This window comes from Pogonomyrmex barbatus, unplaced genomic scaffold (assembly GCF_055798465.1).
Source record: "Pogonomyrmex barbatus isolate J1 unplaced genomic scaffold, ASM5579846v1 scaffold1, whole genome shotgun sequence".
In the NCBI taxonomy this organism is placed as follows: domain Eukaryota; kingdom Metazoa; phylum Arthropoda; class Insecta; order Hymenoptera; family Formicidae; genus Pogonomyrmex; species Pogonomyrmex barbatus.
The window spans coordinates 9,400,795-9,461,583 of record NW_028297098.1 but is presented as its reverse complement, the minus strand read 5'-3'; the positions used below and the strand labels follow the sequence as shown (position 1 = coordinate 9,461,583).

The 60,789-nt window shown below is 34.0% G+C and overlaps 2 protein-coding genes and 3 pseudogenes across 4 annotated transcripts; 2 read left to right on the top strand and 3 right to left on the bottom strand.

The window, feature by feature from the left end:
* The first annotated feature begins 9,282 nt into the window (after positions 1–9,282).
* On the top strand, positions 9,283–44,289 carry LOC148938052 (uncharacterized; annotated as a pseudogene).
* Positions 10,369–11,411, bottom strand: LOC148938055 (uncharacterized; annotated as a pseudogene).
* Positions 12,588–13,157, bottom strand: LOC148938054 (uncharacterized; annotated as a pseudogene).
* On the bottom strand, positions 27,949–31,488 carry LOC148938053 (uncharacterized). The gene is made up of 3 exons (XM_089080573.1): positions 31,118–31,488; positions 30,781–31,011; positions 27,949–28,138 (listed from the first exon to the last, which is right to left on the bottom strand). The coding sequence occupies exons 1-3, from the start codon at positions 31,486–31,488 to the stop codon at positions 27,949–27,951; spliced, it is 792 nt and encodes a 263-aa protein (XP_088936699.1).
* Positions 44,290–44,849: 560 nt separating the features above from the next.
* Positions 44,850–58,376, top strand: LOC105422662 (nose resistant to fluoxetine protein 6-like). 3 transcript variants are annotated; one of them, XM_089073493.1, is made up of 15 exons: positions 44,850–44,924; positions 45,798–45,960; positions 46,278–46,544; positions 50,190–50,443; positions 51,537–51,730; positions 51,883–51,995; positions 52,258–52,521; positions 52,594–52,807; positions 53,133–53,298; positions 53,379–53,458; positions 53,537–53,632; positions 53,713–53,842; positions 55,309–55,489; positions 55,746–55,888; positions 57,931–58,376. In XM_089073493.1, the coding sequence occupies exons 3-15, from the start codon at positions 46,322–46,324 to the stop codon at positions 58,078–58,080; spliced, it is 2,208 nt and encodes a 735-aa protein (XP_088929619.1). In that variant the 5' UTR covers positions 44,850–44,924; positions 45,798–45,960; positions 46,278–46,321; the 3' UTR covers positions 58,081–58,376. The 3 variants fall into 3 exon arrangements, with proteins under 3 accessions (XP_088929619.1, XP_088929628.1, XP_088929622.1); XM_089073496.1 differs by having other exon boundaries at positions 44,863–44,924; positions 45,745–45,960; XM_089073502.1 differs by lacking the exon at positions 45,798–45,960 and having other exon boundaries at positions 44,860–44,924.
* The last annotated feature ends 2,413 nt before the right edge of the window (positions 58,377–60,789 follow it).

Genomic DNA, 60,789 nt, shown 5'->3' with positions numbered 1-60,789 from the left:
CGACGAATTTGATTTTGAAGAATAAATAAAGATTTTTCACTCTATAACAAAAATCTCGTTTATATTTGATCACAGTAGTGCATATATATATATACACACACACTATTGTGATCAAATATAAACGAGATTTTTGTTATAGAGTGAAAAATCTTTATTTATTCTTCAAAATCAAATTCATCGCTTTCAAAATAATCCCCTCCCGATGCAATACACTTATGCCAATGCTTTTTTCAATCCTCGAAACACTCTGAAAACTCTTATATACATATTTTATATATATATATATATATATATATATATATATATATATATATATCAAGAGACACGGTAGTGTCTCCGATATACTAATAGTTGACCTGAAAAAAAAATATATATATAAATTAAACTTTTCTCTGAGTACTTAGAATACTAATTCTACAACTATATCCTTTTCGGCTCGATTACAAAGGCGACGCCTATTGAACTCTTACTACCAAGCCGAATCGTCAATCGTTCTCAGGAGCGTTTCATAAAAAAAAAATGTATCTGAATTATATCTTCCGCTAAATTATCATTAAAGCAGTTTTTTTATTACATAATTTTTATTTCCACAAAACATAAAATTTTCTTTTCAATGTATTATATATGTTATATATAAAATAATATTTATAATAATAGTTTTAACAATAGAGAATTCTAACATAATAATAAGTACTACTATTAATTCATAAAACATAACACATATATTAAAAAGAAAATTTAATGTGTAAAAATAAAAATTATTTAATATATAAAAACTGCTTTAAAATAATTTGACAAAAGATATGATTTGACAAAAAATATGAAGCGCATATCTTATACAAGACGCTCTTGATGCAAAGCAATCGGCGGTTCGGCCATCTCCAGCCGTAGTAGTGGAATAGTAAACGTTACCTTTGTAACGGTAGGGCCATTACGTGTATAAAATATATACATATAGACACACACACACACACACACACACACACACACACACACACACACACACACACACACACACGTGTGTGTGTGTGTGTGTGTGTGTGTGTGTGTGTGTGTGTGTCTATATGTATATATTTTATACACGTAATGGCCCTGCCGTTAGGGTAACGTTTACTATTCCACTACTATATATATATATATATATAGTATATATATAGTATATATATAGTATATATATATATAGTATATATATATATAGTATATATATATATAGTATATATATATAGTATATATATATAGTATATATATATATAGTATATATATATAGTATATATATATATATATATATATATATATATAGACGCTTATTATCCTGCACTATCTATCCCGCTTGCACGTACACCGCTCGCGCTATCGCACTCGCTGGCCTGTAGGTCGCACGCGCCGTCTCGCTCACGCTATCTCTCACGATGCTCCACGCGATACCGACTCCCCACCGGACCGACGGCGCGCAATGGGGAACGCAGGTATATAAGCCCGGCCGGCCGAGACATCGGGACCAGATCCCATCCTGCGATCCGATTCCTGACACCGACCTGATCAGTACCTACTACCTCTCGAGGCCAAGGTTTCGCTTGGCTCTGCCGGGTTTCACCGACTTTCTCTATCTTCGGGCTGAGGTTTCACTCGGCTCTGTCGGGTTTCGCCGACTCCTGTCACTGCTCCACGGGCTGAGGTTTCACTCAGCTCTGTCAGGTTTCGCCGACTCCTGTCACCACTCCTCGGGCTGAGGTTTTGCTCAGCTCCACCGGGTTTCGCCGGTTTCCGTTGCGAAGACAGGACTCGATGGCACTCAGCCCTGCCTGCAATATCTAATCGTCCCGCCTGACATTAGCTCGTAAGTGCATGCGATAGAGATTAAGGCCGCTAGTTATAAGTCGGTAACTCTAAGATCCTTAGTTGTAACCGCGCCGTAGTGATTAAGCCGTCATCGATCGCACGCCGCACCTGTCTAGCGCTTTGCGTCAACCGCTTTGCGTCAACCGCTTTGCGTCTCCGCTTTGCATCTTACCTCCTGCTGCTGCCAACTACATTGCGACATCTCCTGGCCCTGCACGCTGTATCTATCTTTCGCTAAATAAACTATCTTTTTCACGTCAATCTGTGTTCTCGTAAGCTTGAGTCTCCCCTCCTCTCGAACTCGGACACCGACGAGCCGATCCGAGCGTCGAGCGAGGTGACCGCGTCACACCTTCAAAATCAGGCCGAAAAGTGCAACTGCTTTTTCTTAATAATTGGTGTATAAACATATAAAGATATTTAATATTTGTTTTCTATATTTTAATATTACTGTATATCAACATTATATATTGACATCTAAAACATGTTGTAATATTTCGTTATAGAATTGATATTGATATTTTATGATGTTTCTATATTAATTATGCGTATGTAATGTACAAATGTATAAATATTCCTTATAGAAGCAGAAATAATTTTTCAATAAAACTATAATTGCATATCATATCAATATTTTTACGTGTTAACAATTCTCGTTGTTAAAACAACCCTTATGACACCTTTACTACTTGTTATATCATCATGTCTGAATGCGCGAAATGTCAGCTCTCTGATTATCAGTTTTAATCGCTAATAATTTAAAGCTGTTATAGCTTCGACATTTTCGTATTAAAATTTTCGTTTCATTTTTACGAATAAGTCATAAATATTTCAGTCGATAATTATGGACACCGTGTATACTGAGCCTTATTTGCAAATAAAATAAATAATACAAATATATGTTTATATGTCCATATACTATTCGTTAAGCAATATAATTCGTATTACAAACTAAATCATACTCTCTTCCTTTCTTCCTCTCTCTCTCTCTCTCTCTCTCTCTCTCTCTCTTTCTCTCTCTCTGTGAAAATAAAAATTTCTTCATATAAGAATATATATATATATATATATATATACATATATATAAGAACATATAAGAACATATATACATATATAAGAACATATATAAGAACATACGTTCCAGACCTAACGCACCACTTGTTAATGGCAAATTCCTGAAATCATTTACATACAAAAATTTTAATTTACATACGAAAATTCTAATAATATTAAAATGTTGAGCCTACAATAGTTTTCAAATAGGAAACGTTTAAAAATGTTCAATCAGGTTGTCCATTATTCGCGCGTTCAGATCCGTTGCATTATTGTAGGCTCAACATTTTAGTATTAGAATTTTCATCTCTAAATAATTTTAAGAATCTATTGTAATTTTTCCTCTTGCAGGTTTAAATAATAATTATATAAAAATTATCAATGTTGAAAAGAAACACAAATGATACTCTAAAAGAACCTATAATATGTCTGTTAATGTAAATGAAACTCTGAATTAATGATGAAATTAAAATATCAATTTAACTTCAGATTCTTCGTAACTGTCTTCGTAGTTGTTCAACTAATTAAGTAATTTTTTTATTTTATGATTTTTATGATATGTAAACAGATAAGAATCTGAGAATATCTTTTTATTATTTCAGGCTTATGTTATCTACAGTCATATTTATGTACATATTAATAAAACAAAATTAATTGAATGGCAAAGAATAAAATTAAGAAGAATAAGAAATCAAGTTGAAATGTTAATTAACATTATTATTAATATTAACATTATTATATGAAAAAAAAGATATTTATTTATTTCAATGTTTCTTCCTCTTGCAGGTTCAAATATAGAAGTTATCAAAAGAGACATAAATAGACTTAATATGTGTGTATAAATGTAACTCCAAATTAACTATGAGATTAATAAAATTTTGGCTTTAGATGAGTATAAAAATATTCAGGAAAATGTTATCATTTTATTATATGAACATTTCAATTTGATTATAGATTTTTCATAACTATCTTTGTAGTTGTCCAATTTTTTTATTTTATATTTTTTATGAAAAATATGTAAATTTTATTACTTCAGGCTTATGTTATTTAGATTCATACTCATATACATATTCGCAAAATATAAAATGACCAACTTTATCTAAGTGTTGTGGAAAAAATGCTAATTAATTAATTGAATGGCAAAGAATAAAGTTAAGAAGAATAAGAAGCCAAGTTGAAATGTTAATATGTTTATATTTGAATATTGGAATAATGTTAATATTAACATATTATCAAATTTTACATAAACCTTTCAACTAGGCTTCTGATTTTTTGTAACTGTCTTTGTAGTCATTCAATTACATGAGAAACAATCCGAACAAAGTTCATCAAACATGAAATTGTTTTTCTTTTTTCTAATTGGTTAAATTCTAATCTAATCTCAAGATCAATCTTTAATCTGATACTGGCTTAAAAGGACCTAATATGTGCGAATTAATGAAATTTACGAAGTTGAAATGTTTATGCAAAATAATAATGTTAATATTAAAATTTTAACTTCCTATTCTTCTGAATATTGTCATTCAATTAATAAATAATTAATTTTAGGATTTTTTCCAAACCACAATTAGATAAAGCTAATTATTTTATATATAGATATGTATATGAATACGAATCTAGATAACATCAAATCAAAATGTTCATATAATAAAATAGTAACATTTATATTTTTATACTCATCTAAAGCCATATTTTAATGTCGCCCTTAATTTAAAAGATTTCATTCACCCAAACATATTAGGTCTTTTTAGAGTATCGTTTATGTCTCTTTTAAACATTGTTTTCTTGTATACACATATGAGATCTTTTTAGAGCAGCGCTCGGAATTAGTTGAGCCTTTCGGTTCGATTTCGAAGACAACGCCTGCAGTTTCCCCACCATCGCTCGAGTCTCAGCGGTCGAGCCGCCGAACAGCTGTGCCTCAGGAGCGTCGCCCTGTGAGAAACATGCTCGTACGCCTTTCACTTCAAACTGTCACTTAGATATCTTCTTTGCTAAATTATTTTTATTTTTATAAATAAACAAAACGTTGAATTTTTTATTAATATATTATATTGTGCTTTATTTATGAGTGTTCTTTTTTCAAATGTAATATGTCAAATATTTCAAAAAATATAAAAGATATGGAAAAATATTTCAGATAAAAGTTTTATAACTTTGAGGAGGAAAGATGATAACATTATCAATTTCATTGTAAATAGCGCCACTTTCGAGATTGTAAACTTTACACCAATTGATTTATCTCATTATTCTGTGCAGAAAAATATTAAGATACGTTTACCAAAAAATGATTAATTTATTTTATGTTTTATGACAAAATACGATGAAAAAGTAAGTAAAAAAGCAAAATATCTTGTAAATTAGTAACTTTTTAATTTGTGCCCTAATATTATATATATAATATTTTTATATCCAGAATACTTAGAGAAATCTTGCATAATAAAAAGTATATGATTCCATTTAAAAGAATAGCAATCATAAAAAATCTCGAAAGTGGCCCTATTTACAATGAAATTGATAATATTATCATCTTTCCTTCTCGAAGTTATAAAACTTTTATCTGAAATGTTTTTCTATATCTTTTATATTTTTTGAGATATTTGACATATTACGTTTGAAAAAAGAACATAAATAAAGGACAATATAATATATTAATAATAGAAAATTCAACGTTTGTTTATTTATAAAAATAAAAATAATTTAGCAAAGAAGATATCTAAGTGACAGTTTGAGGCGAAAGGCGTACGAGCATGTTTTTCACAGAATGACGCTTCTGAGGCACAGCCGTTCGGCAGCTCGGCCGCTGAGACTCGAGCGATGGTGGGGGAACTGTAGGCGTCGTCTTCGAAATCAGACCGAAATGTTAAACTAATTCCGAACATTTAGAAGATTTAGAAGATTTCATTCACCCATACATATCAGGTCTTTTTAGAATATTATTTATTAAACATTAATAAACACATTAATAATAATACATTAATAATAATGTAACTTTTATATATTTTAATCTGCAAGAAGAAGAAACATTGAAATAAATAAATATCTTTTTTTCATAAAAAGAAATAAAAGAATTATAAAATTTTTTTAACTTGGATTCCTATTCTTCTAAACATTAATCTTTGCCATTCAATTAATGTTTATAAATTTTTATAAAAATTATCGTGATTAGTTAAAAAAGAATCTGAAATTGAATTAAAATGTTCATATAAAAATAAAATAATAAAATGAAAAATAGAATTTACCTGCAAAATATAGTAGACACAAACATGAGTTACACTCCGAAACAAATTATCACAAACTGCCAAACTCGCCGCGAATGTCAACATCAATGGCCACCACTCGGATGTGCAGAAAAAGAGTAAGCATACTATGCAATAGTAGTAAGCAATTCATTAATACTGCTAATGTTTCTTTTTCAATGCACGCGTATTTATTACACACGCGTATTTATTATTATATTGATACTCGAGAGGTCTAAAACCAAAAACAACATGTTTATATCAATAAATCAGATCGAGAAGTCAGGGTCATTGCAGGATCCAGCGAACATTGATTCGCTAGATCCTACAGTAATCCTGACTTATCAGTCTGATAATCTGCTGGGTTGATAAGATTAATAATGACATCTCGTAACATTGCAGTCGTACAAAGGCGACAATAATAATGACGTTTCTTAAAGTAAAAATTTCCAAATCGGACTTTGCGTAGCAATATTTCTGTTTGTAGGGCACGTAGCAGAAAAATAAAAATACTTTTATTATGCCAGTTGGATTTAAGCTATCGATCAAGCCTACTTAGAATTTGATCAGTTTAGCCGTTATTGAGATTCGATAATTTCGGATGCTCGCATCTCGCCGACTCGCGTAAAGTCACACAATAATCCTCGGTTGATTTGACACCCGAGACACTATCGTGTCTCCTGATATGCCTCAAATATTTCAAGACTCTTTTCATCTGCTTCTGTCCGGAAAGAGACGGTAGTTGATTTCGGAACACTATAACAGGGAATAGATGTAAAAGGTGGAATATATCGTATTACTCGACGATCGCGTATCCTTAGGGTGAGCCTATGGACCGGCGGCAGGAGAAAGAGAGAGAAGATGCACCGACTTTCTTGACGATCGCGTATCCTTAGGGCGAAGCTATGGACCGGCGGCAGGAGAGAAAGGGAAAAAATTTATTAAATTTCGAGAGATGATCAAAAGTAGAGAGGAAACAAAAAGCAAAGTTTCGCGTAGAGAGGATCACGTAGAGAGGAGGTGGGTTACCGAAGCGCGTTACAATCGAATGATAAATAAAAGAAGAAAAATTTGACTTATTAGTGACACTGAGGACTTGTTGATGCTGATGACACGTGGACTGAGAAGGTTTCCGTGGTGATCGGCGAGATCTCGAGCTCGTAACTTCACTCGTAAGTCTTAGTCGCATACTGACTCTAACTTTTTATGTTTCGACGAGGGGCCCAAGGCGACGAGATCTTCGAAAAATTAAGAGAGCGATATCCTCGGAATCGTGATTCATGTAGGACTTTCATGTAGGAAAAGTTCCGTTGAGTCTCGCGCTTTATTTTTTGAAGATAGGTCTTTGAGGGAATCGCAATCCGGTCTTTATCGGTAATTTAATAATAAAGAAGAAACTCTTGTAAATCGTTCGAGGATCGCATTATTGTTTACCGATGAGCAGCTGTTAGTTTGCCGCGAAAGAGAAGAATCATGGAGTCCGTCGAACAAAAGAACAGTTCATTAAATGTATGCTTAATGTCAATTCTTGTATTGATCATTTAAAATAAACTTCAACTATTCCCGATAGAATCCACCATAGAAGAAGATCCGAATCCGAGTTAAAAGGATTAATATGCATGTACGATAAGGCTCCCAATATAAAAATAGACAAAAGGGGTGTAATAGGGTGTAATGGGTCTTATTGCCATTACACGCTTTTTGTCTATTTTTATATTGGGAGCCTTATCGTGCATATTTGTTTTACACAGGCTGAGAAAATGCGTTTTCATTTTTCCTTTTTCCAGTACATTAATTTCTTTTTTGGACATAATACTGTCATATTATTCAAATCATGGATTAAGCTCAATAAAATCATCATTAAGGGTAGACTGAAAACCGAATTTTTACGCAAATACATTAAATTTAATATTATACCTCCGCATGTATCCAATGTTCGGTTTAACACCAACCTTTTTAGTCATAAGTCAGTTGAGGAATTTAAACATTTGAGAGGTCAATTCTGTAAGAAATTACTACAGGTAGAACTCTCCGACACGTACTCATACATCAAAGCTACACACAATCGGGTCTATAAATTGTCTCGACGGTTATATCATAACATTCCATTATCTATTTGCAACTTTTTTTCACTAGACAACAAAGATCGCTACATTCCTTTTTTACCAATTTACGTGACAAACTTAACACGAAATTTGACAAATTATTGACGAAACATAGAGCTAAAATCATTGACATTAGACCGATACATTATTTCTACAGGCCCCCCACTCATTCCTACTCCTCAGTCAGTCAACAGTGTTTTTATTTTAAAGCAACCAATTCAAAGAACGCATGAAATCGCGAAATTGAGATCGTGATTGACCCACACACGTTTATGGATAAAGGTATAGACTCGTCGACTTCTTTGCACGTCAACGATAAATGGTTTTGTGAATTTGTCCTCCACACCTGTTCCGATAGATGTACAGAGCCTTTTACAACTGGGTGATAACTTCAGTCTTCCTATTAATAACAATGAAAAACTAACTACTGAATTCATTAAAAACTTCGAGAGTAATCTTATGAAATTCCCTACAACAACACAAATGTCTATCAGTCTATCAGAAATCGCGCTGTAAACATTATTAATAGTCTAATCTCCCTAACTATTTGACTCCAAAAAATTATGAATTTAACATACGCCTAATGAATTAGTGTCCACTATCAGTAAGTTTTTACAACACAATGACAATCTCATGGTCACTCGCGCGGACAAGGGGAACATCACTGTAGCTCTGGATGTATATTTCAAGAAGATGAAAGAGCTATTAAATGATAATACCACTTATTCCATTGTCAAAAAAGACCCAACAAAGAAGCTCACCTCATGTTTACGAGAGTTACTTAAGAGATAGAAAGATGCTGCGTTCATATCGGCCTCTACCTATAGACATCTTCTTTACGATGATGGGATTTTGCCGAGAGCGTATGGATTTCCAAAAATTTACAAACCTGATTGTCCCTTCCGAATCATTATCTCTTCTCTCAATAGCCCCCTGTATAACTTAGCCTTGTATAACACTTAACACGTTATCGCATAATCAAAAGTGTTCCTGTTGCACATATAGCCACATCAACAATAGTTTCGAATTGGTAAAAAGATTCTCTAATGTGCACATCGACAGAGATTTCTCGTTGATTTCCTTGGATGTCGTGTCGCTGTTTACCAATGTGCCCATTGAAATGGCCATTGACAGCGTCTCTGCCAGATGGGATTACATCTCATAAGTGTTCAATTTCAAAATTTGAGTTTATCACCGCGGTCAGATTCATATTAAATATTTATTTCACCTTTAATGGAACGTTTTACCAACAGATTTTTGGCATACCTATGGTTCACCTCTCTCACTCATCATAGCAGACATAGTATTACAAGATTTAGAAACTAGAGCTCTCAATTCCTTGTCTTTTAACCTATCATTTTTTGTTAGATACGTTGACGACATTGCTTTGGCTGCTCCCTCCGACTTACTCAACTACACTCTGAACATCTTTAATACTTTACACCCACGTTTGCAATTTATAATGGAGATCGGCGCGGGACACAAGCTCAACTTCTTGGATGTTACTATAATTTTGGCGGACAATCAGTTGATATTTGATTGGTATCACAAACCGACGTTCTCAGGGAGATACTTACATTTCCTCTCGAATCACCCGGTATGCCAAAAAAGAGGTACCGCCATGGGACTATATTCTGTAATCATCTGATTACAGAATAATCATTTGCATTTCGTCTGCAATGTATGTATGGTATAATGTATAGTAAAAGCGCGCGCGCGCTTAAAATTTAATAAATATATACTGACTAATAAATAAATAAATATATATATATATATATATGTATATTTATTTATTAGTCAGTAAGTAGTGATACTAGGGCGGTTCTAACCCAAGAGCTCCGAGCGGGGTGCGGGTGTGCGGGGTAACTCGGGGACGCGGGGGTAAAGGAGAGGGGGTAACTGGTAGGCACGGGGGAATGCTTTGTCGATGATCCTTTGGAATGTACTTTTGAGGGGGAAGAGGGGAGGGGGTCTTTTTTTGTCTAAGAAGAGCTGCTAAAAAAGATATTTTTGTAGAAATTGACGTAGGAAAAAAAAGGAAAAGAAAGCGCCGGCTGCAATAAATGTACGTGTCGCAACATGTTTATTTCGAACAATCTCGAAAAATCCGTTATTCAATGAAAATAATGTTAGTCGGTAAATGGACACTTTTCCTTAATTTTTTTCTTGTTTTTTAGTAATAAATACTGAATGTGCTCATTTCTATTTGATCAAGTTCTCACGTAGGAAACAATAAATTTTGATGGCGATGGAAAATGAGAAACTACAAAAAAAAGTGAACTATAGAAAAATGAAATGAATTCAATAAGAAAAAAAGATATTATCCTTTTTTCATTGATGTTTTTTATTGATTATACCAATAAATAATATCTTATTATAACTGAAATATTATTTTATTTTAAGATGGGAAATAGGGAAATTTGTTTTGATTGAAATCATATTTTTAAATGTGAAAACGTTTTTATTCACATTTTTGTTACATCGTCTTTTTTTCATACATACTAAAAACTAAAGCTAACAATTCGCAATCGACGAGTTGATGTCTATCGAAGATATCGCTATCGCGTATCATGTATGGTACCTCCTCGGGATTTGTTATAATATATGCAATGTTGGAGAATCACGTATACTTTTCATCGATCGTTTCAACGAGTTTGTCTAGTTGATTGAACGTTATATCAATACATTCGGCGAGATTAAACATACGGCGTAGCATCGATTCGACCATAATGCGTACGTTTGAAGATTCAAGACGTACGAGTGTAACGTTGTTCATCATACAAACTCGGACTGTTAACGGTCCGACGCTTATAAAATTGTCTTTGTAATTGTTTCGTAGCAATTTGTAGATATTCCATTGCTGCTCATGGAGTCCTTTCCATGTTTCGAGAGACAGTATCAGCTCTTGTCCTCGATGATCTCCTAGGGCGATCTCTACGTAGCTCGGTGGACCAACATTGATTCCAATTTCCAGAAACTTGAAGCCCGTCAGGTTGTAACGTCTGCTCATCAAGCGCACCGTGCGAGGCTCCATCGAAATGCTGTATAACAGAAATTAAGGACGTAATATTGCATAATGTTGCAAAAAGAAAGAAAGAAAATGTCGAACTTACGCGTTACGTTCCTTCTTCGTTTCATCATCGTACAGTGCACTGCTTCCTTTGGCGGAGTACATTGCGTGTGGATCGTTCGTACAAACGAATGATGGAGAAGCGGAGTACGTTGCGTATGGTTCGTTTGTACAAACGAATGATGGAGGACTGATCGCACCCGCGTAAATTTTGACACGGCAGAGCGTTAATCCCTCCTTCCTCTCATTTGAAAGATGGAGTGAACAAAAAATCCAATGACCTCGCTGAACGACAATACTCTATTATGATAGTATTTCGTGAATAGGCATGTTATAGTGGCCAAGAAAAAGACAAAGAATCGTACAATTGCAGATAGCACATCGAATTTACTGTTATAGTGATTATAAACTGAAAGAAAAAAAGATTGCGTCATTATCAATTAATTATAAAATTTTTATTTCAAGAAAAAAACCTAATCAGCTAAAAAATATATAAAAAGAAAAAAAAGAAAATATAAATGTAAATGTAAATGTAAAAAGTTTCACGCTTCAATCATAACGCAATTTCTTTGTCATCGATGAGTCGATCGAACGTTACATTGAAAAAATGTATAGGATCGTTGGAATATTAAGTAATCATCAATGTAATAGCGGGGAAAAGGAATAAAAGAAAATATATTATATGTTATATATATTTATTTAAGATTATCTGCCCATCAATTAAATAATTTAAATACATTTTATAACGCGCAATTGGTATAATGATATCCACATCGTATAGAATTATCAGCATCTAGATTATTTAAAGAATCTGTGTCTTCGTAATCCGCATCCAGGGTCTCGATGTACACGCGCTCTTGCTCATCGTCCAGAAGCAAATTCCGCAACCATTTTCGTTTTTCGTCCCTTGACATATATGACAGCATCATCATCGTCGTTATCTTCTTTCGTACTATGCACAGCTTTCGTAATCAAACTTTTAGCTTCGCTGTACGGAATCGTTCCGTCGTTCCATCGCAATCTATGATGATGACGTATCACCCAGCGTGCGCGAGATTTGTCGGCATTTGCCAGGAAATGCCACGGTATAGGGCTTGCGAAAATGTAATGAGAGAGAACGGTCCGTTCTTTGAGAGCAGCAAACTCTTTTACGACAAACTGTCCTTCAACGAGGAAACCTTGCAGGTCTACGAACGTTGGCACAGACATGACTGTCGAGAAGAAGATTGCGATCGATTTCGATGTATAGATTTTATTGTCTCTCATATACCAGCGATGCTCTTAGGTGATCTTGCGTACAACATTGGTCAACGGGTTGTACTAAACCACGCGATCGTGTATAATGAGACAGTACGCGGTGGTATTCATCGGTACGTTCTCCTTAGTCTCAAATTCCAATCTCACATCCACGGTTGCGCTCTTGACTGATCCATTTTGTCGAGAACAATCGATGATTACGAATGTACCGTAACGTAGAAAAGACGTGAGGGTAAGACTTGGCTCGAGATACTCGTATCCGTAGTAGTTTTTGCAGAAACGCGCGTACATTTCGTACACAGACCATCTGTTTTTTTCGAAATCCAGATTCATAATGTCGTACGGATAACATTCTGAGTTCAGATAGAATTTTACGTTGGTCAAGTTGCAGTCGTCGAATCGGCTCGTGTCCTCGGCCATGATGTTCTTTCGGCCTGTTTGCAAAGCGAAGATGACATATCGCAGCTTCTCCAACTGAGTAGCGGTCTTGATGGCCCACGAATGCTTGGTTGTACGCTGTAACAGCGAAAACTCGTACAGATCCCACGAGCGAAAAGCCATGCTCAAGTATCCGCTCTTCAAAGTACGCAGCATCGATAGTTTTGTTATCTCGTTCAATAACACGGCATTCCATTGTATCTTGAATAAGTCGATCACGGGATCCAATGCCGAATTTCCCATCAGGCAATTGTTGTCGTTGCGCGATTGTATTAAGATCAACTCGTGACGAGCGTTGATTACCACGCGTCTGTAATCCTCGCAGAATTCCAACAGTACGTAGAGAGGTACGCAAAAGTTAAAATATCTATCCGCGTTTGGTACGCTCATGCCAGCCAGCATTTCTCAGAATCACGCTTCTCTCGGATGACGTCATTACGTAGTATTTGAGCGCGCTAGTTATGCCCACGTTTCTGTTACGATCAATCTCCACGCTATCGAGCTCGTATCGAATCTCAATCTCGAACATGAACGCCACAAAATTATTTCCCAACATCACATCAGATCCGTCGACAACATTTTTCTTCGTTAATTTTCCCTCGATATATAAAAAGCTTTCGTACGGCAATGTACAGATCCTGTTGCTGTATGGGTATTCTTATCTCATCACTGTACCAAAACGTTGTATTGGCGAACGGGTTATACGTATGAGTTTCATTCTTGACGATGCGATCGTCGAAGATTGGCTCGTCTTCGATGTTTAGGATGTCAGTCATCTCACAAGTTGCGTACCGCGAATCCTAAAACTTGTAAAAATTTAACGTTCGATGCGTTGAGTTTCTTTCTCTTTTTGATGCAACCGGATGAGCGAGTATTGTCGATTGGTGTTTTCTTTATAAAAGATGCGTTATCTCTCTGCGCGTGCTTCGCTTCGTTCAACACGACCAAATGTCGCGCTCGCGTTATCGCTGTCGCCGTCGTACGTGCAATCTGATCTCTTCTCCTCTGAAATCGAGCAATCGTCCGTTCTGATTAACAATGCATATCGTTAGCTCCGTAATGCTCCGTACGATGACTGGCAAGTAAATGATTTGCATCGGCCTTTCCGATATCTTATATCCTGGTGGCACGCTCGGCGAAAATTCATGTATCGTGTGCACACTTTTGTCGTTGCTATACACGCCCGCGATCACGTTGCACTCTACACGGATAATGTTTATATTCATTATGTTGATTGACATGTCCGATTTATACCACTTTCGCGGTTGCAATATACGCCCAAATAAGAAGGGAGGGTGTGCGTCACGACCACGAACCAGTCGTAAAAACTCGTAATTATTCTGCGAAAAAATACCACCTCAGCCAGGAATCGAACCTGGATCTCCTGCTTACCGGGCAGGCATCTTATCCTTTCGACTACCGAGGCATATGATGATATTTATCGCAAATAATGTGTTTAGAATAACACGTCAACAATACAATGATACATGTACGCTTTGACGAGAAATCAAGCAGCGATCCAATGTTATTGGGCTTGTTAAAATTTATTCTGTAATCACATTTAATCTCACACCTCATCGTATTGTAATTTGCACGGAGCACTATCGGGTATTCACCAATGTCATCATCGCCGCGCGCGGTGTTACCGGCGTTACCATCGGATGTGTCGCGTCGCGGATGTTTTCGTAAAATCTCACGTTTCAAAAATTCATTTATGGCTTTCAGTTCGTACGACCCCTCGGGAATCGTAATTTTTGCGTCGTCTTTGTCAAAATAAAATTTATTGTTCGAAACGTTTACATTCGGTATCGTGATAAGTCTCTAAAATTGTTAGACCAAGCTCGTAGTCATCGTCGTTCAAATCTCTGGCTGGAAAGTAGTTTGTCGCGAGACGCTTTCCCGCTAACGTAAGCGTCAGCGACATGATGGAAAAGCGTTCAACGAATACTGAAACGTTGCAGCATTTTGTCAGACTTAATAATAATTCATGCGCATCGACCGTTTGGAGAAACCACAAACACAGCTGTCCGTAGACACTCTGATCGGACGTTCGTCTGATAGGACGTTCGATTGTACTCTATCATAACATTGTCTTCGAAATATCGTACCAGTTCCTTCGGCGGTCGAAGATTACCGAAACTGTCGAAATATATAACACGATCGTTTCTCTTTGCGTACGCTACCCAATGAATGCCGGGACCCATCGTGTCATCCAGATTTACGATACCGCTCTCTTTTCGACGCGCGCCGCTAATCGGTAATGCGTCACGCATGAAAACGTCTCTGAAGTACGCCCATACGCTTCGCCAATTGATCCAATTGTACGTTGGTAGTTACACCCGTAGGTATTTTTATTGTCTCTTTGACGTTTTTTTTTCTTTTTTTCTTTTTTCGCTGTTACACCTCGTCCGCCTTTGTACGGAGCGAAATATAGTCCCCGTCCGTATTTGTACGGAGCGAGATACAATTCCTGTCCGCGCTGTTTCGACGTTGCGCGATTGTGACGTTGTAGTTCCTCGAGCTGACGTTGTATGGCTTTCTTGTCGTTTACCGCCTTCGCCACGTTGGCCGCTCCGCCAATCACCATGGAACCGAGCGCCCAACATTGGCAGAATCGGTAATATGCCGCCTCGTTTCGCCGTTGGAAGTATTCGCTTTTTCCTTGTTTTCGCTTTCATACCCATGCCGATCTTGATCTTGGCTTTCATCGCTGCTCAAACAGCTGTAGCGGCAGCTTTTTCGCCCAAATTCGAATCTCTCGCAATGACGCGTCCTAGGGCTTTATCGGCGAGTATCTTATCCGCCGCGTGTCTGTCGGTGAGATCGTTGCTATGAGAATACGCAATGTCGTGTTCACGGCACGCCGCGTCTAGTGGATTTATGCCCGTTTCACCTCTCGCTTTTTCAACCGAGTACTCGGACCGCAAAACTGATAGCCGGAAATATGTAACTCGAAAGGAAGCGCACTTATCACTCGATTGAGCAGTCCTCCAACGCAGCCTTTGTTCGTTGCTGCTGACATATGTTACAATCCTTTATCTTCGGTGCGGGGCCGTCTATATGTGTGCGTTGCCACGATTGATTATAATGCTCGACGCAGCGACGATAGATTTGAACCTCCAAATCCGCCTTTATATGCTCCGGAAGTTTGTCCCACACGTGGTCGATATAATCGCCACATATGCGTAACAATATGATCTTCGATATATATTGCAACTGTTCAGCGCGCAAATCCCAAATATCAAATAGATGCGATAGCGCGAGATACATTTTTGCTACTGAGCGAATCGCGGTTTCGCGCGCCTATAAATATAGGCGTTTAATCAAAGCCTAGATAACGCAGTGTGAACATGAAATTCGTGCGGCATCCGCAGACGATACACGTCGTGAACTATGACGAGAAAGCGCAAATGATGGGAGACATCGCGACGAAGCGCTAACATGGTGAAATATTACCGAGTACTATACGCGCGATTATTTGCGATCCATCGAATTGCGGTAAAACCAACGTTCTCATAAGTTTGCTCGAGAGTCCGCACGGTGTATGTTTCGAGAACGTGTACGTGTATTCGAAGTCATTGCAACAACCAAAATATCGATATCTCGAAACTTTGTTGGCATCGATCGACGAAATCTATTTTACGTTTTCCAACAACAGTGACGTCATTCACCGAGCGAGGCGTCTCAATTCGATCTTCGTCTTCGACGACATTGCATGTGATAAGCAAGATGTGATGAGAGAATATTTCTCGATAGGTCGCCACTCGAATGTCGACTGCTTCTATCTCTGTCAGACGTATGCGAAGATACCTAAACATCTGATACGCGACAATGCGAACTTGCTGATCTTATTTAAACTGGATGGTACCAACTTGAAACATGTTTACAATGATCATGTGAATACTGACATGTCGTATGATGAATTCTGTGCGTTATGCCGCGATTGTTGGCGGCGCGAGTATGGATTCATAGTGATAGACAAAGATAGTCCGTTTGTCAACAGGCAGAAAAGAATTTAACACGTTCGCGGTACCATAATGTGGTTAGTCGATGTTGATATGTCAATTAGGCAACATGAATAACATCAAAGATCGCGAGAAAATAGCAAAACAGATTGCGAAAACGAGCGATTCGATTCGCAAAAAATATCGCGCTTTGAAAACTGGTAAAATAGATGAAGATGTAGCGTTGGAGAGACGCTTCAAATCCATCGTCGAACCTCTAAAACAGATTGTCGAGGAAACACATCCAATTAAAAAAGTAGCTAATGTTGCAAAGGATATCAGTATTAAGAAAAAAAAGAACGTGAAGACAGCGATGACGATGACGATACTACTACTACTACTACTACTACTACTACTACTACTACTACTACTACTATTACTAACAGGGATTCATATTGGACGGATGTTGGATGGTTGAAATTATCGCCGCAATCTAAAAAGCGTACAAAACAATTGAATACCGTGTCAGATTCATTCACGTTCGATTCTACATCGATAGAACCATTAAAAGAACTACCGAAAATATTGCTATTTGTGCGAAATGAAAATATTTTTGAAACGTCACTTGAAACAACTATCAAACAGAATTTGCAAACGCATGGAAGTCGTGAGACGCTTCATGGTCAGCTAGGACGAAAGTATGTGGGCCTTTTTCTCGGTGACGATATAGATAAAGCGATCGATAATGTGTACGGTACCTATTTCGACAAAAGTGGTACAATGCTCGGTGACAAAAAGTTTGACGTTGACAAAAATGACTCCATAATCATAAACAATGTGAGATACAATGATACACCAGGATTATACGAATTGATCTTCAAGAGACTTCCCGATGAAGCTATATTTACCGAAGATGACAAACAAACGTATAAAAGTATACTATTAACAACGAATGCTCATAGACGTGGTCACAGCGCCCATAATCCCATCATGGGCAACAAGGGATACAAGTACATTAATATCATCGCTCCGCTCGTATCTACATATAAAAGAAGCAGTAAAAAGGGTGCAGGCATGAATAATATATCATCCACCATGAAGTTAAATGATAACAAGATCGATTACGTGTATTGGGACGATCCCAACGAATTGGTGGATCGACTTCGATTACTCGACGCTTCGCACCGAGCTAGTCACAACGCTCACGACAACGAGATGCTGTCGATCATCGAGGAACTTCGCGAAGCCGGCATTATTATACATTAAATCGCGTGTCAACGAAACGAGCCAGTCGATTGAGGAAGAAAACTTTAATTGTAATATATCTTATTTACACGCATTAATATCAAACATCGTCGAAACATGAGATCGTCAAAATCCGATGAACGTGAAAAAAATATTAACTCCATAAGGCGACGACTCGTCGAGGAATTGCACGCTCCAGTCAGAAGAAATTTTCCACGAAGACGTGTCATAATTCGAGGATACGACGATCTGTGGCAAGCTGATATCAAGATGCGCCCATATTCGAATTTCAACAGAGATCATCATTACATACTCACCGTTATCGATGCGTTGAGCAAATATGCCTGGGTCGTACCACTCAAGAGCAAGGTCGGAAGCGAGACGAGTAATGCTATCACCGAGATAATTCGAGAGAGCGGAAGATGCCCGAGAAATTTGCAAACGGATATGGGGAAGGAGTTTTACAACGCCGATGTGCAGAACTCTTGAAAAAACATAGCGTTAATCATTATTCCACGTATTTGATATTGAAGGCATCGATCGTCGAACGGTTTAATCGCACACTTAAAAACGACATGTGGAAGATGTTTACACTTAATGGTACTTACAAATGGGTCGACGCGCTGTCGCGTCTCGTGTTAGATTACAACGCGCACAAACATCGTACTATTGGCATGCGACCCATTGACGTAACTCCCGCACTAAAAAACTCTTGGATACGGTGTACAGCGCGATAAAGATCGCAGATCCAGCAAAATTCAAAGTAGGCGAATCGGTACGCGTGAGCAAGTACAAGACAGTTTTCGAAAAAGGTTTTTTTACACGCCAAATTGGACCACCGAGGTGTTTAAGATCGTTAAAGTGCAGCGTACTAATCCCGTAACCTATCTACTCGAAGACTATCGCGGAGAATTCGTTGCTGGAGCGTTCTACGAGCACGAGTTGCATCGCGTGACTCATCCGGACGTGTATCTCGTGGAGAAAGTACTGCGTAGGAAAGGAGATAAGGTTTACGTCAAGTGGCTAGGATTCAATGGGTCACATAATTCTTGGATACACAAAAATAATGTGATTTAATTCATTTATTGTAAACAAATATAAAAATATTTATATAAAAAATTTTTAATTCATTCATTTTATTGTAAAAACAAATAAAAAAATATTTATATAAAAATATATACAATAAGTCTTATTTTTTCTTCCATTACATTTTCGTAAAGAAACTATACAGAGGGACTAACTACGATGAACTTAAGATAATATATAAAATGTATAAAATTACGGAAAATACGTACATATGTACATATAAACTACAAATACATATAAACTATAAGAAATACATACATATGTATATGCATACGTACATATGTGCATAAACTACAAGTATGTATATACATACGTACATACGTACATATGTATATGCATACATACATATATACGTACGTACATTACATACTGTACATATGTACATACGTACATATGTACATACGTATATATAAACTATAAGAAATACGTGCATATGTACATATATATGTATAAAACTATATAAAAACTATAAAAAAAAAAATACATGTATATTACAAAGATATTCGCCAATGTCCCCATGGTAACATTTCCGTCGAATCCGGTATGATGTATTGTTTGTCATCGTATGAACTCAGAGCAATTTTTGACTCGGATACCGTATACTTGGTGTAACTTGGATCTTATACATGACTGGCGACGAGTCATTTCGATCTTTTCATTCAAACACCTGTTGTGCGGGTCGTTTCGAAGGATCGGTCCAGGAGTCGGCGGGGAGGAAGCACTTCACCACTTCTTGTTTATATCAATAAATTTTATTAAAACTCAATACAGGTTGTCTTTTCTAATTCGAACCGCGACAGACGTGACGGCACGCGGATCTCGACGAGTCCTCTCCTCATATCGGTCTCCCGTTTTTATCCTGTTCCGGGCGGCCGGTCCTTGCCGTATCATCAACATGCTCGTCAGCGTTCGCGGTATATTTCTGGGTCGCGCGGCGGTTTTCCGCGTAAGGGCCGCGCAACCCGGTTAACAATTGCTTCATGTCGAACGATTACACCATATTTGCGCGATTAGCACAATTCGCTGTCGCTTGGTAAAATAATAATTCATCGGATAAAATATCGCTTGCCGCAATCCGCTTTGTCAGCGATGGGCGCGATTGCATTCTCGGCGCTCGCGACATCCCTCCCCCTGTGATGGAAGGGAACCATGGGGTTCGGCTTTCATGTATCCCTTACTTGGCGCTCGCGGCATCCCTCCCCCCCTTCGATGGAAGGTGATCTTACTTGTTAGTTTACATATGTTGTCGCGTGACTGTAATATAATCGTATGCTTATGACTAATATAACATAGCATCGTCGCGGCGCCTCTGTGCGGTCTCGCTTTTCTTCTGCTTTTTATTTTTGTTTTTGTTTATGCGCCATGTTATTAATCCTATTATAGTTATTATTACTACGCAGGTGCCTGTTCCCATAGAGTATACAGTGTATTTATTTTTGAGTAAATTATAATCGCTATCTTCTAGAGTTTCTCTTATTTCTTCTAGACTTATGCTTAACTTGGTTAAATCTACGGGGTTCTTAATTATTTGTCGTAACGTGTCGGTTTTCGCTAGCTTGTTCTTATCGGTGTCCTTATTTTTTATTTCTAATGTTATATTGTATTCGGGGAGGTAGTTTTGAATATATTTTATTCCCTCAATTTTTCGTGTTTTTAATATTACATTTGGTGTGATTAGCTTGCAATTATCTTTTAGCTTTATTTTTCCGGTTTCTTCTAATATAATTTTCTCTTCTATTTGCTTTTCGCACTTAATGCTAATTTCTTGCTTGTGTGCCGTGGAATAGAGCCACGCTTGCTCTTCCGTCAATGCTATCCACAACGGTGTGTTAGATATCATATGATTCTTTTCGCAGTAATTGAGCTGTCCCGGTGTATGTGTATATATTTGCACCTCGCATGGTGCTGTTGTTTCCGCATAATATGTCGCGAAGTTCTGTTCGCATGTGTATGTGTTTGTTTCTCGTATGCAGCGTTCTAACTCTACTTCCTCTAGTAATTTGTAGTGGTGATTCTCTTTATCTATAGCTAGCAAAGGATGGTTTATTTTTATGTAGGCGAATACATTCGCATGATCGTGTACTGGTAGCGGTATTGCTTTAACTAATTTAAATGTAGGGTATGCTACTACCGGAAATCGCAAGATTGTGTATATGTATGGACTATCTGAATATGCGCTAAAAGTGATGTATGTGTGTATGGTCTGCCAGTGCTCAATCTGGATTTTAAAAGGAAAGTGTAATCCCATTTGTAATTGTGTAGCCGCTTCTTTGAGGGCTGTTATTATATGTTTGATGGGTAGTAATCGTGTCGGTATCATTCCGTTTTTCCCGTATGTCAGGTAGTCTATTACATTTTCCGTGTCCTTCGTTAAATCGTTCATTATCGTTGTCAGGATTACTAAGTGTTCGTCTACGTCTGCCTGTAGTGTTGACTCGGTCAATCGTTGTTCTAGTCGTTTTGTCGCACTCATTATCAGATTTTCATTATAATTTAGAGTATTTTCTAATTCATCCAAGTGCGCTATTGTGGCGTTGATTACTTTTATTTGGTTTGCTACTGCGTGCTGCAGTACCTTGCCGTTTGTTCGTAACGTTTGCAGTTGTTCGTCTATTAGTTTCTGATCGTCGGCGTCCATCGTTCCGAATAATATTTTGCTGACCGACCCGATCGCATCTAGCAGTCCTCGTGGTTTGTCAGTCGTTTTGTATAGCGTTTCTACTTGTGTCAACAGCGTGATCAGTTTGGTATTTTTTCTTTCTATTATCCTCATAATATTTCGGCAACCTAACTGTGCGTTGCCTATTACTTTTCGGCACTGTATTTCGGTTTCCTCCATATAGTCTTGCAATTGCTGATGTCTGATCTCTAATTCTTTTGCGCTCAATTTTATCACTAATTTCCATGCCGATTCAGCCTGTCTCAGCTGACCGATTTCCTCGTAGTAGATTCCTGGCTGGTGTGAGAACAATTCCCAGTCAAGATTATGCTGAGAGTCAGGTGTCGCTTGTCCTGCTTTTCTCCACATAAGGAGCATCCTGCAAATTTAGGTTCAGGTTACTTTTCCGTGAATCCTCGTCGTGCATTTTCTTATGCGCTACGTTTAATATTATAAATTGTTCAGTCTGCCTTCGACCGTGGTCTATCGCACGTCGTGGGGTGGTTTTTTTGTTTATCAAGTGTTTTTCATCGTATTTTCCGTCATGCAGTGCACTAGGTGCGGGCGGGAACATGTTCCGATAATGTGTAGTGAGTGTGTGCGGCGGTCCTACCGCCTGGCGGCCCTACGGGTTGCCGTAAGAATGTCGTCCAGATGGCCGACTACGGTCGTCTGGACGGGGGAGCGTCGTCCCTGTCCTCAAACGTGCGTGGAGAGGTCTCCTGTGCCCCCTCAACCCGCCTGCGAGGAGCTCTACCCCCGCGGCCCGTTGCGGGTGCGGGTTTGTGTTGCCACCGGGCAACGGTTCGTCGCTGTCCTTCATGACTGGTGAGTCCTGTATATATATATTTTTTTTTTTTTTTTTTTTCTAATCTATGCTATCTTTGTGATTATTATCTTTATTTTACTGCTTTTGCTTTTTGCTTGTTGCGGGTAATTATTCGTATGCGTTGTTTGCTAATTTTCGATGAATAATTTGAGTCGGTTCGCGTGCACCGTCGTAATTTTTCGTTTCTGTTTAATCCTGTAATTGACATCAGAGGTTTTCTCGATTATCTGATATGGACCTATCCATGGTGCTTCCAATTTCTTCGAACGTCCTCTGCGCACTGCTTCGTCATGCAGGAAGATCTTATCTCCTACTTTGAAAATTTTAGTATTCGTATTTTTATCTGTATAGTTTTTTGCCTTTTGTTTTGCTTCGCGAATATGTTCTTTTGCTACTTTCTGTGTGGCTCTGAGTCGTTCTCTTAATTCTTGCGCGTAGTTATCGTATGTGTAATATGGTTTCGGCGGCGCTGCCAGGGCTGTAGGTAATGTTGCTTGGTGCCCGTACATCAACTCGAAAGGTGTATAGCCCGTTGCTGTATGCGGTGTTGTGTTGTACGTGAACATCGCGTATGGGATCCATTCATCCCAGTTGGTTTGATCCTCATTTATATAATGCCTTAAGTATTCAATCAGAGTCCTGTGCGATCTCTCCAGGGCTCCGTTGCTTTCAGGATGGTACGCGGTTGTTTGAATTTTCGTTATTTTTAAGAGGGTGCATACATCCTTGAACATTTCACTGACGAAATTCGTTCCTTGATCTGTCAGTACTGTCTCCGGTATTCCGAATTCGCATATTATTTTTGTGGTGAACTCTTTGGCAATCGTGTTTGCTTCCTGATCTGATATCGGTATTGCCTTACTAAATTTTGTTAAGTCGTCTTGAAATGTTAGTAGGTATTTATTTCCTTTCCTGGTGACCGTGAGTGGTCCTACGATGTCCAGGGCGCATTTTTGAAACGGTCTTTCTGCCGTGTCGGTCAGTACTAGAGGCATTTTGGTTTTCTTGCTTAGTTTGTTTTTCTGGCAGTATTCACATTTGGCGATGTATTCTTCCACATCTCGTATTAGTCCGTGCCAATTGTGCATTAGTCGTATTCGATTTACGGTACGTGTTACGCCTTGATGTCCGCCGAGGGGGGCATTATGATATTCGTACATTATTTGCTCCTTGTCTTCTTTGTTATATTCGCGTTCTTCCTTGTCGCGCTCGATGCTGTTTATCTGTGTGTCAGGCGCGATCGGGTTTCTGCTGAGCGCGTCAGCATTTGTATTGCCTTTACCTGCCTTGTGTATCACCTCATAGTCGTACTCTTCTAATTTGAGCCTCCATCTGATTAATCGTGAACCAGGATCTGTTATACTAAATAGCCAGATCAATGGCTTGTGATCTGTAATTATTTGAAATTTTGTTCCATAGAGGTATGGTCGAAAATGTTTGACGGCCCATACTATGGCTAGCAATTCTTTCTCCGTTGTATTGTAGTTTTGTTCCGCTTTATTTAGAATTCTGCTTGCGTATGCAATTGGTCGATCTTGGCCTACTGGCCCTTGCGACAATACTGCTCCGATGGCATATCCGGATGCGTCTGTCGTTACTATAAATTGTTTAGTGAAGTCCGGATAAGCTAGAACTGGTGTGGTCGTTAATTTTTCTTTTAATGTTTCGAATGCGTTCTGTTGTTCCGCTGTCCAAACGAACTTCTCATTCTTTTTTGTTAGTTTTGTCAGGGGTTTTGCTATCTTCGAAAAATTCTCAATGAATCTTCTATAATATCCGGCTAATCCTATGAAGGATTGCACATCTTTTACCCGTTTTGGTATTGGAAAGTTTGCTACGGCCGTTATTTTCGCAGGATCTGGTATTATACCGTTTTCGGAGATAATGTGTCCTAAGTATGTCACTTCCTTTCTTAAGAATTCACATTTATTCGGTTGTAGTTTCAGATTGTAGTTTCTCAGTTTTTTGAACACTTCAATTAGTCTTTTGTTATGCTCTTTCAAATTTGGTCCATATATTACGATATCATCTAGATAGACTAGGCATTTGAGGCCTTGTAATCCGGTTAATACGGAATTCATAAGTCTCTGGAATGTTGCAGGCGCATTTTTTAGTCCAAAAGGCATTCTATTAAATTCGTAGTGCCCGTAAGGTGTGGAGAATGCTGTTTTTTGTTTGTGTTCCTCATGCATGGGGATTTGATGGTATCCCGATGCTAAATCCAACGTTGTAAAATATTTCGCGTTTCCTAGTTGATCTAGTATGTCAGTGATATTCGGGAGCGGGAAAGAATCGCCGATTGTTAAATCATTTAATTTCCGAAAGTCCACAACTATTCGTAATTTTCGCTCTCCAGATGCGTCTATTTTCTTTGGTACTACTAGTAAGGGTGCGTTCCACTGACTCGTGCTGGGACGGATTATCTCGTCGTCCAGCATTTTCGCTATCTGTTTATTTACTTCTGCCTTGTGCTTCTCTGGTAATCTGTATGGTCGGACATTCACCGGCGCGCTATCTGCTCGCGTATTTATTTCATGTGCTACTGCATTAGTGTACGATAGGCGATCGTTTTCTAGGTGGAAGATATCACAGAAATCTTCGCAAATCTGGTGCAAGGTTTTCTTTTCCTCATTATTTAAATGCTCGGTTCGCATTTGTCTGTGCAATTTTTCTTTACGATCTTGAATGGGCTCGTCGCTTGTTTCGTTACTTGACACCTCCATGGTATACATGTGTGCGGCGTCTTTTGTCCTTATCTCGTCCACCGTGACTAGCGGCGTTGTTATCTCCACTGATTCTCCTGTGGTGTTCACACTTATTGGACATACGTTTTCTTCCGGTATGACCAAACAATTTCCTATGAAGATTCCGGGTTTGGTTTCGACTGCATTTACTATTCCAATGCTATTCCTATCGGTTATTGCCTGAATTATGGTTTCACTGCGAGGCGTTAGCATGGTTTTCTTGTACGGATAGAGTTTGAAAGTTGTGTTGCCAATACGGACTTGTTTTTTCCCATGATCGCATTTCGCTTGTTGTTTATTCAAAAAGTCTAGTCCCAGTATCCCTTCATAATTTATTGGGAAGTCATCTCTTACCACGTACATAGTGTGCCGTATCTCTCGGTCTCCTAGCATTATCGTTGCTCTTATCTTTCCGAGTGTGTGTATCTTGTGGCCCGTAACTCCGGTTAGGGCTAAACGTTCTTCGCGCATTAGTGTGTTTCCCTTTAGATTTCCCACTTTTATTAATGTCAAAGTGGCGCCTGTATCGAGGAGGAAACTTGTTTTTCCCTTTCTTGTCTCTCGCATCGGCAGGGTAATCAAGTCTAACGTGGCGTTTGTGTGAGGCGTATTCACCTGTGTCACTTAATGCTCGCGTACGGTTCGCGTTATCTTTGTTCTCGGTTTCTCTTCTTCTTCGTCGTCACCACTGCTTGTGAACGATAAGTCATCGCTCTCCCTTTGCTGCTTATTCTTTTTCATTATTACAGCGGTATTTATTTGTCGCTCTTTTTCATTATCTTGTCTCGTGCGTCTCGGTTGCCCCTTTCTCGGGCGGCCGTTCAGTGACCAGCATTCGTCGCGCTTATGACCTGCCTTTTTGCAGTACGAGCAGTATTTCTCAATATTATTTACGTTCGTCGGTCGTTCGGCTCGCGGTAGCGGATATTTATTTATGTATCGGCTTGAACGACAGTCGCGCGCCAAATGTCCTAGCCTACCGCATTTGTGGCACTCCAGTTTTTGATTGCGGTTTCTATACGGTTCTTGGTTGCTTCTAGCTTTCTCGTTATTATACATTTTTATAGGTTGGCTACCTTTTAATTTTTCTTCGGCTGTCGCGCCTAGCATCGCGGCTGTTAAATTCGTATAGTTCCTGGATCGTACTATTGTTTGTATCTCGTCGCGTAATCCTAGTTGGAAATTTTCTAGGGCTAATTCTTGTATCGTATCTAGGATTGCCTTTCGTTGTTCCGCGGTGTGCTCGCGTCCTTCTACCATAGATTGATAGAGTTCCATGGCTAGTTTGTCAACGCGGAGTCCGTATTCTCGCGCGCTTTCCCCGGGTTTTTGACGGGTTATATTAAACTCTCGCTGAATGTGCGTAGTGCTACGCTTTGCCAAATAGCACATTTCGATCTCGCGCTTCAGTTGCATGAACGTGCGTATATCCCTCGTTTGGAAATCGTGCATGGCTTTCCCTGTTAGTTTCGTGCACAGGATCGCTTTTAATAATGATTTTTCGTCGGCAGGATTTATTTCGCTCATCGCGTACGTGCTTGCATTTAAAAATTTTTGAACTTGGTTCCGCGATGATCCGTCCATTTCCGGAATCATATCGCGGGCTTCTTTCAATTTCATAAACGTATGTGCGGGATCTCGCGAATTTCGGACATCGTCTCGTGTACGCCCGTATGTCATTTCTATCGGTTCGTCATTTTCTGCACTCCGATTGTAATTAACGACTTCTAGTTGGCTTATGCGGCCCTGTAGTGCTCGCATGCCTTCTATCAATTCGACCAACATTGCATCTCGCGCGTCGTGCGAAGATTCCGCCGGGTCAGGTTTCCAGTGCGCCTGGCTTAAAGTGGCTCTCATCCTTTTTACTTCGTCGTCCAATTCTTTGTTTACTACTTGTTCTTCCGCGATCGATTTTAACGGTGTGCCCGAGGGTTGATTTGCCATTTCCGCTGGATTTATGTTTCGTGAAGCGGTGTAAAATTTGGTTGGATCGAACACGCTACTATCGTAAGATGTCAATGAGAATTCTCCGCGGCTAGGATTACTTGCGTTTGTGTCGTCGCTATGGTCAGATCTTGCGTCTGTTGATTGCAATAGAGCGTCGTCGCGTCTCTCACTACTCGGTAGTAGGCTATTATCTATGTCACTAAGCGAAAACACGCGTTCGATTACAATGTTCGGATGTAATTCCGGTTGACTCGTCAGACTATCGTCAGAATAATAATTACTTAAATCGCGGCGTACGTTATCGCGCGGATCGCGTGAATTTTCCGTCTGCTCAAGGCTCGGAGGGCTCGGGCTGAGCGCTCGGCTGGCTGACGCACTATGTAGCCACGACGTGTTTCTTTGGGTAGGAGTTTGGTTAACTCCCTCGTTCGACATCTACCTACACGCTTTTCTCGCTATCTAATGCGCTTGGCTTATTTTTCTATGACTTACATTACGCTCGCAATTCGCATGTTTGTGACGCGGCGCTGGCTGTTGCGGTAGGTCGTGGCTTCTCCGGTGTCACTGATATGCTCTGCGTTGTGGCTCTACCGTGACTCTCTCTTACTGCGGGGATGTCGACTTCTTTTCCGGCCTTTTCCTTGAATTCCGATCGTTTGTTCCTTCCAGATGACTGGGTATAGCTGCGAAACGATCCCACCGCTGTCACCAGATATGTTGTGCGGGTCGTTTCGAAGGATCGGTCCAGGAGTCGGCGGGGAGGAAGCACTTCACCACTTCTTGTTTATATCAATAAATTTTATTAAAACTCAATACAGGTTGTCTTTTCTAATTCGAACCGCGACAGACGTGACGGCACGCGGATCTCGACGAGTCCTCTCCTCATATCGGTCTCCCGTTTTTATCCTGTTCCGGGCGGCCGGTCCTTGCCGTATCATCAACATGCTCGTCAGCGTTCGCGGTATATTTCTGGGTCGCGCGGCGGTTTTCCGCGTAAGGGCCGCGCAACCCGGTTAACAGTTGCTTCATGTCGAACGATTACACCATATTTGCGCGATTAGCACAATTCGCTGTCGCTTGGTAAAATAATAATTCATCGGATAAAATATCGCTTGCCGCAATCCGCTTTGTCAGCGGTGGGCGCGATTGCATTCTCGGCGCTCGCGACACACCGTATATAATCATCGAACGTTTGTTCGCGCTACGACGTTATTCTTTACATCTTTCGCCTTTTTGGTGTCCTTTTTACCATCCACTCTCATCACGTACATTTCCGCTCTGAGTCCGACAAATTCCGTCATAATCGCACCGTTATTTTCGTCCTTCATTAGGCCGGGTACTTTTTTATTCACGAGAGACATACCATATGCGTTGTCCGTCGGATAATTGCTCGTATCGAATCTAGCGATATCGCGTTTCATCGTCTCGTACACATCATCGCACTCAATGTGATATACAAGACTGTCTGTGTCGGTGTACATGATTTTACATTTGTCGCGATACAACGGTAATATATATTCGTGGTGAAATTCGTACAAGTAGATTTTTGATATATCGAGTATACACATACCCACATAAATCGGCTTGTTGAATTTTACCTGTTGAGTTTACGCAGTTCGACGGCGATTAAATTTTCCGCAAAGACGCTGCGGCTGTGGAAATTTGGTTTCGCGATCATTGCCTCCGCACCGTATCGTCCGTCCCATTTCGTTATCAATTTTACATCCACGTGATTCTGGACATTTTCCATCATTTTACCGAATACAACCTGCGTTGTTCATTAATTTGTATAAATTTTTTTCGAAATCGTTTTTTCGCACACATTCTGAGCTGTGTATTAAGTTCGATGTAATCGCGGAGCCAGGTGAATTGAGCGAATTGTAGTACGCAATGTATCTTTGCGATACGAAGATTTGTGGCACATTGCTGCAGGTTACGATAGTGGATGACATATCGCTTTTTGTCATATAGCGTCGCGAGAAGTTTATTCTGCCGCGTGCCGGGTAGTTTATCGTGCGTCGGACAGAAAGGTAAGTCAGTGTATCGGTCGTGCAGATGATGCGGATACTCGAGATCGACCTCGAGAATATAACCCGTAGGCGAATCCGGAGCGATCGCGCTCGCGTCAAACTTCGCGATGTCTTCAATCGAAATTTGGCATAGGGCAGCGGTTGACACATCGCCCATCCGTATAAATTGTTTACGTCGTAGTACATCAAATACGACGACGGTTTCGACGGGTCGTACGAACGCATGTACTTGTTATTGGCCTGCGTGTATCTGTTGGAACATTGACTGAGGCTGCCGCGTATACCGCGCTCGATAAACATAACCATATCGATGTCGGTGAGCAACTCAAATTTTATACGCGTATGTTTCAGCATGGCGTCCCACATGAAACCTGGCAATGAGCGGGATCGAGACTGTAACTTTTAATACTTTTAATACTTTTTAATACAACTTTCACGGAAATTTTCAAAAACGTCAGCCAATAACTAGACATCAGTCTTCAAATATAGATCGCTATATTCGCTAAGGTTTCAATAGAGAACCGCTGCCAGATGTTCACGGCGTGCGCGTAATCATTCTCCGACACTGTGTTACCGGTCAACGAGCTATAAAATGATTCGCGCGATGGTAGGCGCGTGTCCTGCAGCTTGTCCGCGCGATCCACGTATTCATAAGGAAAGACACTTTTATGCGTCAATAAATTAAAATCCTCGTTCGATAACGTGGAAAATTTGGAATGTAAAATTTTCAATTTCTCTCTACTTAAAAAAGATATCAATTTATCGAGACTGGTACTCAAAATTTGTACGAATCGTAATTGTACACAATTTTGCGAATCTGATCTATCTTTGACATGTTTAGCGAATGAAATGTATTTTTCCTTTGTTATCGGCAGCACGTCAATTTTGCCTTCGTACGCCGTAGCTATTTCTGCGATAACAAAGTGCGCGTCATAACCGGATAAATTGTGAAAGACTACAGGAATGCAATATGATTTTTTATAGTTTAGATTGCAATTCGAATGTGCGGGTCCGCGGTAACGACCGATAAGGTGGCAATGATCACGTACCCGCGTGTCATCCGACGCAAATGATTTCTCACAAATGTGACAACGCGTCGCGCTACGGTATGTCTTCCACTGATCTCTCGATAATGTTTCCATAGGGACATTCGCGGATAACAAAATTTTTATTTGATGCGTCAAATTTTCGAGTTGCCGAACGAACCATGCAACGCAATCTTCGCCGCGACGAAATTGATACGCCGATAACGCATCGTCGTACAAGCATCGCACATAATATCCTACGCTAAATACCTTGTGTTGCTGTTGATATGTGTACGACGTGTTTTCTCTTTCCGGCTCCATCCTTCGCAGTATGCACTCAAGATCCGCATAGACGATGAATGGAAGTCATTCTTTGTTGAAGTAGTTCTTGAAGTCGAGCCACTTGTCGTCCTCATTCGGCAGTCGGCGCAATCGTTCATCCGTTCACAATCCACCGTATGCGATTCCAATTTCTCGGATGAATTAGAATAATGTAAACATCTGCAAACGGAAAACATGATTTTTTAGTATTTTTAGCATTTAAATTAACAATTATAAAATATTTTACATATTTTATTTTACATATTTTGTTAAAAAATGTGCATACCGATCACAAAAGTATTTCTTGTGTTCTTTTTTACTCAGTTGCGAGCTCACAAGACGGGATAAGTTTTTGATGTACGCGAAGTGCCCATTATCGTCGCGCGGATCCTGCACGTACAACAAATTTGCATGTTTCTCCATCTTCTTTGTTGTCAGATGTATTGGGAGAATCTTCTTTTCCTTGATATCGTAGACGTTGATAGAGATTTCGTTGAGATGTTCGAACTTTTTAATTTGATTCAACGTCATCGGAAACGTAATGTCTTGGAGATTTAACACTGTCGTATAATGTGGATACGATGATTCCCGATTTGTATGCCTTTCGACCAGATGCAAGGTCGCGACCACTGACCATGCGAAACACGCATTGTCCATTGACTGCATGTTAATTACCGCTCTCTTTAACATAATTTCCCACGGTAACTCGATGTAACACCCTGCGTGCATGGGATTACATTTATTAACATTAATTGTTAAGTTTAATATACGTGATAGCGCCCATCCACTGTCGCGTTCTTGAAATTCTTCGAGCGATGCCAACGTAGGTTCGATGACGTGCTGCTCGTACCACTCATCCACATTTGACACTCGAAAGAGTTCACTATTTTTAATGTTTATACTTTTATTGGCGCGTTTATCGCCCATCACAAACTCGCCGTTGAACGCGGTGTTCACTTTTACATTATCGTGTCTTTCTATAATGTCTCGCACTCGTTCGAGCACTACACCACCGGCATCTTCCAAAAATCGTCGCGGCTCGATATAGTTCACGTTGATCATCGCACCAGTTAATATACGGCTTTCAAACGCCGTATATTGATTATCAATCTCGCGCCAAACGAGAGATCCATTGTCTCTACTGGTGCTCGCGTACCATTGTCTCTATTGGTACTCGCCACCAACGTGCACGAAACGTCTTTCTAATTGTACCTTTGCAGCGAGTCGTGCGATCCTCGCCACCACAGATTGTCTATTTGCAACGGTGAGTCGAGGATGCTTAACACGACTAAGTTCTTCGAGTTGTTCGATGCACTCGTCGCATTGTTGCAGCCATGCGAAATATTCCACCAAAGTAGCGACCTGGATTGTTCTAGCAGCTCGCGTTCCACTCGCTCGAGATGTTCCATTTTTTATACTACGTCCCACGAAGCACTTGCACTTGCACGTGATTTGTCCACAATATCGTCTTTTTTACGCGGTGCAAATTGGGCACATGTTACATGACATTGTTATATATACGGACTGACTGCAATTGGAGCAAAATCGACCGTTTAACGCATCGAGAGTATTTATCTCATGCTTCCTAACGGCATACATTATTCCAATGTCAGTGTCCGTCAGACGAACTATGCATTCGGCACATACAATTAGAGCACCATCCGTCGAATAATAAAATTGTATTGTGCAATGTTTTCTATTACTATTCAGTACAAGGAGTTCCGAACGCGTAACAATTTTCTCTGCATAATCCGTTAGCTCCTCACTCTGATCACTTATGCAATCACTGTCATCAGATAACGCGTGCTCATCATCTTCATCTTCAATATCAATGTCAATATTTCCAACATTCTCAATTTCTTCTTCTTCATCTCTCCACACGTCCATTATATTCGCGATGTCTTCCATGTCCATTATCACATTCAATCACGTTCAATCACATTCGCACCATCAATTATTTTTTCACACAGTATCGCGATCTATATTCGTTTCGAGACTTCCGAGATCTACTATGATTCCGTGTGCCCAAGGATCTACTATATATATCGTCTATAATTTCATTGTCGCTTTGTCGAACTCGAAGCATGGTCATAGGTTTTCCGAGTCACAATTTTGACTTCTTGTAACAGCCCAAGTTTTCCCGTTTTTTTTTACCCCCAATTTTTTCTCCGATAAGAAGATTCGATAGAAAAGATTTGATGACTTTTTTTTAAAGACAGCATAACTTGAAAGTAACAGTTGGAATAATATCAATCGATATCCGGAAATAGTTTTTTTCAACATAAAAAGAAACTTGGTATTTATGATGGAATATTATTTATCGGTGTAACATCGATAAAAAATCGTATTCAGTTTTATAGTTTCCGTTCTGTGTCACTGTCAAAATTTATTTGACTCTTACGTGAAAACTTGGACTTGATCAAACAGGAACGAGCATGTTTCAAAATTTATTATTAGGAAAAAATTAAGAGAGAAGAAGTCCATTTACCGACTTATTTTTATTGAATAATGAATTTTTCGAGATTGTTCGAAATTAACTCGTTACAACATGTACATTTGTTTAGCAGCCGAATTATTGGCGCTTCTCTTACCATGCTGTGACACGTACAATTGTCAATGCTATTTTTTCTAAATCGGGACATCATTATAAATCTTTCGAATTTGTTTAGGTACATTATTTTCATTAAATAACGGATTTTTTGAGATTGTTCGAAATTAACACGTTGTAACACGTACATTTGTTTATTGCAGCCGGAGTATCGGCACTTTTCTTATCATGCTACGACACATACAGTCGTTAATGCTATTTTTTCTAAGTCGAGACATCATTATAAATCTTCCGAATCGCAATTTGTTTAGGTACATTATTTTCATTAAATAACGGATTTTTCGAGATTGTTCGAAATTAACTCGTTGCAACATGTAAATTTGTTTATAGCAGCCGGATTATTGATGCTTCTCTTACTATGCTGCGACACGTACAATCGTCAATGATATTTTTTCTATATCGGGACATCATTATAAATCTTTCGAATTTGTTTAGGTACATTATTTTTATTAAATAACGGATTTTTCGAGATTGTTCGAAATTAACTCGTTGCAACATGTATTTGTTTATAGCAGCCGGATTATTGGCGCTTCTCTTAACATGCTGTGACACGTACAGTCGTCAATATTTTTTCTAAATCGAGACATCATTATAAATCTTCCAAATAGCAATTTGTTTAGGTACATAACAGTCGGAATATCGGCGCTTTTTTTTCCTTTTTTTTTCCTACGTCAATTTCTACAAAAAATCTTTTCTAGCAGCTCTTCCTAGACAAAAAAAGACCCCCTCCCCCCTTCCCCCTCAAAAGTACATTCCAAAGGATCATCGACAAAGCATTCCCCTTTCCCCGTGCCTACTAGTTACCCCCTCTCCTTTACCACCGCGTCCTCGAGTTACCCCGCACACCCGCACCCCGCTCGGAGCTCTTGGGTTAGAACCTAGTATCACTACTGAACAAAACGAGAAATATGGAAAACAATTAGTAACAAGTCTTAGCATTTTTAAATGTAATAAAAGTGAGTATTATATTTTTAAGCTAGCATATCTTTTTTATTAATTTTATTATTTTTTTTTATTAATTTGTTCCTGAATTTCCAGTAAGTAAAATAGCAGCAATCTGTTATTATTTGTATCTGTTTGTGTTCTGCTAACATAGCCTATCGATATGAACTAACAGCAAATTGTTGATGTAAACTAACATTACTATTACTAAAAAATCTTGAAAAACAAAGTTTCTATTACTTCTTTTATTCCTTATTTAAAAAAATAATTTTTAATTGTTTTATTAATAAAAAAATTAATTATATTATGTACAGTATAAATAAATTATTAAATTTTTTTCAAAGATATGTACCATGGCTCTTGATTTATACATGCATCAATAATTATTTTACAGATTTACTGTATTTATTAATTAATTTTCTTGCCACGAAAATAGACGTTTTACACCAAGTGTATATATAAAAAATATATAAATAATAATGGCATATTTGAATTTTAATTATAGCAATTTCGATTATGTAGAGAACATTTAACAAATATTACATGCGAGTAACGAACACAATCTAATTTGGACGCAGTTTTGCAATTATATTCTATTTATTAACTATGCAGAATGTGCCCTGTCTAAATATATTATGCAGGTCTTGCTCGATTTCTGTACGGCTAATCCGACATCAAACTGCATTGCGCAGGTCCTGCTTGGTTTTCTATTTGCCGGCAGGTGTCACAACAGACTCTGTCTCTTTTCTATTAATAATTTAACCGATTATATTAGTAAAATCTGCTCGGTCAGCAATCTATCATCAGAATATAATCATCAGAAATAATACAGATCTGCTCTGTTTCTTGTACCAGTCTGTTATTTAGTTTTGCTTGTAGATTCTGTTATATTTTTTTCAGCAATTTGTTAAGAGCAAAGTATATGTCTAATTCTATATCAATTCTGTTATTATAATAACATATGATTCTATTATAATATTTATATAAATTTTCCTCATAGGACCGCTAATAAAACATCCAAAGAGTGGTAGCTTCTAGAAAAAAATCGCACGTTCAAATTGAAAATTTTTTCCTTCATCTTTCTCTTTGTCAAGGGATCACCTCATTCACGTAAATAATCCTCAAATCTATTTCTCATGACGGGACAGATAGTCTCTTGCTCTTTTAAAAAACCTGCTCGCAAACGTCGTTCGAAACGGTTTGTCATTAAGTTTTCGCTTATTATGATTCCACGCTTATTATGATTGTCACGTAAGAAAATTCCTTCACCGTCCGTGTTTTAGATACTCGACATTGTTGTGACAATATTCCTCTAACCTGCTCTTATCACCATGCAAGAATTGTGCTCTGTAATTTATGACGGCTTCAACTGTTATTCATGGAACAAAATGAATTCTTTTTCCGATTACGTCTTGAATTGTAAACTAATGACAGATAATCTAAAAAAAGCTTGTTTTATTTTTACTTCGTTCAAATTTATCTTTCTATTTTTTCGTATAAATATTTATGCTGTTTATTTATATGATTAGATTGTTTTAAAGGTTAATCAGATTTTCTTTTAATATTAATAAGTATGAAAATTTAAAAAATATGAATGTACTTTCGTACGAGAAGATAATTCATGAGTTCCACATATTCTAATGTTTTCGCCGTCATTAATCCTGAAATTCCTGCATCAATTATTACAATTTTTGTCCTTCCTGTTTTTCTGGTGTATGCAGTTTTTATTTGCAGTTTTTTATTTGTTTTATCAAAGTTGTTATTAGTCAATCTAAACGTCCGGGAGACTACATTCTATATAGCATCTGAAGTAATTGATCTATTAAATTGTAAATGAAGATACATATCTTTTGTTATATTTTATTATTCTAGTTCATGGAATATTATAAAAATTCTATTAATGCAAAGAAATTACTATTTTTTTGAAAATATTTTCAGAGCAATAGTATAAAATAAATAGTAAATAAATAATAAATATAAATAATACACTTAGTAATAAATAAATACACTTAGTCAATAAATAATAATAAATATTTTTTTCTTGCAAATATAACGCTAAAGAACATATTTCATATCAGTTATATTTTTTCTATTTTATATCAATTTACAAAATTAAAATTTATATTATCACAATGTATAATGTTTATACAAATGTTTACACGTAATAAGTGTGGTGATTGCCCCTGTCTTAAATATATTCGCCGATTGCAAATATTGTAAAATGGAGACTTATTTCAAGTTTTCCATGATTTGTTCATTATAAAAATAATTGTAGAAGATTTAATTAGAGATACAAGTTTTTTGCGTAAGAGCAAACATAAAATTAATATAAATATGATTGCACAAGCATGAGTGCAAAATTTGGAACTAACATATTTAAAAATAATAGTAAAATAGCCATAAATAGAAAAATTTATTTCTATTAGATTAAGAAAGAAAAAAGAAAAAAATTTTATGCAAGACAAAATATATGTGATTCAGGAATAAATAAACTGGAATATAACATAATACAACAATATGAGTTCGTACGAGAACAACAACTATAAGCGAAAATAATTATCAATCCATGATAAATTATGTATTGTGATATACAGAGATGAAGATGTATTGTTTAAATTATAAATTGTTTTAAACTAAATTTTGCTTAACAATGTATTCCCTTTTTTTATTCAATTTTACAAAACTAGAAAAATGTAGAATTAATAAAAAATATATATTGATATTTGTAATACATAATTTTAATAAAAATTTGTAATATAATTTTAATTAAAAAATTAAAAACGTCATAAAAGGTTTATTAAAAAATCATTTTTTAATTATTTTTTTAAAGAATGTATGATTGCGTTAAAATTAATATTGATCAACATTATCAAATATTTTTATTATGTTTATCATTTTATCACATTTATCATATTTATTACATTATTGATTTTAAGTTTTAAATAACACTTTAATTAATATTATTTATCTTTCAAAGTCGTCTAGTCTATTCGTTTTGGTACGATTGACATCATATACAGTAGAATAATTGAGCAATCAAACGAGCTCGCTGATGATAAGCGAAGTTTAATCGTAATTTTACGAAACGTCTCGTTCGAAGATGATAACAAGTAGTATTATCTTACAAGTAGTAGTGCTTAGTTTCATAACGAGTAAAAATTTAGAAAGAAGAAAGTTCCTGTATTTTTATCTCCCCTTGATGCAACCTTTCCGGTTTCATATCGTTTCAGAATCTGTCATTCGAGACTCTTATATCTATGGATATTATCTTACAGCTATGAAGCAGAAAAAGAAAAAAAAAGAAAGAAATAATTACTTAGGTATATCATCTTGGATATATCACTTCGCTCACCCTCAGCAAACTCGTTTTATCGCTCAAATATATTACTTGTCTCGATGATTACAGATAAATGTTCAAAGCTTCTCAAACTCTTGAGCTTTTAATGTGTGCAGAAATTAAATAGATATTTTTATTATTATATTTGTATAATTATATATATTTTCTTTAATATACAAAAGAAAAAAAAAGTAAACTTACTTATCTAATTAATTTAGCCAATACTATATTGTAAAAGTATCCTTACACGGCTGTATTGTTCTATTATAGATTTTTAAACATCGGTGTATTGTTCGACTAGCCCGCTGTTTTCCTTATTAATATCGATACCTTTTCTAAAGTTTTTTCTGCTGCTGACACTGTAATATCTTTCACTGTAATATCATCTATAAAGCTGGCACTCTCTCTCACCATTAAAAAAAAATTCGAATCCATAACCATAATTTAGTGCTAATTTATTGCTGTAGTCCCGAATTTACTGCTCCTACCAATTTGCAGGAAATTAAATTTAAAAATGGGAGTGCTGATTTCCCGGGACTACTTCAGAAAATAAAAAATTGAACATTAAAAACAAAAAATAAATACATTAAATTTTTTTGCTAATTAATAGTTCGAAAGATATATCACTTTCGAATTTATTGCTCGTTGTTTAACAAAAATATATGATGCTGTTACTTTAAGTACAAAAGTAAAGTATATTGAACGAATTAGTTGCTGCTCTTATTTGTGCCCAAAAATATTTCTAGAATTAATTGCTCGCAAATATACCACTTTCGAATTTATTGCTTAATTTATTGTTTAACAAAAAGATGTGGGAGTGCTGGCTTGACATATAAGTACATTGAACGAATATGTTATTTCGCCTTTTGTATGAAGTTCATGGAACATTTATTGAATCAGCAAAATTTATTTGAGAAACTCCTTTAATATATATTTTTCAATTAAATATAAAATTTACATCAACTCTATCAATTTATGTCGCAATTATGTGCATACATACATTCATCTAATTACATTATATCATAAACTGTCGTATGATATAAAAAATATAATCATACATCTTCAACATTTAATCCCATCACAAAATATTTTGAAGAAAATATAGAACAAAATATTTTGTAATTTTTTTACTTATGATGACAGCTACGTATTATATACATATAAAAGATACATAAGCAATTAAAATATACGCTTTTCGAGCTTACTTTGAACTATCTCCACAAAATGAACAAAACGAGAAATATAATAGGAGAAAGCGGTAACAATTAATAACAAGTTTTTTATTTAGCCTTTTTAAATGCAATAATGAGTACCATATTTTTAAGCTGTATCTTTTTTTTATTAATTTTCTATTTATTCTTGAATTTCTAGTAAATAAAATATTAGTAATCTGCTATTATCTGTATGTGTAGGTTTATTCTGCTGACAGCTTGTCGACATGAACTGATTGACATAAGCAGATTGTTGATAGAAACTAAGCAGATTCTATTGACATAACTGACGCTAGATTGTCAGCAGAAATAAAGTAGAATCTGCTTTGGCGGTCGATATAAACTGAACAAAACCTATTGATATGATCTGCCGACAGATGGAAAGCAAAAATCAAATGAATTTTGCTGCTTCATAAATATTTAGATTAAAACATTACTATTATCAAAAAAACTTGAAAAATAAGGTTTCTATTACTTTTTTAATTTTTTTATTTAAAAAAAATAATTTTTAATTTTATTAATAGAAAAATTAATATCAGGAGACACGGTAGTGTCTCCGATGTCAAGTCAAGATCAACCGAGAACACTGCCGTGTGACTTTACGCGAGTCGTCGAGGTTCGAGCATCTGAAATTATCGAATCTTAATAATCGGCTAAACCGATCAAGTTCTAAGTAGGTTTGATCGATAGCTTGAGTCCGATTTGCATAATAAAAGTATTTTTATTTTTCTGCTACGTGCCCTACAAGCAGAAATATTGCTATGCAAAGTCCGATTTGGAAATTTTTACTTTAAGAAACGTCATCATCATCGCTTTTGTATGGCTGCAACGTCTATCATGAGATGTCACTATTAATCTTATTGACCCAGCGGAAGAGAGTTGGGATATGTATCTCTCGATATCTTCGAAAATCGTAAAAGTTATTAGGATAACATAATAAGATAGGAGATTATAAGAAAAAAAAAAATAAATAATTGAATAAAAAAAATTGCTATTTATTTTATCGATTGCCGCCGGTAATATAATCTAATACTTCAAAATGTCTGATATCACTATAAAATTAGCTTTTTTTTTAAAAAAGGTAAAAAAAAGAGTGTTAAGTATAGTGGAATATTTAAAAATGTCTGATATCACTATAAAATTATCTTTTTTTTAAAAAAAGATAAAAAAAAGGGTGTCAAGTATAGTGGATATTGCCAACTCAAATGATTGTGTAAAATTTATATAAAAGATTTGATATCAATAATTGGCGCCAAGTTATAGTCTTACAAACATGGAGCTACAAGTCCATTTTAGTCAAATTATATATTTCAATCGTAAAAGATTTGATAAACCACTGTTTTAAAAAAATAAAATTCAAGTAATAGTTTCTTTAATTTAAAAATAATAAAAACTAAATTATATGTATATCTTTCTATCCATTAAAAACTTCTTTTTCTAACCCAAGTGGTAGCAATTATTTAGCTTTAAAATATTATTATCTTACAAAATTGCTTTACTCAACCTATATTTTTATCACAAAGAATTATAAAGTAACAGTATAAAATAAATGATAAAATTTTATTTAAATAAAAAAAATTTTTATGTAAAAACACTTGGCGCTGCTCATACCTCTAAAAAGAACATGAATAAGATGTGTGTGTGTGTGTGTGTGTGTGTGTGTGTGTGTGTGTGTGTGTGTGTGTGTGTGTGTGTGTGTGTGTGTGTGTGTGTGTGTGTGTGTGTGTGTGTGTGTGTGTGTAATTATAATTTAATTATATTAAATAATAAATTTTGCCTTTATTTTTAACATTCAAATAATCTCATCATTAAATTTGCATTTTCATTTGATCTGAAGCAGCGCCAAGTGTTTTTACATAAAAAATTTTTTTTTATTTAAATAAAATTTTATCATTTATTTTATACTGTTACTTTATAATTCTTTGTGATAAAAACGTAAGTTGAGTAAAGCAATTTTGTGATATAATATTTTAAAGCTAAATAATTACTACCACTTGGATTAGAAAAAGAAGTTTTTAATGGATAGAAAGATATACATATAATTTGGTTTTTATTATTTTTAAATTAAAGAAACTATTACTTGAGTTTTATTTTTTTAAAACAGTGATTTACCAAATCTTTTATACGATTGAAATATATAATTTGACTAAAATGGACTTGTAGCTCCATGTTTGTAAGACTATAACTTGGCGCCAATTATTGATATCAAATCTTTTATATAAATTTTACACAATCATTTGAGTTGTGGCAATATCCACTATACTTGACACCCTTTTTTTTACCTTTTTTTAAAAAAAAGGTAATTTTATAATATTTTATACGGCATAAATAAATTATAAAATTTTTTTAAAGATATATTTTTTAAAGATATATATATACCGTGACTCTTGATTTATATGTGCACCAATAATTATTTTACAGATATTACATTTATCAATTTCCTTTCTACGAAGATATACGTTTTACATCAAAGTTATCTATAAAGGATATATAAACAATAATGGCATATTTGAATTTTAATTATAGCAATATATTTGCACACACACACACACACACACACACACACACACATACACACACACACACACACACACATGCGCGCGCGCGTGTATTATATATACAGTGTGTCCAAAAATTCCCACATTTGGAATACACTACATGATTCTTTATGCTAAACAAACCAACTTTTTCCTTTAGCAAAATTGCGTTTGACGAGCAGTTTTTACAGTGGATCAGATTAACGAATGAGCGTACGTATGTAGTACGTAGCGGTCAGAGCCGGCGCGCGTTCCTCAGGCCGGCGCGGTCTGATGCCTAATCTTTGACGACTTCACTTTACTGTATTGTTTAAAATACAATACATAAAAGTTATCAAATTAAATATTATTTTCATCCTTTACGTAACGATTCAATAAAAAAATTGTCTGATTTCGTAGCATTATCTGAAAATAAAAAACATCGCTGGCATTAAAATATATACATACATACTTACTGTTATATTAACTTACTGTTATATTAAATTATATTATATTATATTTTAATTTAATATAATTTTAATTTAATAAATTGTTATTCGAGTCTATCACATTGTTATTTATTGTTAGTTTTAATGCAACCCGGGCGCGCCAAGTTTTTATACGTCAAGTTTGATCTTAAGAGATTATGCAAATTATTTTTTTATTTAATAATATTAAATCAGATACAAAAAGTAGGCAGGGGCGGCGCAACTCATTACCAATGGGCGCTTACGCGAGGTGCTTATTGTGATCAAACGATTAACCGATTAACCGGCTGCAAGTAATAATATACGCATACACATTAATATGATCTCTTTCTCTCTCTCTCTCTCTCTCTCTCTCTCTTTCTCTCTCTCTCTCTCTCTCTTTCTCTCTCATCTACATATTTACTATTATCTTGATGACTTAAGGATGATTCGATGATTAAGTGAGAGAGTGTGTATATGAGAGAGAGAGAGAGAGAGAGAGAGAGAGAGAGAGAGAGAACATACGTTAATAAAATAATTTTGTCCTGAAAATTTTGTATTCCTACCTTAATTTTGTGGCGACTTTTTTCCTCAAAAATATGTTAATGCGTATGGGTATACTTGTAGTTAATCGGTTAATCGTTTGATCACAATAAGCATCCCGCGTAAGCGCCCACTGATAATGAGTTGCGCCGCCCCTGCCTACTTTTTGTATCTGATCCGTGATACGATAACTATTTATTTTAATAGTTCGAAAACTAAGCTTCGGACAAAATTTTGAAAAAGGAAAAATCATCTGAGAATGAAGTCAGGAATATTATATTTTGAGGATAAAAAGTTGTTTCGAATTATCCTGTATATGCCTAAATTTTACATATACAGTTGGACGCATCTTATTACACATTAAAATATTACAAAAGTGTTATTCTAACTCTGCGCGATAAAAACTTTTATGATTATATATACAAGATGCATAAAAAATTTGAATATAATATCAAATATCAAATATCTATAAATAATGCAATTTTAAAAAAAGTTTCGAACACAAGTCATAAGGGAGCCATATGATTATGATATTAATTCTTTCTCAAATAGCCAGAATTTTTATGAATTTTTATGATTTTTTTAAATGGGTATATTTTTTCAGACTTTTTAATATAATTCTTCTTATTTTAAATATAAAAGTATTAAAGTACCAATGTGATAACTCAATAGTTTACAAGATATTTTATGACAAGAGAAAAAATATAAAATATCTTATGAACTATTCATTTTTTGATAGTCATATCTTAATATTTTTGTTAATAGAATAATGAGATAAATTAATTAGTATAAAGAAAGTATTATTTTAAAAAATATTGTTTTAAAAAAAATTATGCAATTTGCAATACCTTTTTAAAAAACCTTTTTATATTCTTCTTTCTTTCTCTGTATTACTCAATTATACAAAATATCCTCAAATATTTCTGTCTCTGTTGTCACCTTCTATTACGAAAAAATATAAACATGCTGCATGAAGAATTGAGCATATAAATGAGTATGAATATTATGCATATAAAAACGTAACTTCTCAAAAATAATTTTAAAAAATAATTTTATTACATATAGTCGAATTTGCATTAACATAATCTTTCATTTAAAAATAAATTTTTAAAAATAAATTTTTAAAATTTTGAGGAAAGTGATATGTTAAAAAAATAAAATATTTAAAAGTTTTTATTATTATTATTATAATGTATTCTTGAAATCATTCAATTTTTGCTTAAACAATTTTTTATGATTTGAATGATTTATTTTGAAAGAAAATAACCGATTTTTGTTTAAAGGAACATTATATTCCCTTAAAGTGTGTATGAGTATGAATAACGAATTACTTTGGCCTAGAATATAATATATGAAAAGCTTATCAAAATAAGATAGCATCTTAGAAAACTTTAACTCTTTTCTTGACAAATTACAATTTATCATGGAGATTAGTGCAAACCAATGCATTAGTTTTTTCAATGTCCTATTGATTGTTGTTGAGGGAAGAATAATCTTTAATCTTTAAAAAATCCACTAATTCTAGAAAATATTTGGGTTTTTTCTTGTAACATCTATTGAACATAAAAGGAGCATCATGATAGGTTTGTTTGACAAAATGTTATTATTATTTTACCCTCGGTTTTATGCAAAAAACTTATAAAAGATCATCAATATTTTATTAAATAATAGTTATCCTTTTGAATTTATTTTTTCGACTATCAAAAATCGCACTAAACATCTGTCTCGAAGGATTTCTGATGAATGTAGAGACTTTAGTACATCTGCCTGCAAACCATTCTTCACAGTATCCTATGTGAAGAATGTGTCATACAAATTTAGAAACATAACATAAAAAACACAGCCTTAAGTTAGCGTTTCAGTAACAAATTTTCTTAACAAATACATAACAACAAACAAAGATCCGTTATTGAGCTGTGATGTGTATAAGATCAGTTGCAAAAACTGTGAAGCGACCTTTGTGAGGCCAAACAAAAAGACAATTGAAAAGGATCAAGGATCAAGAAATACTGCGTCGACATAAAAAAATTTAGATGTTCTCCTTTTGTAATCTCGATCCACGGGTTAAAAAAGAATCATGACTTTGACTGTGACAGAATGTTGAAATCCTTGAAATCCCTCATTATTGAATAAAAAAATTATATCTGTAATAATACATATAAAAAGACAATAAGGATTATAGTAAAACGGATTTTTTGTAGTAACTATTTTTGTAGTAAGTTTTCTGTCAATCATCAAACCTGTTCATCAAACCTGTTTTCCACATTTATTTTCTTATAATTTTTCTTTCTCCCTCTCTCTCCTCTTACATCCCCACCTCCTGCACGTTTTTCTCACATCCATTTATTCTCTATATTCTATATACTCGGTTGTTCTTTTTTATATCGTTATTTCGTTTAACAGTGACCACTGTTACAAATGTTTGCGGTCTAAATGTTCATCTTCTCTCTGTTCAGTGTGAAATTACAGGTACTACAATTTTTTCCTTTTTATTAAAATGATTTATATTTTAAATTATGACATTGTATTAAATTTATGACATTAAGTTATACAAAGATTTATATTAAACAGTAACATTTTGTTTCAATTTGTCTTGTTTGTTGTATTTTAATGAGATTAAAATAACGATTAAGATTTATTAATAACTTTTTCGGAATGATCATATTAATTTTTAACATGGACATCATTATCTATGTGACGAACAGCGCAGTTGTATCTTTGACACATACATCTATTTGAAATGTCGAATTTTGTATGCACATTAAAAGTTCTAACACAATGTTATTAAAAAAACACTTTTGATTCGTGAAAGAGACTCAACGTTACGCACAACGTTCACAATTGTTAAACATGCGGCAAGATGTTTGAATATGATCTAAAAAATAGAGATGTGCATTAGAAACAAAATTCTATCATTTGTAGACCACACATCCAAACATTTTGCCATGCGTACTACGCACGCATATAACAGTAGATAACAATCATATTTTGTTATGTGCTTGTATTTGCTGATGGATCAGATGGATATGCATTTATTAAATAATTTTTATTAAATAATAATTTATTATAACTATATAATAAATAACAAAAATGGTACAGGACTTTTCTGCTCCGCTTAACTGTTCTATTTGCATATAAATAATGTATAATTATGAGATACTCTGTATATAGCTAATTTGCCTAATCAAATATCAATAAAATAATATATTATCGCAGAAATTAAAAATATTGATACAAAGTGCTCATGTCGATAGTATTGTAGCGATACTAATTTAAATTTGTTTTTTAGATAAACTTCTCTCTTATACGTTCCTATATTTCCTCTTTTCCTTTTCATGTTAGAAAAAAAAGAACGATACTAACATTTTAATTGAAAGAGAAAACCAAGTTTATCACCAACTTATTTTGAAGTTTTTCTGAAATTATATGCTTAAGCTGTTGTCTCACGTAAACGGTATTGCATAAGTAAAACGATTGGACATTACATATATACAGAAAAACGAAGGTAAATGTTTATTGCTTAATTTCCTATGAATTCATCTTTATGTAGGTCAATTCTCTTCTGTTCGTCATTCTGTTAAGTCGTTTTGATCAGTGCACAATTTTACAATTTTACAATTTTTATAATAACTTGTTATAAAAAGGAATAATTAAAAAAAAACATTGTTAAGCTCAATACAAAAATCTTTTTATTAATTCAGTGATAATATTACTCTTTGACGTTATTGGAAAAAACGGTTTTTTTTTAAGTATCTATATCTATATTTTATCTATATTTTAAAATTAATATTATAATTGTTATAAATGTTTATTGATTTGCAGTAATAAAGGAATAAAACGTAATTGCTGCGTTCTAAAATCACATTATGTTGCTACGACAATTTGCAATTATTTTCTACATCTGTATAAACGTTATCACATTATTTAACGTCTCTGCACATAGTCACAAATTTAGTGATACTCGTATTCATACCCTCCCAGCTTATGCCATTGCTTCAGTAGCTGACCTTATTGACTCGACGATATGTGGGAAGGAATTGCAGAAGTTTCGAAATGCTGTCGATCAACGAATATTATGGGGCTTGAAAGGTAAATAAGCTTTATAATCATTTTTAATTGTACGTTGATAACGCACTACTATTTTAAATCGGAAAGCATATTTTGAAGAACAATCATTTATGTTTTATCCATAGTGCATAAATTAATTGTTATATTGAGATTTAATTATATAGAGATTTAATTATATTTCAATTAAGCTTAATTCTCCACAAATGTAATGCAATTATTATTTAATATAAATAACAAATAAAGAACGATTTGAGAGTTCTAATTGAGAGCTTTAATTATTGATATAAATAAAACATAATGTAAGATATGTTACTATCAGTTTATATTCTAGTTATGTAATTTTGTATTATGTAATTTTATATACTCTATAATCGTAGTTAAGTTACATAAATTACTTTTTTATTTATCTGTTATATAAAAAAATGATAAAATATACCGGGTGTTGTATGTCATAGCAATTGTTATGTGTCGTTGCTATATATAATAAAATGTCTGTAAACTTCTGCCTTTCCTTTTATGAGCAGATTCTTTGGAATATTCTAAGACAAAAGTCTGTCAAGGCTAATAGTTTTTAAAATATTAAAAATTGAAGTTCACAAATAGAAAATCATTTTGCACGCTCAGGCATAGTGATATAACAAGCTATTAAAAATGAAGTCTCTTTAACGACATCGAGATTCTTAAATATATTCTTATTAAGGAGAGAGCCTCATATACACTGATAGATATTAGAGTCAAATTTGACTCAATTCCTTAAGTTAAATAATTTTGTTTTTAACTACCATATGTGCTGAAATTCATTATTTAAAAAAAACATGTCAAAGAATACAAAAAAATTGGACTGTACAAGCTAAGCTAGGTGTAGGTCGCTGTTTATATATTGAAAATAACAAATATAAACAATTTACATAACAATTTACATTTACAAACGTTTTGACTTTTAATATGGTTATCTTTAGTGTGTAAAAAATTTGTTATGACATTCGTAATTCGTTATGACATAATTAAAATTTGTTGAACAAAGAAGAGCGCCGTACGATTATCAATAGATGAAATTGTTGTCGCATAATTGAACTCCGAGTCTAATGCAAATCAAGAACAACTGTTTATTGGTCATGTACGTATTTTTCTCGATCTGGTATTTAAATTAGTTTTGATTTAGCTTAATTATACACTCGTCGACCAATATTAATATTTATAATAGCTAGAAAAAGTTTATAAATATTAATTATTGATCGCGCACGATACTAAGCAGACTTCTTCTCGCAACTCTGATTGCGTCTTTGCTTATAATTTCAACGAATGTATAATTAAGCTAAATCAAAACTAATTCAAATATCAGATTGAGAAAAATAAAATTCGAAATACAAGTGAGTTATTAGATGATATAAATTAGATGATATAAAATATAATATAAATTAGATGATATAAATATAAATTAGATGATATAAACTGTCAAATGAAATAAATAGTAACAATATTAACAAATATAAATAATACAAGCTAATTACGGAAATAGTATGAGTTAAAAAAAATATCGAATAATGATCACGTTAAGACAGATTAATTACCTGAACTGAAGAGTGTGAACAAAAATTAAAAATTGGTAATACTTGATCGAAAGCAGTAAAACCAAGATGTATTAATCGAAAGACCCATTCTCAGTAGTGGCCAAGGAAATTGTGGGAGTGAGAGCAAAGAGGAAAAGATTAAAAACAAGGGAAAAGTGAAAAACAAAAGGAAAGGGAAGGGGAAGGGGAGGAATGAGATAAAAATTCGAAGGAGATAAAATTTCAAGGGAGAGAAGTTAGGAATCGGAGAAGGAGTTCAGGATAGGGAAATACGTATCGGAGAGGAAGTCCATATCACTTTGTTTGGCTTGTCAGATCTTGTAGTTTTTTTAATAGGCACCATTTCTGAAACAAGTTTTCTTATGAAGCAAGGCTTCTTGTCCAAAATTCTGACATTCTCTCAATCAAACGAATAATTTTCCGAAGAGCAATGAATGGAAACCATGGAAGGAGAGTCACTTTTTTTTTTTTTATTAATATCAGTAACATGTTCGTGGAATCTCATCTTCAATTGTTTTGTCTGTCCTACGTACGTGGCTTCATTGCAACTGATTTTATAAACTACATCGCAACGTGACAGGCGGTATAATTTATCCTTGCCCATGATAATAATTTTTTTTTAAAGTATTTGAAAGGAAAAGGCAACACTAAGATCATGTACCTTGGCCGGCGATTGGAAGTTCTCTCCGGAGATTGCAAACATAAGTAAGCAAATTTTTCTTTAGTGTTCCCATATTTTCTTCCTTATCTTTAAAATTTAGTTTGTCATAAAAAAGGTATTTTAATTGTTTTCATAGTCAGTTCTAAAGAATAATCATTGTTTAAAAGAATATCAATCGAATTCTTGTAAGTTCTTGGAATGAAATCATGGATGTGACAACTAGATTATTTTATCCACCATAAATACCATAAATAATACCCTTTTTATGTTCCAAAGGATGTGAATTGTAATTGAGATATCTCCCTGAGAAGGTGGAAGCAATTGAATATAATTTTATCATTCTCAATGATGATCAAAACATTAAGGAAGCTAAAACGACGATTACTTTCTATTTCGATCGTAAATTTTATCGTCGTTTTAAATTTTATAGTCGTTCGGGTAATGAGTTGAAGATTTCTAAAATGTCCGACAGAGCACACAATACAATATCGTTCACATAACAGTAATAGAATGGTAACTGACAAGATAGGCGTTCGATCGCATCTTTAAATCCTATGACTAATTGTAAGTCAGTAATCATAGGAAATAGTGGTGAACTCATCGGTATGCTGAAGACTTGTAACAACTTGTAAAAATTGTAAAAATGGCGACACATAGGAGACAAAAATGTGTATATTTTATATTGTTCTCTTTGCATTATTATGTTTGTTTATTATTATCTTTGTTTATTATTTAAAAATAGATTCAATTAATAATGCAAATCTTACAAAAAAAAAATTCATTTGGTTTTTTGTTTTACTGTATTATGAATACAAGCAGCGCTACATGCCAACAAAATGCTTGCACGCCGACAAAAATGGCACATCAAATTAACATTAATACTACTACATTAATACTATTCATAAAATACATTTTTTTTTTTATTAAAAAAATATTTCTCTAGTAGTTCAATATTACAATAACATACTCTAAAAATTTTAAAAGAATTAGTCTTATCATTTCATCAAAAAAAAAAAAAAATTCGAAAGAATCACTCAATTTCAACGCATGAGGCTCTTCCCTTAAAAAATATTTTTGCTACTATATCGAAACCGATTCGTGGTAATACTTATTGTATCATTATATCTGAACGGGAAAAATATTACTTTTATTATTTATAATCTTTAATCGTTAATAATTAAAAACTATATAGCCTCTATATGTTTATTTACGCATATATTAGAATTTTCGAATATTCCAAAAAATCTATTCCTAAAAAAGGAAATACTGAGGTTTTATCTCATAAAGGTATCTCGCAAACACAATAATTTAATAGTATAATACTAGTATAATAATAATGTATGTACTAATAGTATAATAATGTATATAATAATAATAATAATAATGTTACTATTTCTGATATTTTATACTACTATTTTATTTTCTGTTTTTAAGTATTAGATTCCAGTGGTGTATTTAATTCTGGTTTCCTTTACGGAAATAATTATTGGCTGGGAAGTCGTAGTCAATGTCTCGATACAATGAATACAGCTCGTCTACTGAATTCAAAGCAAAAAATATTAAATGAGACACTGTATTATGATTATTATGATTCACAACAGCAGTTTCCTTCTTTTGAAGTGAATTATTTTGTCGCTCATTTTAGACACAACAATACTCTTCAGTATCATGTGAATGTATTTGAAGAGGTAAATTTATGAAAAAGCTATATATGTATAATAAAATTCAAAAAATACATAAAATTCAAAAAATACATTTATTTATAATGTTAATTTATATGTTAATTTATTGTATTTGTTAAACTTACTAAATTTTTAAATTAAATACAAAATTGAATCAATAGAAAATTAAAATGTAATTAATACTGTATATCGTTAATCTTTATATTCTTATTTAAACTTGCATTTATTTGTGTTTAAAAATGGCACAATTTGGAGAAACGAAGAAATATTAAAATATACAAGGAAAAGAAATTATTTATTAAGAGATTATTTAAATAATTTATATTAATTCTGCAAATATTTGCAAATAGAAGCTTTTAAATAAAACTCAAAAAAAATCATGATTTAAAGAAAAAAGTATTAATTGTTTTGTCTTTTTAAATATATCAGCAATGATATATTGTTTATTACTTAAAAAACCTGAATGACTTATAAAAGTTACAAGAAAGATTTTTTCGCTCTTTAATAGTTTTGAATAAAACATCTTGTAACACTTTACGTGATATAGTTTTGATATGAAAATATGTTGGCATGTTTATCAAAATTCGTAAGATGCTACGCCTTAGCGGTGTAGCGATCTCTGACTCTTCCAGTTAGTAATGTCACTACAACAATTTGAAATTTCGCGGTTAGCATGCAATTTTTTATTTTTGATGTCTCCTCGTTTTATTAATAGAACAGATTTATAAAATACACATTTCTCTTCTAATTAATCCAGTAATTTAGTCATCTAATGAAAACCGGCTATAATTCAATTTTAGATGGTCATTTATTGATTATTAGAAAGAGAGTCTTTCATACAAGATTGTTCTATTTCGATACAAGACTGACAAATATTTTCTTAAAATGTATTTTTATTTTGTAAGAATTTTTATAACATATTTTCAATAGTTCTGACACCAGATGTTTTAGATATCCGCGAAGTAATTAGAAGCCTTGAATTTCCATTTTTATTTAATTAGTAATTCCAAAGCACTTCCGTTATTTCTAATTTTCCTTAATAATTCCTTTCTATAATAAATTTAAATGTAAGACTACAGAAAGTTTTATTTTTTTTCAGGATGTGATTTTACTCGGACTCTGTTTGCCAGCGTCGTGCTCTACAAATGAATTAAATTTTATTTTGAAAAAAATACTTCGTGATAAAATTTTCCTGATCAATGATCTCTATTTCATGGATTTTAAATTGATCGAGATTAAAAAACTTAAAGATGATTATGAATGGTTATCCAGTAAAATGTTATTCTTCATCTGGTAGAGGAAAACATAAATATAGCAATTATTTTATGATAAAAGCAATATATAATATATAGATATGATAAAAATGCATTTTAGTATTACAAATAATTTTTATGTTAATCTTTTAAAAATCTAATTAAATATCAAAAAAAAACTTTTGTTTGTAGTGCTGCTCTAGCGTTTTCTTTCTTCATGACAACAACTGGAACGATATATGATATATTTCTGTATCAAAAATATATAAACAAAAATATGACAAGTAATAATACAACTAATAATGGTATGTATCATATGTAAAATCTTTAAAATAATTTGTAAAATGAAAAATATTTTTCGTTTAACAAACTTATCGTCTTCTTATTATACACACTTCATTTTCAAAAACATTTCTATTATCCGCACTGAATTTATTAAAATTATTAATTATGTATGTAGAATAATTAATTAATAATTAATTAATTATGTATGTATGATAAATTTCAATTTTCTTCATCATTAATATAGACATTTTCTTATTTAATTGAGGCACTTTTGTTTTTCAGTTAATGTATTATTAAGAATCGAAAAGTATAATTTAGACGTAAAAAACACGACCAAGAAAATAGAAATGGAAACAGATTTATCTCCATATCGAGATAGTAAAATTGAAAAAATATTAATATGCTTCTCCGTTTATAGAAATACGAGAGAAATATTTAATACAAAACTAAATGCCGGTGAAATACCTGTCATTCACGGATTAAAATTTTTAAGCATGTTATGTCAAATTTTCGTTCATATTTTTTATTTCTCAGCAGAATTTGTCAGTAAGTACTTTACAATATTGAAACGGTAAACATTTTAAGATCTGCATAATGAAATTTATTTCGTGAATACAGATAATAAAGGATGGTTTCTGAGATATAATGGCAATTTTTGGATTAGTTTATTTGAGACTTTAATGTTATCAGTCGATATTTATTTTCTTTCGAGCGGTTGTTTAGTGACTTATTTGTATCTGAGAGATAAAACGAATAAAGAATTGATTAAGCCAATTGGTTACAGACAAAAATTAATGACTTTTTCTGTATATATAATAAAAAGATTTATACGGTATGTATTTCCTCACTTAGATAATAAAATAGTATCAATAAAATGTTTGTTTTTAAATTCTTTTTTTTTTATTTTTTTATTTAATTGATAAATAACGATTAAATTATGATAACATTATCTTGATAACAGTATGTAAAATATTATGTTATTTTACGTTGATTGATATCAAATATTGCAAAACAATGTAATAGCAACGTTATCCTTTAAAAACAATTATAATTGAATATTATTTAGAAAAGTACAATAATTGGAAAAAAATTTTTGATTTTATTTTGTGATCCAATGTAATTTATTTTTATTTCTATAATTAGAATTTTATTTTAAGGCTAACTCCGATTTACATGATGGTATTAGGAATATTATTATTAAGCTCAACTAAGATTCATAAGATCTCACAATTTTACATGTACGAGAAATCATATGAAACTTGCACAAAATATTGGTGGAGAAATCTTTTGTACATAAATAATCTCTTCGGCCTCGAGGAAATGGTAACATGTAATCTATTTAAGGAAAGCTTAAAATTATGTTTAGGGGCGTATAAATCTTTTACGTTTCATTTTTATTACAGTGCATGAGTTGGAGTTGGTATTTAGCTAATGATATGCAATTTTTTATAATTGCTATAATAATATTGATGTTGTCAACTGTGTAAGTTAATTAATCATTGACAATAATATAGCTACGTGTCTCTAATATATTCGGAAAAATATCATATCGTAATTTCAGGTACTTTTATGCCGCTGCTGTGCTATTGGGTATACTTTTAATAGGTTCCGTCATCCTTAATGGTTATATTTCATATATTTATGAATACATTCCAACGTAAGTTATTGAAATATATTTTATCTATCTATACTTATAAAAAAATTAATTGTTAATACTTTTTTTTTTTATTCTTGTAGTTGGGGTGAACAGTATAGACTTGCGGATATCTTATATTTTTCACCATGGATTAGAATAATTCCATATATTATGGGAATAATTACAGGTTTCATTTTAACGAAAATAAATAATAACTTTGTCTTAGAAAAGGTAATGTTTAACTTATATTTTATGTAAGTTTAAGTAAATTTTGATTAATAAGAATGTTAATTTATAAAAGCTATACAAAGCTACAATATGTTTTTTTGTTGCAATTTTATTGATTATAAATTAATTGTTTATAAATAAATATGCAGGGCGTCGCATTAATCAGTCCATTGGAATATTTAATTGATTTACCATACTCTTGAACTTTTTTTTTTTTCCATTTCAAAAATATTTTTAACTGATTCTTTTTTTTTAAATATAATATAAATAAAAATTTATATTATATTGCATCGGCAAATTTGTACGTATAAAACAAAAAATCTAAATACGTCAAATTAATATCAACATATTCTTGATGTATGTATATATATATATATATATATATATATATATTAATTCGAATATAATTAATTCATATCCACACAGCAAATGATTATTTGCCGACTAATTTTTTTTTTTTTTGAGTTGACTTTAAAGTCGACTATTAGTCGGCTATATAAATTGACATTTAGTTTAACTAAAGTCAACTTTAGATTTCTACCGATATTTTTATAATACTAACAGTCGACTTTGTACTGTTTGGGTATAATAAATATCAAAAAATATTAAAAAATAAAGTTTTTTTTTTTCTTTTAATATTTATAAAGTCTTAAAGTCTTTAAACAAAGTATTTTTGAAATCATAATAACTTAAGTAGCATCTTATACTTTTTTTTTTCCAATCAAAATGATCATAGGATTAGAAGCATCTTTCCATAAAAATTTCTTCATAGAAGGAAACATAAAAGTTAAATAAAAAATTAATAATATTAAGTTAAAGATACAATATACATGTTTTAAAAATGTCTAAAAATCTTTTCAAACAAAGAATTTAGGTATCTTTAATACCTCAAATGTATTAAATATATTAAAATAAAATAAAATCTAAATAGATTTCGGTAAAAATATTCTTGTAACATTTGTTATAATATATAAATGTTTTAAAGATATTTTAAATACTTTCAAATGAGTATAGAAGTCTTTTAAAAGTGCTATGAGAATATCTTTTTAGATATCTTTTAAATGGCTTTTAGATATCTTTTAGAAATTTTCTCATATTTTCGAAACTTTGATATTCACTGGGATCATATTACGTAACAAAAATATATGATTTCATGTAAAACAATGGCGATCATAAAATGTCTCAATAGTGATGCTATCTAAAAAAAAATGAATCAATATTAATTATACAGCCCACTTGATATTCTACAATTTTTATCTGACATTTTTAACTTAAATTTAAGGATTTTGAAATATTCTAATGGATTGATTAAAAAAAATGGAACACTCTAGTATAGTATATATAGAATATATATATAGATATATAGAATAAAAATATAAATAAGTTATAATATTTTATTATTTATAATATTACATGTTTAGGATTTACTATAAATTCTTATTCTATTATAATAATATGACAATTTTCAGAAAAAAGTAATATTATGTTGGTTGCTTTCGATCATTAGCATTATTTTTATAATATTTGGTCATTATACATCCGTACAATATACATCCGTTAAGATTACTGCTATTTATATTGCCTTGCATAGAGTGTTTTGGGCCATAAGTTTTGCATGGGTTGTAATAGCATGTTTTACTAAACACGGAGGTTTGTTTATTTTTTGGAACTTATTTATACAGAAACAGTTGTTATAATTAATATGTATGAAAGGTTAAAAATTATTATTTGTTATTTATATTTTACTTATTATTAGTATTACTTTTTAATTTTATTTTAATAATTATTTTTTCATCATAATTATATATTATAGTTTCAAATTTTAAATATGTTTCTTTTTCTCTCTCTTTTTTTTTAAACATTATTTTAACGATAATATAATGATAATAATTTAATCTTATTATAGGCATCGTTAATCAGTTGTTATCATTCAAAGGCTGGATTCCTCTCAGCAGACTTACTTATTGCGCTTATCTTTTAAACCCTATCATTATACGATCGATTAGTTTGTGTAGTGAAGCGCCATTTAATTTTCAATTTTTTTTGTTTGTAAGTACATTACGTATAAATATTTAAAATTCTAATAACAACGAATATATGATTCCAAAATATATTGAATATAAGATATGGTTCTCGATAAAAGAATATGAGAATGGGGTATAATGGCAATGAGAGCACAACGCACTAAAAGCGCATAAAATTTAATAATAATCAATGTTGCGACGGAATAGCTAGAATTATATCACAAGACGCCGCCGCACAGAGTCTCGAAAATGCACATAACGCGGTTCTCTTTATATCCTTGCCCTTGTTTATATCGTCGAGCCACTGCGTTTCATGGCTCGAAGAATTTCGCGACAAGGACAGAACGCTGCTACAGGATCGGGCTGTGATTGGCTGGATTACAGCTTCCGATTTTCATATATATATGAGGTCGCATTTGAATGCAGATCAGATCAAGTTTGACGAGCGTCATACACGGATCCGGTGCGATAATAAAACGAGTACACGAGTCCTCAAACATTTCCGTACCACACGAGGCCGAGTCAACCATTTCCGTAATAATGAGGCCGAGTCCTCGATCAGTCCCGTGTGACAATAGTATATCAAGAAATAGTATTCGGGGCAACCTCCCGTCTACAAGCGTGTCTACATCGAATGTTGGGCGCGACAATCAATGTAACATAATCAAAGTAACATAAAGCGGACATTTCGGCTGATCTTTCAGCCTTCGTCAGCGAAAGAGATAAAAAATATACAAATAAATCTACTTAGACGAAGAACGAATCGTAAATTCATAATCAATGTAGCAGCAAACATCGAAATTCATAACGCCGGTCGTCTCTCAAAATACGATGTATTTTCAAGAACAGTTATAGTAGTTAGTTATTTGCATACAACCATAATTTCAATTGGGAGAATGTTGAGATTTTAGACAGAGAGCCACATTTACACAAATTAATTTCTGAAGTTTTACACATTAAAAGACAAAAAGAACAGTCAATTTGCAGATTGATACTGAGTGCTTCCCGGAAGTATATGTGACTGCAATAGGAAAGCGCTCCAAAATTTGATTCAATGTTATTTATTTTATTTTTATTTTTATTTTCACACGGTTTTGTGATTTACATATGTTTCACACTTTTTATATATATTTTTTTAACTTATTACTCCTTTACTTTTCTATTGTGGACACATGTATTTTTTTTTATCTGCAACGATTTTATTATGATCTAATTTCAGTGCAACAATGCACTTATAAACCAATTTTGCTCTCGGTTGCTTTCGTTTTTATCATATTTATTATGTATATTAATCTATTTCCATAAGTATATTATTACTTTTCGATTGTCGCTTATCCGCTACTTACACGTGTCTTTTCTTATGTATATTATTATCTTTCGACCATTTTTGTCAACCTTTCCGAAATTGTTTACGTTTGAATCTTGTTATCTCGATTGACAACAGTTACTTATGTCACGGCATTGCGACCGTTTCATTTATTTGTTAGTGACCGCCTAAGTCTCGTTGCATCCGAGTGATATGTGAATTTTCTATTCGCGACGTCGGCTCTAAATTTATATGTAAATTATTTAAAAAAAAAAAAAATTTTTTTTTTTTTTATATATCTATGCATTCTCTCACATCGTCTCGTATATGAACCACGTCAGTCATTTATAGGCATTAGTACAAATGCATCATAACATCATGCTTTGTACAATCTGGGATTTCTCAACTTTTGACCGTGTAATCGAGCAGTTGGTCATCCTAACAACTACTGTAACTGTTCTTGAAGATGCAATTGTATTTTGAGAGATGACCGGATTATGAATTTCGATGTTTGCTGCTACATTGATTATGAATTTGTGATTCGTCCTCCGTCTAAGTAGATTTATTTGTATATTTTTTTTTATCTCTTGCGTTGAGGAAAGCTGAAAGATCAGCCGAAACATCCGCTTTATGTTACTTTGATTATGTTACATTGATTATTATTAAATTTTATGCGCTCTTAGTACTGTGCTGTGCTTTCATTGTCATTATATCCCATTCCCATATTTAAAATATATATTTGTTATCATTTTTGTTTTCAGATTCCTATGTATCTGGGATATGTCTTTCTGAGTTTCTTCTGCGCTTTCGTATTGTCTTTATTGATAGAAATACCTTGTATCTCATTAACACGAATGTTCATCCAATACTTTAATGTAAAAGAATATGATATAAATAAGAAAAAATTGTAATATTCAAATATATAATGTTGCAATTTTATAAATATGTGAATGTAAATCGGTTAATCTAAAGTTTTTTATTGAGATAAAAAAAAATTTGTAATTGTACACATAATACTAGAACACAATCGAGGGAGGTAACGTAGTGAATGTAGTACTGTAATTGTATACTTATTTGTTTTAATAATAAACAGATAATGATTTGTTTTGATAGCTATCATTTCTATATGGATAATAACATCGTGATAATAAAAAATGTAATTTTAAATAAAATTGAATTATTAAATAAACAAATTGTTAAAATACAATGTAATACTTTATTTAAATACTACCATTAAATGTGGGTTTATTTAAGCTGGCAATAGTTGTCAAAGAGATAGTTCTTTTCTAATTTTTTTTTGTCTCGCTCTCTTCCGAATCTTATAAAACCGTCCAGTGCATCGTGCCTAATAAATAATTGATTAAAATACCAAGACTTTGTATAATTAAACACTACTCTGCAACAGGTTCTGGGCCCAGGCCACATATCTAACAAAAATACAAAGTCTATTGAAGAAGTTTACCTAGTTGGACAAATACCGGTGAAAAGAAAATTGCTACACGCTGTGTGGAGTTGGAGGTTATGTTACCAGGAAGGTGAAAATACTTGCTACATAAAGGAGCTGCAAGGAAGGAAAACTAGTAAGAAGCTAAAAGATACACGATGGACGGAAATAACACAGTCATTAAACTGGAAGGAATAAAAAAATTGGAATGTTTGGAAATTCCAAACAAGGGTTTTATTGCGCGGTCAAAATCTAATCGACATCGTTGAAGGCAAACTGGTGAAAGGAGAAAACTCAGAGGAGCGGAAAGCATGGGAGATACAGGATGCTAAGGCTCAAACGATGTTAGTGATCAGGATGACTGAGGAAGTGATGCTGCACATAATATCCTGTACTACTTCAGCAGAGATGTGGCGAAAGTTAGCAAACATTTTTTAACAAAAAAATGAAACTAGTATTCACATAATCCAGCAGAGATTCTTCCAATATAAATACGAAGAAGGAATGGAAATGTCAATCTTTTTGTCGAAAATACAGGAGTTACAAAACCAGATGGGAGAAGAGGTTTCAAAAAAGTTTGTCATTACGAAGGTTTTAATGTCACTGCCAGATATTTACAAACACTTCGTATCTGCGTGGGAGTCCGCGCCGGATGACAAACAAACCTATGATAATCTGGTCGCTCGTTTGTTGGTAGAACAGGAGAAAGTGAAGGAAAAAGGTGAAGTCGCCTCATCGTCGTCTGCGTTTATTGCAAAAAGGAATGCTCCGAATAAAAAAAATGTAAAATGTTTCAAGTGTAACAAGATGGGACATTATCAAGTTGAGTGTACAAGTAATGTGAACAGTAACTATCGTAATAATAACTCTACAAACAAAAGTGAGAAAAGGTATTATTTTTGTAACAAAATCGGACATAACAAAAGTGACTGCTGGTTCAAAAAAGAAAAAGAGAAAAATGCGTTCATAGTGCAACAAACACCTAAAGAATTGTATCAACAATCAAAGTGGTTGGTGAACACAGGTGCCAGTGAACATATGTGCCAAGATAAAAATCTGTTTTCGACATTCTCGCCGTTATCATCACAAAAATCTGTGATAATAGGAGACGGTACTCAGATTAGTGTCATCGGTTGCGGACAGGTGGCGCTAGAAGTATTTAATGGACACAAGTGGATTGAGACGACCATAAATAACGTACTGTGTGTGTCGGACTTAAAAATAAATCTATTCTCTGTGAATTGCGCGGTAGATAAAAGTTATGTCATGATGACAGATCAAAACATTTGCAAGTTTTTCAAGGAAAACAAAGTACGGGCGGTGGCTAATCGCATCGGAAATATATATATCATGGACGTTCGTTATAAATGCGGCTTTGCAAACGTCACAGAAGTTAAATTAAGTTTAAGCGAGTGGCATGAGAAACTTGTGCATCAAAATATACAATATGTAAAAAGCGTATTATCGAACAATAACATCAAAGTATCTAAAGAGTCTCTTGAGAGTCAGTGCCAAGGCTGTATAGGGGGCAAAACACATCGGTTGCCCTTTAATACCAGCGATACAAAAACGACAAAAACATGTGAGCTAATACATGCCGACGTCTGCGGACCCATGGAGGAAGTATTTGTTGGAGGATCAAGGTACTTTTTTTTTTTTTATACTAAATACTAAAAGATGATTACTCGTGCTACAGAACTGTTTACTTCGTTAAAAGGAAGGACGAAGTGATAAATTGTATCAAAGATTTTATAAACAAAGCAGAAAATGTCACGGGTAAACATGTCATCAACTTTAGAAGTGACAATGGCTTAGAATTTATTAATAAGACTGTGTCAAAATTGTTCTTAGAACAGGGTATAGTATCAAACATCTGTACCATACACGCCGCAACAGAATGACAAAGCGGAAAGGGAGATAAGAACCCTGACGGAAGCGGCAAGATCAATGCTATGTCAAGAGTCTTCCAAAGAAATTATGGGCTGAAGCAGTGAACATTGCAGCATACATTGCATAGTTTTAAATAGATAGAAGTAATGAACCAGGAAAAACATCATATGAAATATGGACAAATAAACAGTTTGACCTCAGTAACTTACATATCTTTGGTACACCTGTATCTGTCCATATTCCACAAGAAAAAAGAAGAAAATGGGATTCTAAGGGGGAGACAGGG

Excerpts from the sequence above, each read along its gene's own strand:
- LOC105422662 (XM_089073493.1), top strand. The coding sequence starts at position 46,322 with ATGTTGCTACGACAATTTGCAATTATTTTCTACATCTGTATAAACGTT. Across the intron at positions 51,996-52,257 it reads TAATAATACAACTAATAATG|TTAATGTATTATTAAGAATC; the intron begins GTATGTATCATA and ends TTTGTTTTTCAG. Across the intron at positions 52,522-52,593 it reads TTTCTCAGCAGAATTTGTCA|ATAATAAAGGATGGTTTCTG; the intron begins GTAAGTACTTTA and ends TCGTGAATACAG.
- LOC148938053 (XM_089080573.1), bottom strand. The coding sequence starts at position 31,488 with ATGGACAATGCGTGTTTCGCATGGTCAGTGGTCGCGACCTTGCATCTG. Across the intron at positions 31,012-31,117 it reads AAGAAATACTTTTGTGATCG|ATGTTTACATTATTCTAATT; the intron begins GTATGCACATTT and ends TTCCGTTTGCAG. Across the intron at positions 28,139-30,780 it reads CATATCAACAGCAACACAAG|CTATACCCAGTCATCTGGAA; the intron begins GTATTTAGCGTA and ends ATCGTTTCGCAG.